Raw genomic sequence first — 72,089 nt, forward strand, 5'->3', positions numbered from 1 at the left:
CAGCCAAGCTTACAAAGAATAAGAGATTTTCTGGAAACAAAAGTCTAGAGCCTTATGGTTGTTGGATGGCGATAGAAATACGTCCTATTTTCACATGGCAACCTTACAAAGAAGAAAAATAAATATAATTAGGGGTTTTCAAACATCTGAAGGGAGGTGGGTAAGTGATCAAACTGAAATAGTTCAAGAAGTTGAGGCATATTATGATACATCATTCTCTATATCTAGCCCGACAAATTTCGAAAGTATTCTAAATCATGTCAATGTAACGATTAGTGACTCTATAAATCGATTACTCATAAAAGATGTTAGTGAAGAGGAAGTAAAGAATGTGGTATTCGCATATGCATCCTCTTGAAGCGCCAAGTGTGGATAGAATGACTCTTTTATTTTTTCAAAGATATTGGAATATTATACCAAAGCAGATTTATGAAGATATTAATAGTTTCTTCACTACAGGATACTTAATTCCTTCATGGAATCAAACTTTAATCACTCTAGTACCTAAAGTTAAAAATCCTACTTTGGTATCGCAATTTAGACCCATAAGTTTCTGTTCTACTCTTTATAAAATTATTGCAAAAATTCTTGCTACGAGAATGAAAAATCATTTAACTAAGGTTATATCTCCGACTCAAGCAGCTTTCGTTGGACATAGACAAATAACTGATAATGTTATCTTAGCACATGAATTTATGCATCTTCTAAAAAATAAACGCAGAGGTAGAGAGAAATTTATGGTGATGAAATTGGATATGTCAAAAGCATATGACAGAGTTGAATGGATATATATCCAAAAAATGCTTTTGCAAATGGGTTTTCATGCCAGATTTGTAGAATGGATTATGCAATGTATTTCCACCTCTACCAATAATTTTAATATAAATGGGAAGGTAGTTGGATCAGTTAGGCCAACTAGAGGAATACGACAAGGAGATATGTTATCACCTTATCGATTTTTAATATGTGCAGAAGGTTTCTCTACTTTGTTAAAGATTTCTGAAACTCAAAATGAAATTCAAGGTTTAAAGTTAAATAGACATGGGCCGAGCTTAACTCACTTATTTTTCACAGATGACTCTTTTATATTCTGTTCAGCTAACGCTCACAATGCAGTCCATATAGCTGAGATTCTAAAAAAGTATGAGCAATGTTCTGGGCAAGTGGTTAATTTAGATAAATCAGCTATTTGTTTTAGTAGAAATGTAACGGAGGCAGAGAAAGTAGAGATATGTTCCTTACTTGGACAACAACAAAGAAATGAGATGGGTATGTATTAGGATTACTAGCTATCGTGGGATGCTTATAGAAAAAGATGTTAGAGTTTATTAAGGATAGAGTCAAGACAAAAATAAAAGGATGGAAGGGAAAAATTTAAGTACAACAGGGAAAGAAGTAATGCTTAAATCTGTACTTGCAGCAATCCCTACCTATGCCTTGTCTTGCTTCCAACTCCCTAATGGTCTGCGCAAGGAGATTACATCTCTTTTTTCTAACATTTGGTGGGGACAAACCGAGGATAAAAGGAAGATGCATTTTGAGAAATGGGAAATATAATGTGATTCTAAATCAAGAGGGGGCTTAGGATTTAGGGACTTAAAGACTTTCAATATGGCTTTGTTAGCTAAATAAGCTTGGTGTATATTGTTGTACCCGGATTCGTTGTTACCAGGAGTACTTAAAAGCAAATACTTTCCACACTCAACTTTCCTTGATGCTTCTACACCATCTACTGGATCATGGAGCTAGAGAAGTATTTTGTGGGGAAGAGATCTATTAGTTACTGGACTAAGGTGGAGGATATCTGATGGGAAAAATATAAATGTTTGGACAAATTCTTGGATCCCAAGAAATAATGGTATTACTCTAAAAAGTATTCAAATGCAAAATAATTTAGATCTTAAGGTTGCCGACTTAGTTGACGAAGATACGCATACCTGGAAACTTCATAAGATAAGTACGACCTTTGAACCTGAAGATGTAGATGCAATTTTGTTTATTCCAATATCTATCATAAGATAAGTACGACCTTTGAACTTGAAGATGTAGATGCAATTTTGTTTATTCCAATATCTATCATAGGTCTTAATGATAGATTACTATGGTATCACTCGAAATCTGGAAACTATGAAGTTAAGTCAGGTTACTATTTAGCAAAGGGTCGGGCGGGTAAGACTATTAGGAATTCGGAAGCCCAAACGAGTTGTCATTCTTTTCCTAAAAGCTTCTGGGATTCTTTGTGGAACTTAGAAATTAAAAATAAACTTAAATATTTTCTAAGGAAGTGTGTGATTAACTCTTTGTCCGTTAATTGTAACTTAGCTAAAAGATTACAGAACCTGGATAAAACGTGTAAGATTTGTGGTCTTGAAAGTGAAGATATAGAACATATGTTATTTAGATGTCCTCGATCTCAGCTTGTATGGAAACAAAGTCCTATTGATTGGCCTGATATTGAAAACATGACTTACTTTTTTGTGTGGTGGTACAACTTGTTCTTAAATGCTAAGCATTTTCCTAAATCTACAATATTATTATGTTTGAGTGTTAATATTATGTGGAAAATTTGGAAAGGTAGGAATGCTTGGTGCTTTAATCAGGAAATGTTAGAGCCAACTGATATTGTTTCTAAAGCTCTTTATAAGTATGAAGAATATAAAGATATATTAACTAGTTGCCTCGTTGCACGACTGATAATAGGCTAGATCCATATAGTTTGGCGACATTTTATGCCCCAACTTGACTATGCTTCACTGTTCTAGGATAGTTAAATGGTGATAAATTGGCTCTAATTGTGAATTTCATGTTTTGCTGGAGCGAGTTGTGCTTATGAGGACCTAGGACAGTGTTTGGAGCTAAATTAAAGAAGGGGAAGCCCCTCAGAGCTGAGTAGGTGTGAAAGAAGAGAGAAAAGAAGAGTTGAAATGTTGAACTAGCTTAGCGCAGCCTTAGCGTGACCGCGCTAGTCCAGAAAATTGAGGCAGAATGTTATGCAATATGCGCGGCCACTAGCGCGGTTCGAGCGAGGCCACGCTAGTTCAGTCCGGAGCACATAATTTTAGGGGTTAACTTGGAAGTTTGGGGGTACTTCCACTTAACCTATAAGAGGTCCAGCTTGCCCAAAGAGACATTATCAAGGTTTTTACAACATAGTTGAAGGCAAGAAGAGGCAAGAGGCAAGGAGGATAATTCGACATCGAGTTCTACCTTTCTTCCTTTTATATTTATCAATTATGATGAATTTTGTTGTTGTTAGTATGAATACGATTATGAGTAGCTAAATATTTAGTCCAGGGTTTTGATGGAACCTGTTGAAAGATGAACTTCGTGTTATGTTAATATAGTTTGCCCAGTTTAATCTCTATTTGTTCAACTACGTTCTTGTTGTAGTTGATTGATAGAATCCTCAATTAGATGTTCCTATTTAGTATGTATTACTCGGGAGAGAGTGCATATGTAGGTAATTGTTGAACAACACCACTCCCAAATTATATGAGGAATCAATAACCGAGGGTTTAAAGATGGGATTAGGGATAACAAAACCTTGAGTGCGATCTAAAGTGAGTTGTAATAAAAGTCAGCTAGCGTAACTTGGGAGAGTGCATCTAGTAAATTGTCGTAATTACTCGGGAGAGATTTATGGTAGTAAGAGTGTTCATGATCGATAGAGACGATTAGACAAATCTATGCGAAACATAACAGGAAGGGATTCCATCAATAGCGGAAATCACAACCTTAGATCCTTCTCTTATTTGTTTACAACTCAGTCATAGTTAGCTTTTAGTTTACCTAACTTCATTCATTATAGTTAGTAAAAACATCATCAATTGTTATTCAAAATATATGGAAAGTTGTTTACGAAGAATTTAGTGAATCTGACGAAAGTAATTGGTAGGTTAATTCCCTGTGGGATTTGACTTTGAGCTAAATACTCGGATTATATTTGCAACGACCGCTTGTCCTTTTTATAAGACATAGTTGGGCATGATCAAATTTTGCCGTCGTTGCCAGGGAATTAACGGTGTTATCAATTACAGTTTAAATAAATACAAAAATTCTTAGTGTAGTCAGTTTTCGTTATCTTCAATCTATACATTTAAATTTTAATGTTTGTTGACTTGGTTGTACAGGTGCATGGCTAGAAACTCATCGAGAACTGGTGAAGTATTTGAAGCATTATCATATCCCGAGAAAGTTTTCAAGGCCTTGAATCGGGCCAACCGGAAAGACAATCAACTGAACAATTTGAACCAGACATGGGGGATCATGAGGTAGACCCACTTGCGCTAGTAGTGGTGCGTCTTGTGCTAGAGGCTTCTCTATATGACTGGGCGCAACCCACGGCAGAGAATTTGGCCACAGTGATATTAGCCTTGCAGATACAGGCCGAATCCTTTCAAATCCCAAACAACATGTTGAACTTGTTGCAAAAAAAGGGACTATTTTTGGGGTCATACATTGAAAATCCTCAAAAACACTTGAAGAATTTCCTGTCAATCTACAAAACTCAAAGGCAGCCCAACGTAACTCAAGAAGCAATAAAGCTGTTGTTGTTTCCATTCTCAGTGACAGGAGCTGCCCAGACTTGGCTAAACTCACTCCCCATTAACTCCATCACGACTTGGGAGGAGTTAGTCAAGCAATTTGTGAATAAGTTTCATTCACCCAACAAGACTACTCAACAAATTGATGAAATTTTGAGCTTCAAACAGAAATCAATGGAAACACTACAAGAAACATGGGAACGATTCAAAGGGATGTTGGTTATATGTACGCACCACGGTATTCTAGATCAAATGTTGGGCTAGCGATTTTACATGGGTCTGATAGATAGCGTGAAGGCTAATGTTGATGCTTCAGCTGGTGGAGCATTCTTGAGCAAAACATGGAGAGAAATCCAGAGCCTGCTTGACAAGATGGCATAGAATTCGGGGTGGACAACTAGGAATGCACCTATCACTCCAGTAGTTCACTCAGGGCCCTTAGATCCATCCAACACTCTTGCTGAAAATATGGCCACCTTAATGACACAAATGAGTATACTCACCAAAAAGGTGGAAGAGTCAGGGCAGAAGTAGCAAGTTCACATTGTAGATACTACCAATGGGGGCTTATGCACATCTTGCATTAGTCAGCCAATGGAATGCGGAAAGTGATCATCATCATTACCCTGAGGACATGAATTATGTGTCTAATTATGGGGGCCAGAGACAAGGTGGTCAGAATTGGGGCCAACATAATCAGCCATACAGGCTAGTCCAGCCACAGCTCAACAATGGAAATATGGGAGGCATGCGACCTCACAATAATGTGGCTCCCTACCAAAGGCCACAGAGATACAACAATCAAAATCAGCAACATGGTTATCATCCTCTTTAGCAGCAACATGGTGAGAGACAGTAAGATGGGTTTGCTAGACTCGAGGCAATGATGCAGTAGGTTATTAGGTCGAATGCAAAAATGAGTGAAAGAGTAGATGCACATGAGTCAGCTATAAACAATATTGAAGTGCAAATGGGCTAGATTTTGATGTTTTTGAATAATCGTCCTGATGGGACATTGCCTGCAGACACTCAGATAAATCCAAAAGATCAAAGCCCGAAGCAGCTGATGGCAGTGAGTTTACATAATGGTAGAGACTTATACTTGGAGAAAGAGAGGGCTCAAGATAGCAGATAGGCTGAGATACTTGTACCAGTGCCCATTGAGCTAGATGATTCAACGAAACTGACAGCGGTAATAGTACATCCTGCCCAGGAAGAAACCAACACATAGATTAAGGCTGAGAAAGAAGCTGAGACAGCCCAGGAACCGGTAGTTGAGGTGGTGTCTGACAAAGAAAAACACAAATCATTGGGAAGAAGAGACCTCTAGCACCATTCCCACAAAGGCCGCCAAATACCAGAAAGAAGAACAATACAAGAAATTCTTGGAGATGCTGAAACAAATCCAAGTAAATATTCCATTGATTGATGCTCTGAATGAGATGTCTGGTTATGCAAAAATGATGAAGGACTTTATGTCCCAAAAATTTGATTTCCAAGACTTGGCCACAGTGACTCTAACTCAGACTTGCAATGCTGTGGTGACTAGATCAGTTGCTGAGAAGTTGTCTGATCCAGGAAGTTTCACAATTCCCTGAACCATTGGTAACTTTGCCTTTGCCAAGGCACTTTGTGATTTGGGGGCTAGCATAAATCTTATGCCCCTGGCGATCTATAAGAGGTTGGTAATTGGAATAGCTAGACCCACATCTATGTTGTTGCAGCTGGCTGATAGAACTGTGAAAAGACCCTCCGGTATCTTGGATGATGTGTTGATTCAGGTACGGAAATTTGTGTTCCCTGCAGATTTTGTGATTCTGGATTGCAAGGTGGATGAAGAAATTCCCATAATTTTGGAAATGCCGTTCTTGACCACAGGGAGAGCTCTCATTGATTGTGAAATTGGGGAGCTTAAAATAAGGTCGAACAATGAGGAAATAACATTCAACGTGCAGAAATCTATGAGGCGACCAAGTGAATTTGCCAATTGTTCTCTTATTGATGTCGTGGATGTAATTGTGGAAGCGGATGACGAGACAATGACTATTGAGGATCCTCTTGCTGCATGTCTTGTGAATTTAGATGAGGTGAATGGGGAAGAATTGGCGGAATAAGTGTTGGCTTTAGAAGGCAGAGGGTTTTGGGATAGAACACTTGAATTCGAGCCCCTGCACTTAGAAAATAGAGAAATTCCTCCAGCCAAGCCATCTATAGAAGAACCACCAAAGCTAAAATTGAAGCCACTGCCCGTCCATCTCAGGTATGCGTTCCTAGGACCTAACTCCACATTACCTGTTATTATCTCATCTAGTTTGTTAGATGTGCAGGCACAAGAGCTTTTGCAGGTACTCAAGGAGTGCAAAACTGTCATTGGGTGGACCATGGCAGATATCAAGGGGATCAGCCCGGCATATTGTATGCATAAAATTCTGCTGGAAGAGGGGCACAAACCTTCCAAGGAGCACCAAAGAAGGCTGAACCCCAACATGAAGGAAGTGGTGAAGAAAGAGGTGATTAAGTGGTTGGATGCGGGGATCATTTTCCCCATCTCTGACAACAACTAGGTTAGCCCAGTGCAATGTGTTCCTAAGAAGGGTGGTATGACGGTGGTCAAAAATGATAACAATGAGCTAATCTCTACAAGAACCGTCACAGGCTGGAGAATTTGTATGGACTACAGGAAATTAAATCTGGCCACCTGGAAAGACCACTTCCCACTTCCCTTCATTGATCAGATGCTAGACAGACTGGCAAGGAGGTCCCACTTCTATTTTCTGGATGGGTACTCAGAGTACAACCAAATTTCCATTGCACTAGAGGACAAAAAGAAGACCTCCTTCACATGTCCATATGGAGTTTATACTTTTCGGAGGATGCCCTTTGGCCTATGCAATGCACCCGCATATTCCAAAGGTACATGATGGCCATATTCACTGACATGGTCAAAGACATAATAGAGGTGTTCATGGATGATTTTTCAATGGTGGGAAACTCATTCGACGAGTGTCTTACAAATCTGACCTCAGTATTGAGAAGATGTATTGAGACTAACCTAGTACTTAATTGGGAAAAGTGTCATTTCATGGTACAAGAGGGCATAGTCTTGGGACACCGGGATCAAGCAAGGGAATCGAGGTGGATCGTGCTAAAGTTGACGTGATAGCAAAGCTGCCACCCCCCACATCAGTCAAGGCAATCAGGAGCTTCCTCGGGCATGCCGGTTTTTACCGGAGATTCATAAAATTTCTCAAAAATTTCCAACTCTCTTTGTAAGTTGTTAGAAAAAGATCACTCTTTCATGTTTTCTGATGATTGGAGGGTAGAGTTCGAGGAGTTGAAAAAGAGGCTAGTCACATCACCCATCATTGTTGCCCCTGACTAGGAGCAACCATTCGAACTCATGTGTGACGCCAGTGACTACGCAGTGGGAGTAGTGTTGGGACAGTGGAAAGACAAGCTAATGCACCCAATTTATTATGCCAGCAGAACGTTGAGTGGAGCCCAGCTGAACTACACTGTGACTGAAAAGGAGATGCTGGCTGTGGTGTTTGCATTCGACAAGTTCAGATCATACCAGATTGGCTCTAAGGTAATTGTATATACTGATTATGCAGCCCTCAGGCACTTGATTGAGAATAAGGAGTCCAAACCGTGCCTGATTCGTTGTTTGCTGTTACTGCAAGATCGACCATGAGATTCATGAGCGTAAGGGCACAGAAAACCAAGTCGTTGATCATCTACCACGACTTGAAGGAGCTGAAAACTCAGTTGAGGTAGAGGATATTCTGGAAACCTTTCTAGATGAGTAGCTACTCGTTATAAGCCTTGAGGAAGTGCCATGGTATGCAGACTTTGCAAATTACCTGGCAAGCGGTATAGTTCCCTATGACCTTTCCTCTATGCAAAAGAAAAAGTTTTATCGTGACTGCCGCATGTATTACTCGGATGAACCTTATCTATTTCAAATATGTGTTGACAATATGAGTGTGTCCCCGAGATAGAAAAATCTTCTATTTTGCAGGCATGTCACGCATCGGCATATGGCGGGCATTTTGGAGGAGTCCGGACGGCAACAAAAGTGCTAGAAGCCGGGTTCTACTGGACAATAGTGTTTAAGGATGCACATCAATGGGTGAAGGGATGTAATGAATGTCAGCGAACCAGAAACATTTCCTGTCTCCATGAAATGCCCATGAACCCAATTCAAGATGTTGAAGTGTTCGATGTATGGGGGATAGACTTCATGGGCTCCTTCATCAGCTCCTTTGGCAATAAGTACATACTTGTTGCTGTGGATTACGTGTCCAAATGGGTGGAAGCTAAAGCACTCTCCACCAATTATGCAAGAGTGGTGGCGGGGGTTTTGAAGAAGAATATATTCACCCATTTTGGGACCCCGAGAGCTATTATTAGTGATGGAGGCACTCACTTCTGCAATCGAGCCTTCGAGAAATTGCTAGGAAAATACGATGTGCGCCACAAGGTGGTAACACCATATCATCCTCAGACCAGTGGATATGTCGAAGTGTCTAATAGAGAGATAAAGAGTGTACTGACCAAGACTGTGAATGCCACAAGAACTGATTGGGAGAAAAAGCTAGATGATGCACTTTGGGCCTACAGAACTGCTTTCAAAACACCAATTGGTATGTCACAATACAAGTTGGTGTTCGGGAAGGCCTGTCACTTGCCAGTGGAACTAGAACATAGAGCTTGGTGGGCAATAAAACAACTAAATCTGGACATTGAGGCTGCGGGAACAAATAGAGTCACAGAATTGCATGAGCTAGACGAGTTCTGATTTCTTGCTTTTGAGAGCACGAGATTGTACAAGGAGAGAATGAAGAGGTTGCATGACAAGAACATTGTTGAGCGAAATTTTAATCCTAAAGACATGGTGTTGCTTTATAACTCAAGATTAAGGCTATTTCCGGGTAAACTCAAGTCACGATGGTTTGGACCATTTCGAGTGGTCGAAGTATTCCCTTCAGGTGCCATAGAGATTGACTCAGAGAAAGACTCTCATACATTTAGAGTCAATGGGCAAAGATTGAAACCATATGTGGGCATGGATGAACAAAAGGAAGTGTCAGTGATCCATCTGATTGAACCTCAGAGGTCGAACGAGCCTTAAATGCGCTTATCTGCGTCGTGCCGCGATGTTAAATCAGGTACTGCATGGGAGGCAACCCATTGATTTGTTGTAATTGTCGTGCCACGACACTAACTAAGGTGTTGGTTAGGAGGCAACCCAATGCGTAGTGACTTTAGTATAGTTAGTATTTGTTAATTTTGATTTTTGTAAGTACTAACCAATGCAGGTGAGTTTAGGCAAGTGATAAGTCCATCAGACGCGGAAGGAACAGGTAAAAAAGTGCAAAACTTTTGAGCCTAGGAGCGCGCCCGCGCTACAGGCCACGCATATGGGCAAACATTCTGCCTCAGCATCTCGCCCAGTAGCGCGCTAGAAGCACGACCACGCTAATGACCGCGCATATGGCCAAGTACACTATTTCACTAGCGCGGCCGCGCTCGTACCGCACTACGACCGTGCTAGTACCGTCCCCCCGCCACTTTATTTAACTTAACATTTTTTTTTATTTTTTACTTTCTATGTTAAATTGTTTTAGTGGCTTATAGATGTTTATTCCCCACCCCACCCTCACTATTCCCCTATTCTTCACTCCAATTCTCAACGCCTAAACATTAAAAAAAAAAGCCCAGCCCTAATTCCCTTCTTCTTCAAATTCCCTTCTTATCCAAATTTCCCCTTCTCCATTCACAACTAATCCCAACCCAAATTCCCCAAGGTTCAAGCCACGTCCTCCCCTACTCTTCTTCACTTCTCACCATCTTCTCTCACTACAGGTAAGGTTTTTTTTTTGCCATTGTTTTGTATTTTTATTTTTTTAGCGATTTTTGTTTAATTTCTTCACTATTTGTAGTGTTTGTATAGTGCTTGTGGGTGGTAATGTTGGTGGAGTTGTCTCTTAACTTAGTGGTTGAATTTGGGGGAAATTGTAGTGGTATTGGGTTACAACATGTTTGAATTGGAGTTCCGGCATATAATTCCCACAAGGTGTTTGTTTAAATGACATAGTGAGTGTAAATGGTCATTGTGATCAATTGTGCGAGTGAAGTCTGAGTAACCGCAGTTGAGTCATAAATTTTTTGGGTTGTGCTAATGCTATTCCTCTTCCAGGTACTATGGCACCATCCAGGAAACGCCGCACCATAGGTGCTTCTTCCAGCGGTCAAGCTAGATTGTCCAGGGTGCGCGGGTCAGCTCCTGCTCATCCTTTTGATAGTAGCGGGTTCGTCTCTGCCAAGTCTCAGAACCACTTTGCTGATAAGGCCCCTAAGAAATCGATACCGGAAAGGGGCATAGATATAGGGTTGCTCCAGCTGGGCTGCCCTAACTTGTATAATGAGCTACAAATCTTCTTTGAAGAGCCGGATGAAGGGAATGTGATGGTTATCCGTGAATTCTACGACAATGTAAAAGAACATGTGAATGGTGTAGTAATAGTGCACAAAAAGGCGGTGGATGCTTCTGTTGAGGCTATATGGAGGATATACCAGCTGCCCGCTCATGTGGATGCATATGAACACTATTATGACATGTATGGCAGATCACACACGCAGTGGGAGAGGTTCTTTGCAACAATCTGTGTACCCGGCAAGGAAATTGTTTGGATGAAGTATAGGCAGAAGTTTCACTCCGCAACGCTCACCTTTAAAGGGAAGTGTTGGTTGTATGTCATCAACAACCGCCTAATCCCATCTTCCAACACCACGGAGGTGAATGGTCCTCGAGCTACTCTAATTTGGTGCTTTATGAATGGTCGCAACTTTGACGTGGCCAAGCTGATTCACGAGGAGATGTTCACCCGTTGTCTGGTGAAGAGGTATGGGTTCTTCTTCCCTTCCTTAGTTACTAGACTTTGCCGAGTAGCTCGGGTGCCGGAGAATTTGAATGTGGATATGATAGTACCAAAAGACTCCAAGTTCTGAGCTGATAAGGTAACTACTGGAAAGGAGCATGTGGCAGCTGGTAGTGATGATAGTGCTGAATCTAATGACTCTGAGGAAGAGAAGGCTAAGTATGAGGAAGTGAGGGTCGAGTCACCGGCCCATGAGCAGATTGCAGAGGCTGCAGGACCATCTGGGCCTGCTCGGGTCACCCGGTTCACAGCTTTAGAGTAGGAGGTGGCAGGATTGCGTACCTCGGTCGCTGACTTAGTACACGGGTTGATGCGGTGGCTGCCCAGTAGGTGAAATCGGAGAAGAAAATATTGGGCTGGTTGAGAACTCTGGGTCGTGCATGCAATCTGAACCCAGAAACGGTCTCTGATCAAGAGTGATCACGTAAGGAAGTTTCTTTACCTCACTATTCTTTATTTTGTATGCCATGAGGACATGTCTTCCTTTTAAGTGGGGGGGGGGGGATACATGTGTGTATATGTAACAACTTGAATGTTTGATGTTTTCTTTGTTTTTCTTGATAAATTTTGTGGTTTTGAGTAATAGTCAAATTAGGTAAGTTGACTTGTCCCGACGACGGATCTCTTTCGACGAGGTTCTTGAGGGTCTAAGTCGACGTGGAAATTTTCCCAAAAAAAAAATACAGAAATATGTTGGACTCTTCCTGATGACGGATCTTCTAGACAGTTTTCTTGAGGGAAGTAAGTCTAAAGAAAATACCAAAAAGATTTTTTTTGTTTTAGGTAGTGTAGCAACTCCCACTTGGTTTTTCTTTGGGCCACGATTCTTTTCCAAGGGTTTTGCTTGAACCGTGTGTAGTTAGTTTTTGTTTATTTTGTTTCTAGTTTTTAGTTAGTATTATGGGCTATGAGCTGAAATAGAAAGAAAAGCCCTTGGCGTTGATACACCTGAACACAGTAGACACTAGAGTGTGATGCTTAGTATTAGTGGTTGATTCTTGTTAGAGTGCCTTAAATTGTATGTTTGTAACTGACTTGAGTACTCAAACGAGAGTGTCTTGATAAGCCAATCTGAAGTGAGTCATGTGCCATGTGTATGTGAGTTGTATTGTATTCTATGCTCTACATTTGATGCCTAGAACTTGCCCTGTGTGTTTGCAAAGTGAAATAGTAGCTTTATTCAGTCTTAGAAGTGATATAGGCATTTCTTTGTTAAGCCAGATATATAAAGTAGACCCACCTAAATGCGATACATCGTAGTTAACCCCGTTGAGCCTATAAGCCTGTTTCTTTGGCATCCACATTACAAACCTTACCCAATTGTTTGAACGACCCATCTGTTTGAACCCCTGTACCTCCCATGAGCACTTGAATGGTTATGAAATATGCAAAAGTTAAAGTGTGGGGTGGTGGTTTGGTTTTTGAGTGGAACCAATGAAATAGAGAAAAAGGTGCAGAATTTTGTAAAAGTAAAAGAATAAGCACCACTTAAAAAAAGAGAATGAGTAAATGTAGTACTTGATAAGTGGCGATTGATATAATTGCACCTAATGGAGTTTGGGGTATTATAAATAGAAGTGTGGTAGAATGTATGGCCTGACATAAGTATGGTTTTGAGTGAGAATGTTATTATATTAAAAGTGCTTAGGGAGGTTAGTCACTATATCCAAATATCCTACACGTCCCTTAGCCTACATTACAACCAAATGAAGTCCTAATATTTCTTAGACTGAATAGGCTCGATTAGTAGAGTAGTACACTACGGGCAAGCCTATGGTGCATCAGTGTGGCCTATGAATTTTCTTTCTGAGAGTGAGCGAGTGTTGTCTATCTAAGTTCCTAATTGTTCTTAATATTATTATTTGTGGAACTACTCTCTTGTGTGATGTGCGGGCATGTGATTCACGAAGGAAAGGTAAGTCTTGACCTCTATATAGAATAATTTGAATAAGTATGAATATTGCACGGCACGTGAGAGTCGACTCTTGAGGCAAAGATTGTACACTACTAGACGTAACTTTGGTGATTTGTTCTTGGTGTGGTTAGGGGAAAAGCTTAGTGAAGTAACCTTTATAGAGTGTGGTGGATATCTCGAGGACTAGCAATGATTTAAGTGTGGGGTGTTGATAATAGGCTATATCCATATAGTTTAGCAACTGTTTATGCCCCAACTTGACTATGCTTCATTGTTCTAAGATAGTTAAATGACGATAAATTGGCTCTAATTGTGAATTTCATGTTTTGCAGGAGCGAGTTGCGCTTAAGAGGACTTAGGACAGTGTTTGGAGCTAAATTAAAGCAAAGGAAGTCCCTCGGAGCTGAGTACGTGTGAAAGAAGAGAAAAAAGAAGATTTGAAATGCTGAACTAGCTTAGCGCGGCCTTAGTCCGATCGCGCTAGTCCAGAAAATTGAGGCAGAATGTTATGCAATATGCATGGCCACTAGCGCGGTTCAAGCGGCCGCGCTAGTCCAGTCCGAAGCACATAATTTCAGGGGTAAACTTGGAAGTTTGGGGGTAATTTCACTTAACCTATAAGAGGTCCAGCTCGCCCAAAAAGATATTATCAAGGTTTTTACAGCTTAGTTGAAGGCAAGAAGAGGCAAGAGGCAAGGAGGATAATTCGACATCGAGTTCTACCTTTCTTCCTTTTGTATTTATCAATTATGATGAATTTTGTTGTTGTTAGTATGGATACGATTATGAGTAGCTAAATATTTAGCCTAGGGTTTTGATGGAACCTGTTGAAGGATGAACTTCGTGTTATGTTAATATAGTTTGCCCAGTTTAATCTCTATTTGTTCAACTACGTTCTTGTTGTAGTTAATTGATAGGATCCTCAATTAGCTGTGCCTATTTAGTATGTATTACTCGGGAGAGAGTGCATATTTAGGTAATTGTTGAACAACACCACTCCCAAAATATATGAGGAATTAATAACCGAGGGTTTAAAGGTGGGATTAGGGATAATGAAACCTTGGGTGCGATCTAAAGTGAACTGTAATAAAAGCCAGCTAGCGTAACTCTGGGGAGTGAGTCTAGTAAATTGTCGTAATTACTCGGGAGAGATTTACGGTAGTAAGAGTGCTCATGATCGATAGACACGATTAGGCAAATCTATGCGAAACATAACAGGAAGGGATTCCATCAATAGAGGAAATCACAACCTTAGATCCTTCTCTTATTTGTTTACAACTCAGTCATAGTTAGCTTTTAGTTTACCTAACTTCATTCAGTTATAGTTAGTAAAAACATCATCAATTGTTATTCAAAATATCTAGGAAGTTGATTACGAAGAATTTAGTGAGTCTGACGAAAGTAATTGGTAGGTTAATTCCCTGTGGGATTCGACTCTGAGCTAAATACTCGGATTATATTTGCAACGACCGCTTGTCCTTTTTATAAGGCATAGTTGAGCTTGATCAACGACATTCAACTGGAAATGGTTTTGTGCCTAAACTAACCAATTTTGAAGATGATGTTTTATTATTTACAGACGCAGGATTTTAGTGCGATGATAGACATGCGAGTATTGGTGTCGCGACTTTGAATAGCCTTGGAAAACTGTTTCATGCCCATGGATCCCCAATTCAGTATGTTGGGAAAACCATGACTGCTGAAGCGATTGTCATAAGAAAGGCACTTGAATGTGCTATTACTCTTGGATGGAAAAGTGTGAAGATTTTATCTAATGCTAAGAATGTTGTTGATATGATCCAAAAATAGCTGGCTACTTCATGGGAGATAGAAATGTTGTGTGAAGACATTTGGAAGCTATCAAGCATGTTTGATCACGTCGAGTTTCTTTATATTCCAAGGAAGTTATACAAAGTAGCTCATAATTTAGCTAAATTTTCTATTTCTTTGTTGAAGGTTGGGTTGTCCAAGATGCAAAGAGTACATTTGAACTTTGTTGTTCGTTGATGCAATAATATGAAGTCTTTGTTTTGGAGAAAAAAAAATCAAATTTATAAGATATTCCACACGCTTAACCTTCAATTAATATAATTGTGCACCTTCACTAACAAATTTTACTAATTTAATAAAATTGTTATATTATAATGAGTAAAAGTTCCAAAATAAATTTGTCTCATAAATTACCAATTAAAGACCAATTAAATTTGCAAAAAACTATTAGTAAGAGGGATCAATGATGCAGAATTTACTAATTTAAGGGCAATTGAGCTTATTCAGGAACTACGAGAATCATATTAAACTTATCAATAACTAAGTGACCCAAATTGTTATTTTACATTTTGGGTATACTATTTAAAATATCTGAATCGAATAGGCTACTTTTGACTTGCCTATTTTTGACTTGCTTTTTATTTTGGACATGCTTGTGTGATCTTTTGTGCATCTAAAAGAAAGAAAAAGTAAAAACAAACTTCACTATTAAGCTTGGGATTTTATATATATATATATATATATATATATATATATATATATATATATATATATATATATATATATATATATACACACACACACACACTAGTGTAGACAATAAATTCGCGTCAAGAAAATAATCGAGATAAAAAATATTGCAACAATCATTGTATTTGATTTCAAATACTTTGAGTGTACAATCTCCATGAATCCTCTAATTCTTCTTTCCAATAGTAAATAAATTCAAGGGCCTTTGAGCTTGACTTGAATCAATATTTGTTGCTACGAACAATGATCTTGAATTCAACTAGCACGAACTTCGATTTGAACTCGTACTCGTTGAACCTTGATTTGTTCTTCGTTCTTGTGCTTGAACTTGAACTTGATTGAAGCTTGAAACTTGTAGAGAAATTTGCGGCGTTCGAGCTCTCTCTTGCTTTTTGTTATAATTTCTGGTATCTTTTCCGAGTATAAGACCCCTTTTTATAGTTGTAGGAGGGAAGAGTTATGATAAGAACAAACTCTTTCCGACCAATCAAATTGAAGTGTGACAAGGCCAAATTTGATTAGTCAGAACACGTCACTTGCGCACGTGGCGCAGTTTCATTGACATTTTAATTTGACTTGACATGCCTTGTCATTTTGACACGTGGCAGGATCCTATTGGCTCTTTAGTTTGACTTGGTGTGCCACGTCATTTAACACGTGGCACCAAACTAGGCCTCTAGGAAGATAACATCTTGGGCTTAATGAAGTGGGCTTATCATTTGTAGCCCAATTAAATGGGTTGCCCCAATGGAGTAAGACTTATTTATTTAATCCATATATATTGGACTTATATCATTAATCCAATTATATAAGCTCATACTAATTATTTGAACTAATATATTTAATATATAGTCTAAATTATTTTATTGGATTTAAAACCAATAAAATTTAACTGCTTATAACTAGTTTTGAAATTTATTTAGCCTCAGTATTAAAGTTTTAACTTAATTACAGTTGCTATACAATTTATCAATTATATACAAAATAATATCTTAGAATTTAATTTTCCCTATTTTCTCTCCCTCATCTTCCTCATCCAACCTAGAAGCTTAAGCTATGCGGCCAAGTAGTACCAACCTAGAAGCTTGCTATGTACAAAGTCTGGGCTCATATTCCCTGCCCCTCAATATTAAGGTTTTCTTCTGTGAGCATGGACATCCAATTAGGCGTTAATGATAGTTCAAATGAAAATCATTTAAACGACACTGAAAATTTGGTTGTTCGTTAACGAAAGTTCCTTTTTAATAATTTTAGAGTTAGAACGTAGTAATTCATAGGCTGAATACATACGGAAGACACTTAAAGTTGGCACGATCTTTTATTTAGACACCTGAACTTAAGAGAGTTCCTATTGAGCACTTTTACTACCCGAAACTTATTTCAATTGAGCACTTATTTGACAATCAGTCAAACTTACAAAGTTTGTGCAATGCACTCGCTGATGACGTGGCGAATGACGAATAAAAAATGACATATATTATTTTGAGTAAAAAAAAACTATGTTAAATCTATTTAATAAACAAAATAAAAATAACATTCTAAAAAAGAAAAGAAAAGCTTAATTTACACCCAACCAAGAAAGAAAATATTTAAAAAAATTGAGAATTGGTGTTCTGGAAATCAGTGGTCTTAGTGTTCTTCACTTTTTTCATGTGTGTTCTTGTTCCAAGCACGATTTTAATCCAAATTTGTAAGAGAAACTCCTCCAAATTTGTTATAACTGCAGCTAAAGATTCCCCATGACGACCCGAAGACAACCCCAATATTAATTTTCCAAACTTTTATCAAATCAAGTAACTCATTTTAAACCTTCAAGCTTTTTAAAGACCCCATTAATGGTGTTTAGGGTACGAGCCCTAACTATTAGCATCTGGTCATAATACTTGTTGACTTTCTCCATGGTAATCTCCACATTATAACTTCTACTAGACCTCACAAATGACATTTGCATAGTACTGAACAAATAGGCAACTTCATTATCAGTCAAATCTCCTTTGATAACACCATTTTGCTTTAGCAACCTCACGTCCTCAGCAGTATCTATAATCCCACTCATTAGATTGATATATCTGGTAAATTCGAGCTTGGATTTGGACATGGCAGCTTCATAGACCACCAAATTTCTAAGTATGACTTCTGAACCAGCATTTATAGCGATCACAGGAAGGTAAAAAGTTGAAGCAGCTTGATCTTCTTCGTCTTCTTCTTCTTCATTTTAGTCTCAGTTCTCTGCTTCTACTTCTTCATTTCAGTCGGAGAAGATGACGGAAAGTGGAGGAGGCAATGGTGGAGGACATAAAGAAGAAGAAGAAGGAAATAAAAAAAACAAAAAAAAATTGTTTTTTGGGCTTTTCAGGCGCCCATATTGGGTGAAACTCACTTTACGTGCCAACTCAACAAGAAATGTTTAATTGGAACAAAGTTCATGTAACGTACGTGCTCAATAGGAACTCTCTTAAGTTCAGGTGTCTAAATAAAAGATCGTGCCAACTTTAAGTGTCTCTGTATGTATTACGCCTTAATTCATATTGAGAAATTCTATTGACAACCATTAAAAAGCTTATAAGCTTTGAATTTGAAAATTGAATTTTTTGAAATTATTATTTATTTGGATTAATTGTTGTTGCAAATGATTGAAATATCCTTTGGAGTATATCTCAATTTTGAGAGAATTTGATGAAGATTCGAGGTGGTTTTGGTTGGCATTTCAGATTGAAACCGGAAGAAGAAGACATAAACAAAGTGTATATATTTTGTATGTCAGGTGTAGAAACGGTAAAATATTTGCAACTAACACAATTGTATATAAATTATATGTAAATTATAGTTTTTGACTGGATTCTATTCAAAAAAATTGTATTTAAGTTATAGATGTATTGTAAATTTTGATTGAATTTGTATATATTTTGTAAAAATAATAATAATTGTTTTCTGTAAATACAAAAACTTAGATAAATTGAATAAATAAGTTTAAAATCTCGTATATATACGAAAAAATTTCCATATTAAATCATCTTCTAGCAAATATCATCAAGCCCAGCGCTGGGCCCAAAATCTCCTTTGTTTTGCCGAAGTAAATAGTAGGGGATTTTGCATCTATACCCGTTTTTTGTGCCACATTTTAACTTGTGTCCGCTTTGCAAAAAAAATTACAAGCGTACCCGCTTTTTCACATAACTTCAGCACACGGGGCTGAAGTAGCAAAGGCAATCACGCAAAACTTCAGCATTCTAGTAGCTGGGCCTGAAGTTCAGATATAGAGCTGAAGTTTTTGTGTTGTAACTGGGAAACTTCAGCTCTTGAGCTGAAGTTTTTGTGTTGTAACTGGAAACTTCAGCTCTAGAGCTGAAGTTTCTGTGTTGTAATTGGCTACTTTTTAATTCCCTCTCTGTAATGCACATAACACATGATACTCATCTTCACTGTTATGTTAGCTTTAAGCTTTATTAGTCTGCAACAGAACTAGACACTTAAGATATGGATTGCATCGCTAACAAAAGATTAACCAGAACTATAGCCAGTTATAGCAACTGAATCAGGATGATTATCTACTATAGCAGTAAGTTCTTGCATAGCTAGCAAAACCAAAACACATGGACTGTTAACAACAGAAGCATATAGACAGCAGCAGAAATGATCGAAAGCTCAAGAAATAAAGTGTGGTCACAACTTCATTTAAAGCTAGTGGAATATAGTTAGCAGGTATTTAAATAACAAAATATACGGATAGCAGCAGAAATCATCAAAATTACAAGAAATATAGTGTGGTCTCCGCTTCATACAAAGCTAGTGGAGTAAGTAACATGAGCAGACTGAAGTTTTCGACGCAAGACCAATAAAAAAAATAGGCTCTGCATTTTGTCTTTTGTTGAGAAGAAGAAACGAAGGAGGTGAAGAGGGAGGAGAAAGGGTGCTGACGTTATTTAAGAAGTGGGTACAAGTTGAAAATTTTTTAAAAAATGGATAATATAGGTTAAATGGAGGCGACCAAATAGGGCGTCCCGTGCAATTTTTACTAAATAGTGTGTCTTCTACTAAAATCGCAGCATGATACACACGAAGTTATAGAATGAATAAATAAATAAATAAATAAATAAATAAATAACGTATCATATTTATTTATTTCGTGCAAAATGCAAAAAGTTTCATCTATCTTCTACTAGTTATGAGGCACAACTTTTGTTTTGATACTTTGGTTTTAACATTTATTTTGATATATTTATTAACATTTAGTTCCATTATTTTATGATTTAAAAGAAATTAAATGTTTGAAGTTTATCTTTCACTAGAATTTTATCTGAGCAAAAGAAAAATTGTTGATCTTTTCCTTATTACTGAACATCTATCTAGAGATGTGCATACCATGATTTTAGACATTCCTAATATTTTCATGATTAGGGATTATTGTCCATGTCAAGATGATAGCTGATACTCTAAAGATGCACCCTAACAAACATGTAATTTGTAAAAGTTTTTGTATTGGCAATAATTTAGGACATCGAAAATAAATGGCTGTACTTGCAAAAATATCGGTCATCCCTACATTTCATGATAAAATTTCACTTCTGTTGTATACCCTTAAACGTAGATTATCACTAAAACAATTCCATTAACAACCTCGTTTAATGACCACGTTTTTCTCTCTAAAAATTACTTTCTTTTGAGTTAGTCAAGCATGAACACGGATTAAGACTCTCCCGCTCTTTTGACATCCATATTATTAGCCCAAGAAAAAAAAAATCAAGAAATGTAGCTTAAGGAAGGATGGCCTTTTGGAACAAAAATGTCCCCTCTTCTTCTTCTTCTTCTTCTTCTTCTAACTATTTTCCAATCATAGGCCTTCTTTCCCTCCTCCTCTTACATCCTACCACCACCACCTTCTCCTCCTCTTTTGCTAACGCCATTCGCGTTGTTGCCATCCAAAAACCTACCTCCGATGACATTCCTTCCTTCCGAGAAGCACCTGCCTTTCACAATGGCAATGCATGCAGCTCACGTGACATAGACAAAATCCAAATAGTAATGCCTGTTGATGCCAATTATATTAGGGGCACAATGGCTGCAGTATTGTCTATTTTGCAACATTCAACATGCCCAGAAAACACTTCCTTTCATTTCCTTTCCATTCATCTTGAGCCTGAGATTATTTCCCTTATCAACTCCACTTTCCCTTACCTAAGCTACAAAATCTACCACTTTCATCCTAATCGTGTTAGGGGAAAGATATCCAAGTCAATTAGACAAGCCCTGGATCAACCTTTAAATTATGCAAGAATTTACCTCTCAGATATTCTCCCTAAGGACGTGCCTCGCGTAATTTACTTAGACTCAGATATCATTGTTGTGGATGATATTGCCAAGTTATGGGGAGTGGATTTAGGAGATAAAGTCTTGGCAGCCCCAGAATATTGCCATGCAAACTTTATAAACTATTTTACAGACACATTTTGGTCGGACGTGAATTTGGCGAAAACATTTGAGGGAAGACGGCCATGTTACTTCAACACAGGTGTAATGGTGATGGATCTTGATGAATGGAGGAAAGGAGGGTACACACAAAAGGTTGAAGAATGGATGTTAATACAAAAGCAAAGAAGAATTTACCATTTGGGGTCTTTGCCTCCAATTTTGCTTGTGTTTGCAGGAAACATTAAGGCAGTTGATCATAGATGGAACCAACATGGATTAGGTGGTGACAACTTTGAAGGAAAATGTAGGGGACTTCACCCTGGACCCATCAGCCTACTGCATTGGAGTGGCAAGGGTAAGCCATGGTTGAGACTTGATGCTCGAAAGCCCTGTACCATCGATTACTTGTGGGCACCGTACGATCTGTATCGTTCAACCAGAGTTGCATTAGAAGAGTGAGAGAGAGAGAACTGAATAGAACTCAAGATAGATTGATAGAAAGAGAACTTGCTGCATTTGAAAATGAAATGGTGCAAACATAGATGCAATATAATTGCACTGTAAGACATTGTCAGGGAAGAATGATTAAGATTACAGCTAATAGTCCTAAGGCTTGAGATGTAGAATCCTTAGGCCTTGTAATCTAAAGAATGAAGCTAAAAGAGTCTACAGGTATATTAGACATCGATAGCTAAGAAAGGAATTCACGAAAGTGAATGAACTTAATTGTTCTCCCCTTATTAGGCTTTTTACATTCGTTTTTCTTGATTGTAAAGGTTAAGTGTTAATTTTTGAATGTTTCCTTCATGAATCCATAACGCTTACAACAGAATATATTTAGGCTTAAAAAGATTTATCTTACAACACAGAGAACCCTTTCAGTCAAGGGATCCAATTCAATGAACTCCAGTATCCCGACAAATAAAAAGCAATTCACTGGATAAATGTGCCTTACAGCCACATCCAATGTAGGATAATTTGGTTCGGAAGATTATAATCCTGGGATTATTATTATGCCACATCCAATGTAGGATAAAGAATACCAAGAATTTGGTATAAAATATAAACCAGTATGAGCTAATACACATAAAGAATACCAAGAATTTGGTATAAAATATAAACCAGTATGAGCTAATACCCATAACCAAACACTGGATAAATATGTGTTACAGCAGGAGGTACGAGACCCAGTAACCAAACGCTTCTTAGAGCTAGAAATCTCAGCATCTTTCCAGTTTTATAAAATTCAAATGAAGCAAGGGGTAAACTGCTGATCAAGTTTCTCGCAAAAGCATGTCTGTAACAGCAGAAGGCACGAGACTGAGTCTCTCTAGGAAGAGTATCTTTCACCTAGTAGAAACACCAAGACAACACAAGCAAGTACAAGTATGCAGTTAGTTCTCATAATATACAGCTAACTAATTATGTGTGACCTGAGTATCCAAGAAGTAGTTGTACACGTCTTAAATAATCTTGTGCCACAAATACCAAATGCCAAGAAACATGAGTCATCCACTTCCCACCTGTGCAATCTAACTGCAAGAGGAACTGGTCACCAAATTGTCCCACTATACATATCTTTTGCATACAGCCTCTTTGTGCTCGCCTCTCAAACTCAGCAGCCATCCAACAAGATAACCGTCTGTCATTGCTCCTAACAGATATGCCAACAATATATTTTGCAACTCTATGCTTTGGGTGTGGAAGCAACAGGACATTTTCCTAGTGTGTTCCACAAAATATAATCCCCAGAAGTCACCTGTGACAATCATACCAAAGTCAGACCACTAAAGATTTTAATAACTCAAAAGACAGGGTTGATTGCAGATGTCAAACAGCTGCTGTAATAAGCAGACCCAAATAAAGCTAGAGAACTATCAAGAATATGTTATGTAACTGATAACAAAAATACCTGAGTAGAAAATTCCACAGGTGCTTTAACAGCAGGGAAAATGCTTACCTGCAATGGCTCATCGCATTAAGAATAGCAATAACTCAATATCAATATAAGCAGGAAACATAAAGCGCCTGAGAATCTCTGTGACTGAGAAACTGCTCACAGCACAACCTAGAGCTGACAGTTAGCAGTTCAAGCATATGATGCAGTGAGTCAGTGACCGATGGTAATTTGCTTTCATCTAGATGTTCAAGGCGGAGAATAGTCCGTTTGTACGCTTAAGAAAGAAATGTGAAGTGTAGAAGTAGGTTGAATCTACTATTGCCTAGGAAAAGTAGGATGGACCAATAAGCACTTAGATTAATTTTCACAAATAAAAGGAAATCTACCTGACATAATTAACATGTGAAAAACAAATAATTAGCAACATCAACTAATGCAATAAATGGAAAAGAGAAGAGCTAAAAATACCCTCCCATAAGAGCGGATTTTCACTTGGGATAAGCCCGTATTTTTTTTACCCTAGTTATGAATGAGCTAACCAATAGTGTGCAAGATAAGACTTAATGGTGGATGTTATTTGCACAAGATATCGTGTTAATTAAAAACAATACCAAGTAAATCAACTAAGAGTTAGTGTGAGGAAAAGGAAGATAGGAAGAAAGAAATGAGTGAAAACACAACTTGATTATTTCCTAAAGCTACCGAATCTTAAATAGTGAATATAAGTGCTAAGATAGGAAGGAAATATTCTACCTAATTACACAATCAATCAAATCATATCCAATTAATCATAATTGATACTCCCTCTGTCTCAATTTATGTGACTCTTTCCTTTTTAGATTTAATAACAATTTAAATTTAAATTTCTCATTTTACCCTAAATGAGATGATGATTTATAGTCATATGTTCTTTCATTCTTAAACTCCCGCCCAGTCAAACAACATCACATAAATTGTGGGACGAAGCGAGCATAAAGTATTATTTACAATATTCTTAACACTCCCCCTCGAGTTGGTGCATACAAGTGGTATGTACCAAGCTTATTACAAATGTAACTGATACGAGAACAAGTGAGGAACTTGGTGAAAATATTTACAAGTTGATCATTTGACTTCACAAATTCTGTAACAATGTCTCCTAAAGTATCTTTTCTGTGATGAAGTGATAGTCGAACTTGTGTTTAGTTCTCTATGAAACCCTGGATTTGATGCAAAATAGCAGCTTGGTTATAACTCATACGTTCCATCTAAGTTTTATCTGATGGATTTCTCGAAACTTTAATTTTCTGAGCAATTGTTTGATCCAAACTAGTTCGCAAGTTGACACAACCATTGGACGGTTTTCTTTTGCACAAAATCGAGCAACCACATTTCGTTTCTTACTCTTTCAAGATACCAAATTACCACCTACTAGAATACAATATTCATATGTAGACCGCCTATCAAAAGGTGATCCTGCCCAATCATTGTTTATATATCCAACTACCTGTTCATAGCCTTGATCCTCAAAAAGCAATTTTTTGCATGTGGCTGATTTTATATATCGAAGAATAAACATAACTGCATCACAATCACTATCACACGAAGAGTCCGTAAACCGACTTACAACGCTCACAAGAAAGGTTGTCAGGTCGAGTCACTATGAGGTAGTTCAACTTACCAACTCTAGTATCACTAAGGGGCCCACCTGTCGTGGCAAAAGCTTAACATTCGGGTCCATATGAGTGTTAATTGGTCAACAACATGTTATTCCTAACTCTTCAAGATGTATAAAGCATACTTGCGTTGTGAATTGACAATTCCTGATTTGGACTGAGCGACCTCAATATCTATGAAGTACTTCAATCTGCCTAAATCCTTAGTATGCAAGTGATAAAGGAGAAGTTGCTTCAATTTAGTTATACCATCCTGATCATTGCCCGTGATGAATATATCATCAGCATAAACTACCAAATAACTACACAAATTTGGAGCAGTATGTCTATAAAATGCAGAACGATCAGCGAGGATGTGAGTCATACCAAACTCCTACATAACTGTGTTGAACTTACCAAACCATTCTCGAGGAGAATGTTTCAGACCACATACAAATCAATGCATCCGGCATACAAAACCGCTAGACTCCTCTGAGCAACAAAATGAGGTGGTTGCTCCATATATACTTCATCCTCAATATTGTAGTGGAGAAAAGCATTCTTAACGTTCAATTGATAAAGAGGTCAATGGCAAACATCAATCATGGATAGAAAAAAAGGACGGACATATGCTATTTTAGCCATGACGGAAAAAGTCACAGTAATCTAGTTCAAATATCTGAGTACAACGTTTGACAATAGGGCGGGCATTAAGTTGATCTATTTAACTATTCGGACCAACTTTGACTGCATAATCCACCGATAGCCAATAGGAGATTTACCTAGAGGTAGAAGAACAAACTACCAAGTACCATTAGCATGTAACGCAGATATCTCTTTGACCATAGTCTGTTGCCATCTAGGATGAGAGAGCGTTTATCGACTTAGGGATAGAAACGGAGGACAAACAAGACATAAAGGCATCACAGTGTGATGCTAGACGATGATAACTCAAACAACATAATTAGAATTAGAATTTAGTGTGGATTGAATAAATTTTCAAAGAGAAGTTAGAGGACTAGGAGGAGACAAGTCCTCAATAGGTGAAGGATCCAGTATAAGACGTGAACTTAAATTTGGAGCAGTATATCTATAAAATCCAGAACGATCAGCGAGACCGCGAGTCATACCAAACTCCTACATAATTGTGTTGAACTTACCAAACCATTCTCGAGGATAATGTTTCAGACCACATACAAATCAATGCATCCGGCATACAAGACCGCTAGACTCCTCTGAGCAACAAAATGAGGTGGTTGCTCCATATATACTTCATCCTCAATATTGTAGTGGAGAAAAGCATTCTTAACGTCCAATTGATAGAGGTCAATGGCAAACATCAATCATGGATAGAAAAAAAGGACCGACATATGCTATTTTAGCCACGACGAAAAAAGTCACCGTAATCAAGTCCAAATATTTGAGTATAACGTTTGGCAATAGGGCGGGCATTAAGTTGATCTATTTAAATGCCCGGACCAACTTTGACTGCATAATCCACCGATAGCCAATAGGAGATTTACCTAGAGGTAGAAGAACAAACTACAAGTACCATTAGCATGTAAAGCAGATATCTCTTTGACCATAGTCTGTTGCCATCTAGGATGAGAGAGCGTTTATCGACTTAAGGATAGAAATGGAGGACAAACAAGACATAAAGGCATCATAGTGTGATGATAGATGATGATAACTCAAACCAATATAATTAGAATTAGGATTAATAGTGGATTGAATACCTTTTCGAAGAGAAGTTGGAGGACTAGGAGGAGACAAGTCCTCAGCTAATTTGCTTCGACACGGCAGTTTAGCTGGACCTAATGTTGGATGTTGACGGTGATGATACATCAAGAGTGGTGGAGTTGCAAAAGGTGTTGTAGGTGGTGGAGCTGTGGGAGAAGATGAAGGAGAGATGGCGACAGAATCCCCAGAAAGATGGAACTAGTAACACCTCAAAAATGTCTAGGTTGCCTAGACCGGTGAAGTATAGTTGATTTTCAAAGAAATATTGGCAAGCATAAGGTGAAGCTAGAAGTCAGGTGAATAGCACCGATATCCTTTCTGCACCCTCAATTAACCTAGAAACACACAATGAGCACGAGGGGCTAACTTGTTTTTCTAGAATAAGGTTATGGACAAAACATATACTCCTACACGAGGTGGAAGAAAGATGAGTGAGGAACCAAAATAGAGTGTGAACTCGATTTTGGATAGATGAGGAAAGCATACGAATAATGAGATATCAGGGTGTGAGAATTGCATTTCCCAAAAAATGAAATGGAACATGAAATTGTATGAGCATTGTACAGTAGTCTCAATGTACTATGCCGCATGAGAGATGCCATTCTTCTTTCATTCCCCCCCCCCCAACCAGATAGTCCTTATCTTTTGTATCTGAGAGGCTTCTGCCTCTGTCACAATCTCCTTTCCTTTCCTAGCTACTTCTCGTGGTCTTTTTGCTTTTTTTTTTTATGTCGATCACCTTCTTTTATCATATATGGTTTACCTTTTGAGGTGAAAAAATACCTGCAAGGTCATCAAAAGCAGTGATACTGTTCAGATCTGGAAAATTATTAAGAATATTACTAGTTTGTGTTGACATTAGATCTGAACCATTAGGTACAACCAGTGGTAGCAGTGGTGTTTCATCAGCCAGTGGTTGTTGGTTTTTTAAGGTAGCTTGGTTAAAAAACTGTGGAATTCCCAAGCTGCTTTTGATGGATCTGCCCATTCAAATGGCAGAAAAACTAGCAAATAAAGAAATTCCAAAGATCCACCAATAGACGCATCATATTAGAAAATTCACAAATCACAGTAAAATTGTACGTTGTGTCTTGCATTTTGCTCAACTCCATGAAACCTCCGCTCTATTTTTCTTCCAATCTACCCATACTATTTTTCATCTTTTCTTCCAATATATCAATTCTTCCAACTTGAGCAAATTGATGTACCAGTCCATCCAATTGAATTGCCAAATGCCATAATTCCCAGTTGTGCATTAGTTGTCTCATAATTTCCAGTTGTACATTTGGTAGGGCGTGCTTGACTTGGTCTTTTATTTTGCCTAGTTCTTTTTTTGGACCATTAGTTTGTCACATTAGCTCAAAATAATTTTACTAATCATTCTTGAAGAAGCTGTAACAAATATTTAGGAGAGTAGGTATATATCAAAGTATTTTAACAAAGATGTTATTGTTGGAGTGAAGAAAATACTCCTCACATTTGAGTCAGTTACACATGATATTGAATATTTTTCCAACATTAAGTGGCATATGAGTGCAGATGGCATAATGGAGAAATACTCTAGTTAAACCAATAAATTATTTATATTTGGTATCAATCTAGACTTGTGAATGTCACTCATGGACTATTACTTTAGCCAATATATCTTCCAATCGCGTTCCATTAGGATTCAACGCCCAATTGGCACCAAAGTGGACACAATTTTCCTTCAACTTCCTCCCCATTAGGTGTTGCAGAAAGGATATGCATCAAAATCATCACTGACTGACTCTAGACCAACAAGTTGGTCCATGCTTTCAGGTGAGAAGTTGTTTGTCTTCGTCTAACAATATATTAATTTGGATCTTTGTTTGTAAAACTTTAGAACAAGGTCTAGACAAAAATCTCCAATAGGGTGCACGAAAATTTTCAAGTTGTAATGCTTGATGGTATCAACTATGATCTCATCAAAATCACCTTCCTCGGCATAAAAATTCATCCCTCTTTCATCAATGGGTTTTCGGCCCTTCAATCCTCCATTGCGTGAAGCTTTAGGATAAGGATTCTTTCTGTTTTGCCATTTGATAATGGTGATGGGTGCTTTGTGAAGAAGAAAAGTGAAGAAATATACTTACATAAAATACTTATGTTTTTTTTTTAATGTATACTTATGTCTATCTAAATCTTTAATATTTTCAGGCACGCGCACACACACACACACTCCAACCCCCCCCCCCCACACACCCCCCCCCCACACACACACATACATACACACACACACATACATACATATATGTGTGTGTGCGCGCGCGTGCGCGTGTGTTATTTATAAAACCGTAAATTTTATATATAAAAGTGTATTTATAATGTATAAAATTTATATCAATAAAAAGTATCTTTATAAGATTGGGGGAACCCAAATTGTGGAAGGACGATGTTCAATGCGTAGTAGAGAGGGAAATAAATAATTACAGTAATTCAACAAAACTGAAAAAAATACTTTTCAAGAGCCCAATGCATTTGAACTCCAAATCATGATTGCATGACACACCATGCTAACAAATAGTGACAGGAATAGAGTTAAGGAAAAAAGGCCACGATGCATCGCACTTCTGCTGTGACGCAACCCCTGCCCAACCCCCTGCTTGTAGCCAGCTATGTCTGTGGAGTGTTCGATTTTTCCATCCATTTTTAGTTCTTATAAAGTAAATTTTTTGGGACCACAAGAATATTTTAAATCTTTTCTTTTTCTTCACTTTTCTGTGGCATACACCACCCTCAATCATCTTTTTCACTTTTCTTCTTCATAGAGTACCCATCACCATCATCAAATGGCAAACAAAGAGAATCCTTATCCCAAAGTTTCACGCAACAAAGGATGGAAGGGCCGAAAACCTATGTTGCTCGGACTCTACGAAAATATCGATGGGTGTGTGTCGCACCCTCCAAATATAGTGTATTTTTGGAGGATCCGACACGGGTGTGGCAGCTGTTTTGGAGAGTCCGCGCAACATAGCCGAAAACCCATTAAAGAAAAAGGAATTGATTTTTATGCAAGGATAGCGATTTTGATAAGACCGTAGTTGATACCATCAAGTATTACAACTGGAAAATTTTCGTGTAGTATCCTGGTGATTTTTGTCTAGACCTTGTTCTAAAGTTTTACAAGAATCTTAACAAAGATTCAAATCAATATGCTGTTAGGGGAAAGATAATCAGCTTCGCACCTGAATGCATTAACCAACATTTTAGTCTAGAGTCAATTAATAACGAGTTGACGCAGATACTTTTCAAAACACCTAATTGGGAGGAAGTTGAAGGAAAATTGTGTCCACTTGGTTCGAATTGGGCATTGAATGCTAATGGAACGCGAAAATCTTTGATTGGAAGAAATATTGGTTACAGTAATAAACCATGGGTAACCTTCATAAGCACCAGTTAATATTGGAAAATCATCAATATCAATATCAAGGCATGTATAACTCACTCAATGAGTTATAGTTGTTACACTTATATAAGTTTCGGTATTTGACAGGAATCTTTCTAGTATGATTGGAGATTTGTTGGTCATTGCAGAGATAAATGTCGGATATAGAGAATTCTAGTTTTAGAGAACTCTTAACTTGCCTCAAACGATAAGTTATCTACTATTGGAATGAAATGAGTCAAATAGACTCGGAATGGATATAAAGGATTCAAAAAGCCAACCCTAACTCCCTAACTAGTTTGGGATTGAGACCAAGTAGATCGATTGACTAACTTGATGGTTTTGAAGAGAAAAAAAAACCTGGATAAAAATTAGTAAAACTCGGTCGCAAATACATGGACTCACAAAAAAAGAAAAAAAGAGAGAGAGAGACAATTCACATAGTTCTTTTAGCCAAATGAAAATTGAAAGGGAAAGATTTTTCAGATAATGATATTCAGTAATTATTGGTTTCATGCTACTTGTAGATAATAAATTAGGATAACACAGGTTGAACTATTCATGATTTATTTCCATGATAATGTTCCCCTCTAAAAGAAAGAATCAACTTGACAACAGATGATTTATAGAGGACTTACAGATTTTGGATCAATAGACATTCCTGACAAAGATCCTCCCATTATCTTGAATGAAACCTGCAATCACATGATGAGTATAAATATACTTTTCACAAAGCAATTAATTTCAATAACTTAAGAAATGTTCATATCCACATCAGCTAATTGTCATACTATTAAAAAGGAATATATCTTGATTATGAGGTTGATGAAGTACTTTTGACTGTATAAAAACAAAAATCAGTAGAGTCAATTTGCACTCTTCGGACTCGCCTAACCTTGTTACTCTTCTGTTCCTCTTTTTCTGTTTTGAATAGTCTCTCTCTCTCTCTGTTCCTCTCCTTATTCTCTTCTTGTCTGAGGGGACAGGAATATAAACTCCCAGGGATAGGGAGTGCTGATGGTTATGGGCTGTGGTAACAAATTGATCCCAGAAAGCTCCTCGAACATTCTCTCTCTCTCTCTGGGTGGTAATCTTGTGATGGGGTATCAAGTACGATCCCAACTCAAAACATCAACGACAAAAACGACATACCCGGCGTTATCCCACAAGTGAGGTCTGGGGAGGGTAGTGTGTACGCAAACCTTACCTCTACGTCGTGAAGGTAGAGAGGTGGTTTCCGATAGACTCTCAGCTCAAGGAAGGCATAATCATAGCAGTTTTGAAAAAGAAATACAGTAATGAAGAAGCCATGGAAAGAGAAGCAGTAACCACAGCCAGAAAAAATAAGATAACCAAAGCAAAGACAAAAGATAGTAATAGAAATCTAAGAATAGGAAATACGAGAATAACACTAGTACTACAGGTATAAAGAAGTCCTTGCCGATTAAAAAACATATACTGATAAAAAAAGTATGTCCCCAAGTCTAACAGTTTTCACGAAGTCTGCTATATACATTCATTCTTTTTTTTTTCAATCAGCTCTATGAAGGGAGCCTTGGAGCAACGCTTAAGTTGTCTCCGTGTGACCTATAGGTCACGGATTAGAGCCTTGGAATCAACCATTGTTACTTGAATCAGGGTAGGTTGCCTACATTACACCCCCTGAGGTGCGGCCCTTCCCCGGACCCTGCATGAACGCGGGATGCTTTGTGCACCGGGTTGCCTTTATTTTTTTTTTCAATCAGCTCTATCTAGGGCCACATTCTCTGCTAAGACAATATCTTCCTAACTTTAACATGCGACTTCGCCAGCTCTTTGCTTAATCTTAAACGTTTGGTTACTTAGTATACCTAAACTCAAAGTAAATTCCAGTACTAGCATGTTCGAAGAATAGCCCTCTTATCCCTAGTTTCTTTTTGGTGCACCAATGAAGCTCCAGTGTGTAGAAAGCTTGGTTGTCATTCATAGAGAATCACATTATGTAGTAGATTCTCTACCTTATAGTATACTACTTGTATACATGATTTTTTTTTTTTTGATAAGGTAAAACATATTGATGAAACCAGCAGAAACTGGGAAATATTCATTTTAAAGATACAGATATCAGATATGTGCATCACAGAGACTGTAATGAACAGATAAAGTTCAACATAGCTTCGGGCTCTAAGAAGTTTGGCGCAGCCATGTTGCACCAAAAACTAAACAAATACATTTGTGTTTAAGCTTAAGTACAGTGTCATTCTTGTCTGCAAAAATCCTAGCATTTCTTTCTTTCCAAATGATCCAGCATATAGCAGCAGGAATGATGTTCCAAACAGAAAGCGAGGTTTTAGGGAGTTTTCCCCACTGCTAATAGAATTGTTTACCTTACCCCAAAAAAAAGGAGTTTATATGGAAAAATAAAAGGAAACCTTAGCTGTCTGGACAGCTCACATCAAAATAATCCATGAAAGAGGAAGCATTACAACTAAAGTTGCTAAACAGAATACTTACTTTAGCATAATCGTATGCTTGCCAGCAAAATGGCTCCTCCAAATCAACTGCTTGAAGATCCTTATTCATTTTCTCCATTAAAAAGTCTTCCACATTCGCCATATTATTCGTCGACTCTGTTTCGGCATCACTCTCTTCATCTTCCATATTCCCAAGTACTGCCCCTAAGGAAGGCAATCTTTGAGGTTGCCATGGAGAAAACTTTACTGTCCCCGGAAATGTTGCCTCAACACTCTTTCCAGATACTCCTCGACCGGTTGTTATAATTTTCCATTCAACAAAGTGTTCAGCAACTGAAACTGTTCCAATAGAAGGTGTCCCTTCAAAAGAAAGCACCCTTCTCCTGGGGAAAGGTATTGTCACTGTGCAGAAATCCATCGACAGAGGAGCTCTATAACCTTCCATGAGCCGTAACCTAAACAAAAAAGCACCTTCATTTTCTGAAACCATTGAAAGCTGATAAAAACCCTTGATCGGAGGCCGCATACCACAAAGTGCCTGAAAACGCATCAATACGAAATTTCCTAATGGTGGTGAGAACATAAGTGCTTGCTTCTCGTTACCATGCTCTGGAACTTGAGCACAGGGGTGGAAGGATAATAGCTCAACACGAGCAGTGTCCAAACCTATAAGTGGGAACATCACATCGGGCAACCCTTCTAATTCCGCTCGACAGTTAACTTGACCTGAAATTGTTATGCGATCTGGAATTTCATCGCGATCATACATGGCAGCATGGACTGTCTCATGAATTGTGAACAGAATTCTCTGCTTCCCTCTATAGAGATAAGGCTTCCATGCTGGTTGCTTCTGGTCTGCAGGAGGGATATCTGCTGGAGAAAATCCATTAATCTTGACAGCTGAAATGTTGGTGTAGTTAAGATCCAGAGGGGTGCCTACATTTAAGGTAGATGGCTTTTTTCAGCAAAGAGTAAATCCTTCAATTAAGTCACACAAGCTTGGACAAAAAAAGTGCAATGGTAGATACCAAAATAAAGATTACCAACCAAATGGCATCGCACTGCTTATAAAAGAGCGAATAGCATCTCTATCTAGGGGCCTCAAACCAATCTTTGGGGTATCAGATGCCATTGCTCCACTGGTTGCAGCTCCAGAAGCTGTGGATCCTGCAACTGGAGCAGCTACAGGTTTTGCTCTTGCTGAGATGCCAATACTTCCAGTGAGAGAATCCAACAACCCACCCACTGATGGAGATGCACTTATGACTATTTCAGGTTCTGTCACATTGCCTGTTATGATGTCTCCTATCATGTGACCCACCATAAATGCCCTGTATTTGGAAAGTATTGCAATTTTAGTAATAAGTGGAACTGGATCCAATTACGCAAGATCTAAACCAACCTGCATTAGCCATAAAAGAACCTTGCGATGATTCATATTAGACCAAGCTAAACCCCAGCTTCAAAGCTAACTTCGTGGAGCGAAGTTCATGTATAAGTATATGATTAAGTACAAGAAAGAATTTAATATGCTATACTCTAATGAACTGTCAAATTAACTCCTATAAACTAATCAAATCCCCCCCCCCCCACACACACACAAACAAACCCCAAAAGAAAGAAACTAGTTCCTCTACACACAGCAAGGAATAGTAGGTGGCAATGACAGGCTCAAAGATCTATAATACTGTATCTAGAAAAGGAACTCTATGATATTTTGGCTGGGCAATTACAGGGCGATTATCAGCATCATTATTATTAGCTTTAATACATATTCCCCTCCCCCTCCCCCCGAACTTGAGAAAAAACCCCTTGCACACCTTAACTTTGCAGGTTCCCCGTTATACACCCAAACTTGTAAAAAGTGGATCTGAGATCCCCTTGAACTGTGTTAGACCATTGTAAAGTGGAGGGTGTGATTCATATGCTTGACACGTATCAAAGAAAAAAAAATCAGAACTATACCCCTTACAATGTCCAACATACATATATCTACCTCATGTCCATGGAAGCACCCTTTCAACTTCAGTCTCCGATTAAAACATCACTACCGAGTGTTCGGACCCGGGAAAATTCTCCAGCCACTTCTCTTTCTCTACACTCTTAAATCGCTGTGGGTGGTACTATTTCTCTCTCTCTTTCTTCTTTGAGTATATATGACTTTGTTCTCATTGTTTGCTCTAAAAAGCAGGAAGTCTTTACGGTGCTGCAGAATGGCTGGAGTTTCGTTAGGCAAATGTAATTAACTTGCGTGCTTTATTATAATCAAACATTACTGGAAATAATAATTGATTTTTCTGGATAACTTTAAACTAATTAGGCAAAAAGTCGGTAAGAAAATATGGAAGAAGATGGTGAAAAATAGCAATGGAGGTCTGCAGAAAATGGAGAAGAAGATGACCCTATTAAAAGAAAGGAAAGAAAAAATATAAATGTTGGACATATGGTAGTGAAATGAGGTCTCAAACACTTTTTAACATTTCATGCCATTCCATTATCTACTAAAGACGCGCAAACAACGTGGCAGTGTAAGGGGGTCTCAGACCACTCCTTTTACATGTTGGGGTGTGTAATGAGTCCCCAGCAAAGTTAAGTCGTGCCGGGAATTTTTTGCAAGTTCAGTGTGGAGAGTATGCACTAAATCATAATATTATTACTATTACTGTTGTTTTTAAATTATCATTTCATTTTTTTGGGTCAAAGCAACAGATTAGTAGTAAAGCATGTTCAAATTAATTGGCAAACAAACTGTTACTAGTTTAATGTCAAAAGCATCTTTTACCTTCCTACTCTTTCACTATCTCAAGCATTAATTTTATTTATTTCTCTCTTGGCAGGGGTTACAATTTCGAAAAGATTCTATACTTGTACAATTTCTTGAAACTTGAAGAGGAAATAGCTGACCTGAAAGTTGATGTTAGTCCACCTATAATACATATTATGGACCAAACAAGATTACGAAGTCAAATGTTATTACGACAGCACTGATACCATCAAACAAAAAGAAAAAAAAGATACCAGATAAATCCTTTTTTGGTATTTACCAGATAAATCATATAAGCTTAATATGGAAGATGAAAAGGAGGAGAGATGATGAATGGGTACTCCTATGTTCAGATATGCCCATTTATACATGCAAAAGTGGCGAGGGAATCAAGGAGCCTCTATCAATTTTAATGGCCTTCCATGAATACTGTACATGAATATCTCAAGCAAGAGAAAAGGAGGGAACACGGGAAAGGAATAACATATCAGGTAAAATGAAACAACTCAGAGAAGCATCACTAGAGCCAAGAAAACCAGAACCAATAACAGCGATATGGTGAATTATTTTTCTGCATTCAGAGACTTGTATGGCAAAAACTTATATGAAGATTAAACGGAAACAGAAAGCAAGCCAAGTGGAGAAGTTCATCTGTAAAATAGATCCCTAACAGGATAGATCACTGAGGATAGAATTTAGACATTGGAAACTCAGGTCGAGACATCAAATATATATAAATTACAGTTGTTGCACTTAGGATGAGAAAATAGGAAAGTAATCTGCCTATATGAAAGAAGGCAGCATTCATATCATAATATCAGTGAGAAAATGTGCCCAAGGATAAAAGAGGTAAGAGAATTAATAGCATCAGTTGAGCGTGGAGCTTAATGACTGATCAAGCAGTGAACAAGAAGGAAAAAGACAACTAATGAATACTCTTACATCAAAGGAGGAATCAACTTAAGCCATAGATAGATGTCAAATGTCAGTTTTACCTCTTAACTTGAAACAGGTAAAGATGGAACTTACCCTGTGATGGATGGAAGATTAAGCAGGAGGGCTGATAAACTTTCATCTGCTCCAACAGCATTTCCACAGTCAGATCTTTTACACATCCTTATATATGTTTTTAGATGATGAGGTTCCACTAAAGGCAGTACAAGGATACAGTAGTGGTCCTTTATGTGCAAAACAAGCGGCCACAAAGTACGATTTGTTTCCTCCTGTTCATTTTTAGTGTAAAGACTTATTATGTGACGCGTAATTGGATCATCAACCCAGGAATCTGAACCTTCAACTGACTGGTTTATCCTAATGCCAAATCCACGAGCAGATCCCTCCCTATAGAAAAAGTTATACATTGTAATTCATGGAAATTCCAATGGCTACAATGTAAGGACATAAACTGAAGAAAGATAAAAAGAACAATGGAAACTAAGTCAACAATAAGTAAGATAACGGATTTGACATGATAAAGTCAGATAGTGAGCAGTTGCATGCCATTTCACTCTCCATGACAACTTCATCAACAGTCATAGCTAATAACACCAGACATCTGTATAGAAGAAGTTAATAGGAAAATTACTAGAGATTTTCTTACCTAAATCTTCCATAACCAAGAAATTCACAAATTTGACAGAATCAGAAAGAAAATGGACTTGCGAAAATGCAAAACATCTGAGTTTTTCCATCCAAAAAAGAGATAAGAAGATGGTTTCAAGATGTCATTCAAATCTCAACTTGCAATTTCGAGGAACCAACCTTTCAAACATGAACCTATCCCCTCTGACCACAATAATAGAAATACACCGAGAAAGAGAAGGATGTGGGAGGGGTCTCCCTATAGTCATTTATCTCCATGTAGTACTGATCAGATTTCTTTATTTTTTATTTATCATAGAATTGGACACCAGAAAGAATTGAACTGAAGTCTAACAAATAAAAATGATGATCGAAAGTCCCGTGGCTTCCTTATCCTTGGGAATTCTTCAACTTTTTGCTGATAATCCATCTTTTGAACTGAAAATTCATTTCTCCAACTGAACTACAAAAAACATGTGTTTCACTAGGCAAGACTCGCATCTGGCTTTTAGCCATGAAACCAAAATTTCACAATGAAAGGCTCAAGAGTAAAATCAAGCTAATTGAAGCTCCACTTTGTCATTTGGTCTAGTTCTTTAAACTGGATTATTACCCTCTCACATCATCTCTAAGATTATTAAATTAGGAAATAGAATTAAATATATGACCGTAGCGAACCCACAATTCTTTATTCCTAACAACTTATTTCCTCCATACATAATAAGCATTCAGTATATTATCCAAACCACACACATTGACTTGATTAAGAGAAATAAACTTAGATCCTAAAATTTAGATACTTTTTTCAGAGAAGGTAGAAGTAAGCGCTATTATCTACAGAGTTTTGAAACTCAGAAACATCTAATTTCTCAACTATCCAAAAAAAGTAAAAGATGAGATAAGGATAGTACTATTATGTTCTCTTCAAGTATAAATAATACTAAAACATATAAGCTATCATCCCAAGATTAAACCTATATTCGAAAAAGGATTTAAAAAACCTTTTCTTGCGGTCAATGAATGCAGCAGCTATCTCTGAATCAGTAGGAAGAGCAGGCACCCCAGTATAATTCAAATCATCCTCGATTAAACTCTTATCTCTCTCACACGCCGCCCGCCACCTCTTCTCGACAACCGGAAATCTCCTGCAAATTCATCACACCACCACCACTATCAAAATTAAGAAAGAAAGAACACACACAGAGGGAGAGAGGAAGTACCGGGAGAAAACAACAGTGTCTTGATTGGCGAGGATCCAGAGAGCTCTAATACTACAAGAGCTCGGCATTTGCGACACCGGAGATCAACTCAACGGTGGTTTCCGCCGTGTACAACTAATTTCACCGCCGTTTGAGGGAAAAGGAGCCTTGTAAATTATACGACACACAAAATAAAACTTCTCCCGTTTGAGCCACCGTTTTTCTGGCGTTTACTGCATATCTACGACGACATTTCGTTTGACATTATGGTTTTTGAGAGAATTACTTGACGAGGCACTTAAAGATTAAAAATGAGATTTGGTGAATATTTTTTGGGGGGGAAATTCTCCAAAGGGCCGAGAATGATGGAGTTCATTTTATAGTCAAAAATTTTGTAAAAATAGCACGGTCTAACTAGTTTTCGGACTGGTCATTCAAAAATAGCCAGCGTTTATCAAGTCACTGAAAAATAGCCACTATTTTACTGCAACAGAGACCGACCCAGCATAATATACTGGAGTTCAGTGCACCTGTATATGAACTTCCAGCATATTATGCTGGACCGGTATATTTTGCTCGCTCCAGTATAATATACTAGAGGCTATAGCACCGGTGCTCCAAACTCCGGTATATTATGTTGGACCGGCATATTATACTGGAACTCCAGTATATTATGCTGGAGTATTTTTCGGATTTTGAATTGTATTTTCGTTCAGATTTATTTTTACATAAAAAATAGCTAAATTTCGATTACTTTTAAAACTGAGCTATTTTTGCACGACCACTTATAAATCTGGCTATTTTTAAATTTCTCCCAAAAACTTTTTAACTATAAAATTTGATAAAAGTCAAGTACTAAATTTTTAATATGAACTAAGGGTGCACTGCATCGTTACAATGTTATGTTTTTTTGTTATCTAATTTTATATTCTTAGAAAATCATTTGAAACTCTTATATAATACTACGAGGTTTTTTAAAAATTAAGATTCTAACACACCATGTCTTATATATCCCCACACACACACACCATTGGGATTATAACTTTATCATTTAAGTAGAAAAATTACAAATTTCTAGTTTTAGAATAAACAAAGAATGCAATGTTATACTTTTAGCGGTTGAATTCGTGCAATTAGAAAATAACAAAGTTAAACAACCAAGAAAGAATTAAAATTACCAGAAGTGAGATGCAATGTTGATTAACTAGACTTAGCAGTTGAATTCATGCAATTAGATGAGATGAACAGTGATTTTTTAGCTTTTGATTGCAAATGGTCGAAAAATTTAGAATGAGTGTCTCAGGTTCTATTTATAGAAAAAGGAACTGGGGCCCAACTTACCTACCCACCGCGGACCGCACAAAATGGCACCGCGGTCCGCAGTGCTCAAAAACAAGAGGTACTGGGGGATGTCCACTGCGGACCGCAAGAAATGCAATGCAGTCGCAGTGATCCACCGCGGACCGCACTAAATGCATTGCGGCTACCGTTGAAAACTTCAGAGACTCCTCATTTTTGACCAATGAACTCTGCGGTCTGCATTGAATTGTTGGCCCCGCACTAAGGCCACTACAGTCCGCACAAAATGCAATGCGGCTGCAATGCAAACTTCAGAGGGTGTGCATTTTTCCAACTTAGTTCTGCACTGCATCAAAACAATCCTACACATCTCACAACCAATCAGTCCAAAAATAAATCCTACACTAAGAAAAGAATCAAAGAAAAACAAAAAGAAAGACACATGGGTTACCTCCCAAGAAGCGCCTGATTTAACGTCGCGGCACGACGCAGGTTACTATCAAACCACTTTAGATGGAGTAGTTCCACCACGTGGCTGTCATCAATCTTTTAACTCTGAAAACCTCTCCATTTTTGTTCTTCAAGTCAAGTGCACCAAACGGAGTCACAAACACCACTTCAAAAGGTCTACTCCATTTCGACTTAAGCTTTCCCGGAAACAGATGTAACCGAGAGTTGAACAAGAGAACCAAATCACCCACTTTGAACTCCTTGCCACGACCATATTTATCATGAAGGTACTTCATCTTGTCCTTGTACAAGGACGAACTGGAGTAGGCATGGAATCGGAATTCATCAAGTTCATTAAGATGCTCCACATGAAGATTTGCTGCCACATCCCATTCAAGATTCAGCTTCCTCAAAGCCCGCATGGCCTTGTGCTCTAACTCAACCAGTAGATGGAAAGCTTTTCCAAACACCAATCGGTACAGAGATATACCAATCAGAGTCTTGTAAGCAGTCCTATAAGCCTATAGAGTATCCTCCAACTTCTTTGACCAATCGGTCCTATTTGCATTGATCGTTTTTGACAATATACTCTTGATTTCCCTATTTGAGACTTCAATTTGGTCACTCGCTTGAGGATGATAAGGAGTAGAAACTTTGTGATTGACACTATACTTTGCAAGCAAAGTGTCAAAATCTCTATTACAAAAATGAGACCCCATCACTTATGATTGCACGAGGAGTGTCAAACCTTGTAAAAATGCTCTTCTTGAGAAACGCAACAACACTCTGAGCTTCATTGTTGGGTAAAGCCATAGCTTCGACCCACTTTGAAACATAGTCAACTGCCACAGGAATGTATGTGTTCCCACATGAGCTAACAAATGGGCCCATAAAATCAATGCTCCATACATCAAAAATATCAACTTCAAGGATGGTATTGAGAGGCATCTCATCTTTCTTCGAAATTCCACCCGCTCTTTGACATTCGTCACATCTATTTACAAGTTCACTTGCATCTTTGTACAAAGTTGGCCAATAAAGCCCACAACCAAGAACTTTTGAAGCCGTCCTCACCCCGCCATGATGGCCACCATAGGGAGAGGAATGATAAGCCTCTAAGATACTCAATTGCTCCTCCTCCGGGACACACCTTCGGATCACACCATCCGTGCAAATCTTGAACAAGTACAGCTCATCCCAATAGAAATCCAAACTATCCCGTTTGAGATTCTTCCTTTGGTTAGAAGAGAGCTCACACGGGATTATACCAGTCACAAGAAAATTAGCAATATCCGCAAACCATGGCATACCATTCACCGACACCAAAAGGAGTTGCTTATCGGGAAATGGATCATTGATCTCTAGGCCATCATAAGGCCTCCCCTCCTCCTCCAAGAGGGACAAGTGGTCCGCCACTTGGTTTTCACTACCCTTTCAGTCCACAATCTCCAAATCAAACTCTTGAAGTAACAAGATCCATCGCATCAGCCTAGCTTTGGAATCCTTCTTCGTCATCAAGTACCGGAGTGCGTCATGATCGGTATGAACTATGACCTTGGCACCCATGAATACGGCCAAAATTTCTCCATTGCGAATACAATAGCTAAAAGCTCTTTCTCAGTCACCGTGTAGTTCACTTGAGCATCATTCATTGTCTTGCTTGCATAGTATATCGGATGAAACATTTTGTTCACTCTTTGACCCAAAATCGCCCCAACCGCAACATCGCTCGCATCACACATGAGCTCAAAAAGCAAGCTCCAATTGGGTGCGGTAATAATAGGAGTGGTGGTCAACTTGTGCTTGAGAAGTTCAAAGGCTTGCATACATCTCTCATCGAACACGAACTTGACATCTTTTTCCAATAACTTGCATAAGGGATTCACTACCTTTGAAAAGTCTTTGATAAATCTTCGGTAGAACCCCGCATGCCCAAGAAAACTTCTAACTCCCTTGATAGAAGTAGGGGGAGGGAGCCTTGAAATCACATCAATTTTTGCTTTGTCCACCTCTATACCATGCTTTGAAATTTTATGCCCAAGAACTATGCCCTCCTCAACCTTGAAGTGGCATTTCTCCCAATTAAGAACACGATTGGTTTCTTCACAATGGTCCAACACTCTATCAAGATTTTTAAAACATTCATCAAATGAATCCCCCAAAACACTAAAGTCATCCATGAACACCTCCAAAATGTCTTCCAATATATCAGTAAAAATGGCCATCATACACCGCTGAAATGTAGCCGGTGCATTACACAACCCAAAAGGCATCCTAGAAAAGGCAAAGGTGCCATATGGACAAGTGAATGTGGTCTTCTCCTGATCTTCCGGAGCAATCAAGATTTGGTTGTACCCTGAATACCCATCCAAGAAACAGTAGAAGGCACGCCCAGCAAGTTGGTCTAACATCTGATCAAGAAAAGGTAATGGAAAGTGATCCTTGCGAGTCACTTTATTCAACTTGCGGTAGTCCATGCATACCCTCAAACCGGTGACGGTCCTAGTAGGAATCGACTCATTTTGCGAATCTGCAACCACGTTCATGCCACCTTCTTCGGCACGCATTGCACTGGCAAAGTCCAAGAGCTATCAGAGATGGGGTACACAACCCCGACATCCAACCACTTGATCACCTCCTTTTTCACAACTTCTTGCATTGCCTCGTTCATCCTCCTTTGATGTTCCAAGGAGGGATTTACATCATCTTCCAGAATATTCTTGTGCATATAGAATGCGGGGCTTATTCCCCGAATATCAGCTAAAGTTTATCCAATTGCTTTTTTTCGCTTTTGAAGTACCGCCAATGTGGCATTAACCTGCATGTTAGTAAGACAAGATGAAAGAATAGCTGGAAAAGTTGAACTAGGGCCTAAGAACTCATACCTGAGGTGTGGAGGCAACGGCTTCAACTCCAACACCGGGGGGTTCCTCGATTGAAGGTTTTGTTGGTGGAGTCTTCCTATTTTCAAGATCCAAAGAGAGTTTCCTAGGCTCATAAGAGTAAGAGTCCATTCCATATAAAGCATTCACGCACTCCACTCCGTCTTCATCCTCATTCACATCAAGATTCAACAATACTGCCTCTAGAGGGTCCTCCATATTGATCATTGCATTGGTACCATCAACTATCACTGCCGTGACAAGGTCCACAAAAGAGCACACCTCACAACTATTTGGCTGCTTCATTGACTTGCACACATGAAAGACCACTTTCTCATCATCCACCCGAAAGGTGAGTTCCCATGCTTCCACATCAACTAAGGCCTTCCTAGTAGTAAGAAAATGTCTTCCCAATATGATTGGAACTTCATAATCTATCTCACAGTCCAAGATCACAAAATCAGCTAGCAAGATAAATTTGTCCACCCGGACAAGAACATCATCAATAATACCCAATGGTCTCTTCATAGTTCTATCCGCCATTTGCAATCTCATGGAAGTCGGCCTCGGGTGCCCAATACCCAAAGTCTTGAAAACTGAGTAGGGCATCAAGTTGATACTTGCCCCCAAATTATATAGAGCTTTTGCAAAGTCTGCATTCCCAATGGTGCAAGAAATTGTGAAAGCACCGGGATCTTCTAGCTTCGGGGCCATTGAGTGCACTATTGCACTAACTTGGTGGGTTATCTTGATAGTTTCGCAATCCATGGATCTTTTCTTTGTCACCAAGTCCTTCATGAATTTAGCATAGGGCGGCATTTGCTCTAGAGCCTCCACCAAAGGCACATTAATGGATAAGATATTGTCAATAAACTTTTTAAACTGATTCTCCTTTTTCTGCTTCGCGAGCTTTTGAGGATAAAGTGGAGGTGGCCTTGGCAAAGGAGCCTTGGCTTTAGGCACAACCGTTTCTAGCATGTCTATTACATGTTCCCTAAACATGTTCACATCATTCTGAGTCTCCACCTCGACATCTTGAATATCAATCCTCACTTCCTTATTCACATTCTCATCAATCACATTTTCAACAACCAAAGGAATCTCATCTTCTTGCAATTCAAGTTCATCACTCAAAATTTGTTTTTGTTTGGAGGCATTCATATCATCGTCTCATCCACTCCTTGTAGTTACCACCATAACATGATTATTCCCACCCTTCGGGTTAACTACCGTATCACTTGGTAGAGCTCCCTTAGGGCAAGTATTCAAGAATTGTGAGATTTGGCCTAATTGAACCTCCAAGTTTTTGATTGAAGTATTGTGGGAAGCCAACTGAGCATCAGAGTCTGCATTCTTTTTCATCATCTATTCAAATATCATTTCAATTCTCCCTATTTCGTTGTTGGAAGAACTAGGACCTTGGGATGGAAATAGGGGTGGATTGTTCGGTTTTTGATACATTGGGAGCCTTTGAAAGCCTTGCCCCCGATTTTCTTGATTGCCATTGTTCCAACTACCCTGATTGTTATTACCACCCTAGTTGTTGTTGTTGCCATTCCAACTACCCTGATTGTTCTGATTTCCCCAATTGGAATTTTGGTTGTTGTTCCCCTAATTATTGTTCCCCTTGTTGTTGTTGATTGCCCCAATTGCCTTGGGGTCTCCATTGTTATTGGTTGGAAGAATTGCCCCTTTGGCCTTAATAGTTATTCACGTATTGCACTTCTTCATTCTACCCATCACAACCATCATCTTGGAATCCACCATAATCATTATCATATTTATCCGAACTCTCTTGGTTTTGTTGACCTCTTTGTCGTCTTTTGTTCACTATCATGTTGACACCCTCTATAGAATTTACTTGGCGCGGATTTTGGACCTGTTGTAACTGTACCTTTGCTAGCTAGTTCATTGTTGTTGTCAACTCTACTATAGCCTGCCCATGGTCATGTAGCTCTTTGTGCAAGTGAATGACCGTGGGGTCACCCTGTGACACATTGGCTCTACTTTGCCAAGCTAAGGACGTGTCAGCCATCTCATCAAGAATGTCACAAACCTCATCATAAGACATCTTCATGAAGTTACCCCCAGCCAGTTGGTTCATTATGCACTGGTTTGTTGTGTTAATGCCCCAGTAAAAAGTCTGTTGGATCATTGCCTCAATTATTTCATTGTTGGGACATTCTTTTATCATAGTTCTATATCGCTCCCAAATCTTATGTAGTGGTTTGATGGGCTCCTGCTTGAAAGCTAAGATCTCATCTCTCAATGCTGCCATGTGCCCCGGTGAGAAAAACTTTGCAATGAACTTATCCTCCAACTCATCCCAAGTAGTGATGGAATGGTTGGTAAGTTGCTCAAGCCAATCCAATGTCTTCCCTCTAAGTGAGAAAGGGAATAGTCTCAACCGAAGTACATCCTCCGACACATTAGTTTGCTTGCTCGCCCAACAGGTATCCATGAAACCCTTGAGATATTTGTAAGAATTCTGATTGGTAGCGCCCGTGAAATACCCATGCTGCTCCAGCAATGTCAGCATCACATTGGTAATTTGAAAATTGCCCGCCCGGATCCGGAGTGGGACAATTGCACTTGCATATCCTTGGTTGGAAAGCACTTGAGGAGCCACTCTTGGAGGTGGAGGGGGAGGGTTTGGAATATTATCATTTGGCCGGACGGCCTCTCCTTTGTCCTTGAGGTAAAATAGGAACCTCATCATCAACATTGTCATCTACCTCCCCCCCCCTGCGGAAGATCTCCAAGAGGTGCTTGTTTGCCATTTTGTACCTGAAGTTGTGACACATACAAATTAGTAACGCAGAAGGAAAGAAGAACAATACACAAAACTGTTTAGATAGATAGCCAAAACCGTTAACTCCCCGGCAACGGCGCCAAAAAGTGATCGGAGCCAACCCTGCACCACTACAAAGTAGAGAGAGTGGTCGAAGCAGCCTTTACCCGAGATGGTCGGGATTGAATTCCACAGGGAGCTAGAAATGGGAATTGGGTATAAATTAGCGATGCGAAATTGCTCTTAATTACTCTTCCAAACATCATTGGTTTTGATATTACTTCTAATATTATACTAATGAGATGCTAAATTAAGCTAAGTTAAGCTAAGAATAAGATACTTGAATGGTTGTCTAAATAGTTAAGAAGGCACTAGGGAAGTGACTTTCTCCTAGGTGGATACTTGACGGGTTCTCAAGTCTAAGACAAGATTATCATTTTGGGGATTACGATATAACCAATGCACTAAACTTCTCACTCTGTACCTCTCGGTAGTTTGAGTGATTTTGCCTTAATTGACTTTCTCAAGACTAATTGGGTATGATAACTTGTGCAAGCAATTTAGGTTCAAGTCGTGTATTACTATCTCTAGGTTTAACCCTTTAATTGGGGCTATCAATCTCTTGAATACGCCCTAATTCCTTGTTGGACTAATTTTCCTAGACTCAAGTTCTCTTTCTCAAGAAGAACTCAAATCAAATAGGCACAAATTAGTGTTTGCAACCACTAATTCAACATGGAAAACACAAATTAGTCCAAATATCAAACACCCACAGACATTTAAGCCTTAAAACTCAAGACTCATCAAATACCCACACTAGGGTTGAGCCACAACTCTAGCTAAATGGTCTAGTTACTCATGATAATAGAAGAAATCTGATAAATAGATGAAGAAAAACCCATAAGATTTAATTATAAGCTAATACCTGAAGATTCAATGATAAAACTACTCTAAAATTACTCAAAATGGTTAAGAAACCCTGTTTATGAGCATAGCTCAAAGTCAGAATACAACTGATGACGTAAAAGTGGGGAAAGGAAACTATTTATACTAGGCCAAATTTTCTGGACAAAAATACCCCAGCGGAGGTAGGGTAGACCGCACAAAATTGAGTGCGCCCGCGGTGAGGCTTCTTGGCTTTAAACTCTGCTCTCTGAACTTGGCCACCACGGGCCGCACAAAATGCACTGCGGCTGCGGTGGCTTCTATTGCGGTCTGCACAAAAAGGATCGCAGACCGCATTGGCATTGCTTCTCCAAAGTCCCAACTCTCTGAACTCCTTCTTTGCGGACCGTACAATATCGAGTGCAGCCACGGTGAGTCCATTATCGTCCGCATAAAATGCTTTGCGGCTGCAATGCTTGAGTTTCCGAAATATACACTCTCTGAATCTCCTCACTACGGACCGCACCAAATGGAATGCGGCCGCAGTGGACCTGTTGCACTGTGCCTGGACTTGTTATTGGTACTTGTGCATGTTTCACTCCTTTTTGAGCTGGTTTTGACAAATTGTCTTACCAAACCCTGCAAACAAGTACAACATGTAAGCCTTTGGGACTATTTTGTAGACATTTTAAATCAAAACTCAAGTAAGAAGGAGCGTAAAATGAACCATAATCCCTAGTTATTAACTTCCCCAAACTTAAGCTTTTGCTTGTCCTCAAGCAAACAAAATAAGACCCACCCCTTAAGAGTAAATCCAAGAAAATTTTGCTAACCTAAAGCGAGCTTATCTAGCATCACTTGGGACTAACAATTGCCCTCAATTCAAATGAATCATTAACAACATTCACTCTTTTAAGCACCATGGTTTTAGTGCGACACAAGAGCATCAAGAGTTGACTCAACCCATAAAAGAAACTCTTTCTACTACTTTGGTCATTGTGGAGCCCAAACTCATACATCCTCAATTCTCCCAAAGCAAACCTCACCTTTAAGATTGTAGCACTCAGAACGAGGATAGTGGAAACATGCTCATCTCTCTTAAAGAAAGGTCACAAGTCTGACTCTAAGTACCATAAGCTTGCCCCTTATGTGAGTCACCACTAATGTAAGCTTCATTCAACTCAAGATCATATAGGGCTTTTGTGGAGATATAATGAAGGCTTTTGGTTCATGGTAGGAAATGTTTGATCTAAGTAGGTTCCATCTTCCCTTTAGCACTTCTTTTGCTTCTTTTTGGCACAAATTCTCTTGTCTTTTTAAGTCATTTAACTTCTTTCTAAGGGGTTAGAGAGACACATTGTCACTCTTTCTTGTTCATTTCAAACTTTTTTCTCCTTTCTCAACTTTCCACACCTTTCATCTCTTTACTTTTATTGAATCCCTTCATTTTTTTCTACATTGATCATTCTTTTTGTCTTTTTTATTTTCTTTCTTTTTCATTGCCTCTCCTTTTCTTCATTTTGTACCTTTTACCACTTTGTTGCATTCCTCGTTTCTTCCCCTAAACTTATGCTTTTGCCTTGTGCTAAGGAAATATCGAGTTCCAAGAGAGAGTATTTTTAGAACGGGTAAAGGCTTGTATCGTGGTTTTTGAAAGTAAAAGGTCTATGGCTCAACAGGGTTGACTAGAGATATTATCATTGGTAGGCTATGGAAGTGTTCAAGATATCATTCGGATCAAAGAGAGCCTATAATCACATCTTAAGTCAAATTACACTTAGGATTTCGCCTAGACAAATATTCAGGGCAAGTTCTAGACTAATGGGTCGGGACTTGGACTTGCAATTCAAATTCTCTCCACACAAGCTTTGGGATTGCTAAAGAGACAGAGTCGGGGCCCACAACAACCTTATCTAAGATTTGAGCAACACAATGGTCCCGAAAAACCACTTGATGATTATCAGCCAACACAAGAGTCTCAAGGTCACCACCTTCACCATCCTATACACAACAATTTGTTTTTGATCATTGGATCAAAGACAAATGTGTTAGGCCCAAGTGAAGCTTTGCTTGAGGCACCCTTACCAACTAGCTACTATTTACTCTAAAAGCAAAAAGAAAATAGACTCAAACCTTTAAGAAGATTGTCATGCAATCCATCATCGGGAAGAGCCACCCGGTTCACAAAAGTTCCAACTTTGGAAAGAACCGTTGCATTAAGAAAACCAAAGGCTTATTGCATGCAAAAACTCAAAACAAGAAGCTACGAAAATAAAATAAGAAGCTATGAAAGAAAAAATGTGGAAAGTAAAATGAATATATACGAGAGGGGATTTAGTCGAATATACATAAGGGAGAATGAATATATACATTAGAACGTAACTTTATATACAGACCAAAAGTAAGAAGTACGAAAAGTGCAATAAAATGATAAAATTATGTACAAACCAAAGGTAAAAAGAAAGCATAAAGAAAAAATAATATCATATATACAGTCATCCACATAGGTCAATCCCTTCAAATGAAAGCTAGCATTGTCCTCAATGCTAACTAACCAAAATAAGCACAAGAAAAGAAAGAGAGGAAAAAGAAACTCTATTGGCCCTCCGTCCGCATGGGATCCTGAGTCTGGGTCCTTGGGTCCTCGGTCTGCTCGAGAACCAGTGACTGGCTCCCTGTAATCTATGTCTCCACTGGGACCTGGGCCTGGACTGAGTCATGGACCTGTACTGGAATCTAGGGCTGGCTAGAAGAACCTCCTTGTTGGTCCTTCAACTCTATAACATCATCGTCAGTACGGGGAATCACCCTCTTCCTCTTAGGTGGCCTCTCTATCTCCTGCTCTAGCTGGGGCTGGGCTGCTGGAGCTGGGTCATGCAATAATAGATCCAGAGGCAAGTGATCAGCCTTCGACCTCTCTACCTCCACCCTTAACTCCTTTATCGACTCCTTAAAAGCACGAATTTTTCTCATTTTCTTTGCCTCCTTAGCAATCTCTTTCAATGCCTTTCCATGAGAATCAACAGCATCCATGATCAATTTCTGGTTCTCTAGGAGCTTCTTCTGGTTGTCCAGAAGCTCCTTGAGAGTGTCCTCCACTGACTGTGGGACCTATGGCGAAGAAGGTGCAGACTGGGCGGCCACTGAAGTAGATAGTACAGACAGCTTAGAAGTGGCTGTCTGCATCCAGTTGTTGATACTAGAAAGGGTCTGGCTCAGGTGGTAGGCAGTCAAAGGATATGCTGCGAATGATGGGATCTCCGGAACTATAGAAGTGGAGGGTCCTGGGGCCATGTCTGCTGTGGCGGAAGGAGGCTGAGTAGGAGTCACTACTACTATTGGCTCTTCAGACTGGCTAGTTGAAGTAGTGGCTTTGCCCTTAGGGTCCTTGGGGTTGTCGGGACCCTTGGTGATGTACCAGGAGAATGGAGCCTTTGCTTTCACAGGGTTCTTGATATATTTGAGTTAAGTTTCATATTCCATAACATAATCTTAAGTTTGTACAAGTGTTGGGTTGAATTTTGTTGGAGCATTCTTAAAGAAACTAGTAACTATGACACTTGAAGTTGAGCTATGTTGTGTGGGCTGTTTTTACATGTTTTAAGATATCAAATGGAATTGTAAAGGTATGGATATCATGGTGAGGATGAGGGGAAGTGAAGATGAAGATTATTGTGCTTTACCATGTTTAATTGGAGCTATAAAAGGCCCTATGAAATTTCACATAAGTTGTTCGGTAAAATAACTAAATGAACTTCCCTATAGAATATGAAGTCAATATTGATACCAATCCTTTGTATGATATAGATTACCATCCGTAAGAGGTACAAGGACTTGTGAAACAGTTGTAACTTCATAATAAGGTATGTTAAGGCTATCCTTTTTTTCTTTTGACATGATCCTTATGATACAACAAAACGAGCAACTACACAACTTTCACAAATGGCTCTATTCTTGGAAGTACTAGGGTTTCCTATATTCTTGATTCCTCTTATGTCCTATTATCATATCGTCTGTTCATGGATTTTAGAAAATATGTAAGTTGATAAAGTTTATTTGTGATATTAACCGAAGGCATATTGATCTTATGACATTCCAAGAGATCTTATTGACTTACTTCATTATGCATTGCATTCATTTATACATGTATATTGACCTATGACCAGATGACGTATATACACATATATTATATGTATATTGGGTATAGGGAAAGGTTATGGCGTTATATATGCACCACCACTTGATCAGTTGGCATACGTTGATGAGTTCGCCTATTGAGGCGGAGATGATATGATGGGATGCCCTCAGAGGATTGATGATGTTATGTACGCATATACCTATGCATGATATGATATGTATACATATATGCATGACATCATAGATGTCTCATGATTCATAGAGCTATTCAGACTTGCAGGTTGAGTCATTTACTCCATGTTTCTTTCACGTCGTTTATGTATTGATTTTATGCCTTACATACTCGATATATTAGTTGTACTGATGTCTCTTTTGGTGGAGACGCTACATTTTATGCATAAAGGTCTTGATAGACAGTTGGATAGACCTTTCCAGTAGACAGAGTTAAAGATCAGCTTGGTTGGTAAGCTCCACTTCCTCGGAATTACCAGGTCTAGACCTTGGAGTCCATTTTATATATACAGGTTTGATGGGTAGGTCGAGTCCCTATCCCAACTATGATATAGTTCAGTTATCTTTAGAGGCTTGTAGACGAGTTATGTATATTTTGTATATCAGTATTGTGGCCTTTCCAGCCCTATGTACATGTTAGTTTGGTATTGCTGGTTGTAGACATTCTTGGTGGCCTCGTCGGCCTTGATTGGTATTGTCAGCTCGTAGGTAGGCCTTGTCGGCCTAAGTTGAGGTTTATCCCTCCAGAGTTCATAGTTACAAAGTGGTATGCTCGGGCCAAATATGGCATCGAGTGCCGGCCATGCCTCCTCAGGTTTGGGGCGTGACAAAACTTGGTATCAGAGCAGTTGTATCCTAGTGAGTCTACAAGCCATGTCTAGTAGATCCTTGTTTATAGATGTATTGTTGACCACATCATATAAACAGGAAGCTACAAGGCATTTAGGAGTCTGTTACTCTTCTTTCAAATCTAAATGGTGCTATAGAGCTAAGTCATAAGATTTTGAGCCAGATCTTATGTTTGCTAATGATACATAGATATTTTCCATTATAAAGATTACAGCTAGCCAGAGGGCTAATACATCAGAAAGTAAGGGCACTAATAGAGGGAGAGTTCCTTATGGCATTGCCCAATTTGAGGCCCTATCGGATTGTGCATGCTCGATGTGCAAATTTTCTTGTTTAAAACCTTAATATTGGAATATATAATGCGCTCCGAGAATAGTAGGCCATGAGAGTATCAGAAGGTAAAAATATAAGTTTCAACAGGTAACAAAAACAAGGTGAAGAAGGATACGAGGTACCCAGTTAGTGAAAATTATCAGTATTTACAATTTAAGTAATAAATATAAGCATTATGAGCTACCTTCAATAGTAACCGAGGCATTTTCAATTATCCACACCCATCTCAGTTATGCCCTATGAGAGATAACATATATTATTTAAGAGAAAGATGCGATATCAGGATCCTGCTAGGGTTAGAGTAACCAAGAATGATGGATGGATTGTTAGCGTTACGTCACATTTTTGAAGGATATTGCCAGTGTAGTAATAATTCTCCTTATGAGATACCCAGAGGGTGTATTCTAGAATAGTACAGTTAGATATAAATACTAGAATGTTTAGAAAATTCAAAAGATAGATACTGGAATCCTAGAAGGGATAAATATTTACCTTAGTATGGGTGTCGTCCCTAGTAAAGAGAGAACATTAGTCTACTCGAAGAGCCAATGGATGGAGCAAGGGGAGCTAAAAGTGAAAAAATATTTTGTTGAGGTTTTCAGTACAAGGTAATAGACAGAAATATTAGCAGGAGAATAAGAAGTGAGTATGTTTACCGTGAAAATGGTAATAGCAATTAAATTTGATTATGGAACTCTAAAAATACGTGATCTATTTTTATGCTAGTTGTTAAGCAGTTGATGCTATGGTGAGACTTAGAAACGAGATAAGAGTTAAGGATAAGGCGATAACCAAATCGATAGGTTAACAATCGGGGCCTCGAGCTTGTCGATTTGGGGGCCTTGAGGTCGATTCAGGAGCTCGGTTGTGAGCTATCGAAAGTGGTCGAGGTATGACTAACAGATATAATAAAATCAGCGAAGGCTCTTTATGGCCAATGATAAACAATAAATGATGAACAATAATGAAGATAATAAATGGAAGCAATAATATCAAGAGAATATGTTAGAGAGTAGAGAGAATGTTCTTGTATATTTTGTGTGGAGCAACTGAAGCAACAGGGGTTTACAAAATGACAAGGATCCCCTTTATATAGGAGGGGAATCCCAATATAGTACAAAATACATTAATGACAAAAAAGCGGAGATGGGACATCTAAGTGACACCCTGATTCAGGGTCAGGGTAGTCCACTAGGCTCTGTCAGTCCTAGCCGTGTACCTTGCGAACTCCTCATTTCTACCATAGCAGTGGTCAACATTGTCCCAAGGTTGGGCGTTGATGAACCTTGAGGGAGGAAACTTGATCATAGCCTTATAGCCTCGAGGCTTCGAGACGATCTTCTGAGGTGCCTCGATGACGAGGAATTAGACCCTCCAATTTCACCGTACATAGATAGTCCCCACGTTTCTTAGAGAGGAGCGATAAGAAATGATTTTGACATCCGACTCTTCGGACTTCCCACGATGACGTCATATCGATGACGCAAGCCTCTGTGATAACCGAAATGTCCCGGCGTTTCACTTCTCTAGGATCACTCAAAGCATTACGGTTTCTCATTATTCAAAGCTATAACATCGCCGCCGATTCAGCTCCCAAGGACGTATTAAATGTGCCTATCATTACATCTTTCGAGGGCAATAACTGCGCCGTTGGTTACGCTGCCTCCCTTTCTATAAATGGGAGCCTCCTGGGATCAACCTTTCACCCAAGTGTCTTCCCATATCTATCTATTCTTCTCTTCTCACCATCCTTATCTATTGTCGTTCACTATGTTTAAGGACCATGGTCTCAAGATCATATGGCGGCGTTTCCATTAGCCATGCCACGGCCTGTCTCCTGGACTTTCTTTTGTTGAGTGAGACTATGGCGTCTTATTATTATTATTGTTGTTGTCGTTGGCTCGGGACAACGAAGCAGGGGGCCGATTTATCCTAACTCAGGGAAATATTTGGACTCTACATCGCTTCTCACGAGGAAGTTCGGACTATACACCACTACTCACCTCCTCCGACTCTCGATGTGGCACCTCACTACTTTTGCTTTCCGTGGAGTGAGGCGGTACTATATACTAACTATTGCATCCCGCACCGGGGCAATGTCCCAAGAAGTGGATTTACAATAGTAGCACTGGTGAAATCCATATTAGCTAGATTTTTCACCCAGCCACTTCTTCGTTCCTTTCTACCTCTTCTGTGTCACTTTTCTCTTCTCCATCGCTTTCCTCTTCTTCATCTTCCCTTTGAAGATGCCATTCTGAAGGATCGAGATAAGACTCCCGAGGAGGTGGTGTTCGAAGATGCTGCTGCCGAGGATGAACCTTTGAGAATAGATTAGGCTCTTGTCTTTTGTTACATGTGTACTTTTTCTCTTCTTTGTTTTTGTGTAAGGACACCTTGTGGGCTTTTGCAATCATATGTAAGGACCCCTCATGGGCTTTTGTAATCAAATTTTTATGAATGTGAAGATATTTCTTCAATTTTGTCTTCGATGCTTGCTGTATTCCCTTTTATTTGCATTGATGAAGACTTTGAATGCATGACTCTATCGGCTACTGCCAATATCGAACCCAGATGTGAGTGTTTTTTCTGACCTTTGATTGATTAATATGGCTTCCTGCGGAACCCTTTGCGGTCCCTTGGGTCGATCCTGGATTGGGCCGATAAACCGGGTCATTGGGACCCTTACTTCAAGTTGAAAGAGAGTAATGTTTTGAGCCTTAAGACCTTGATTTATTATTTAGACCTCGCGGTAATCTTCGGGGAAATTTGCTCGGAGATCCGAGGAAAGGGACTACCTTAAAGCTTTCGAGAGCAATCCCCGAGTGGGGGTTCGTTTAAACCCGGGCCACCTGGAAACCTGCTATGGATTTAACGCAGATAGCCCTAAAGTGTTGTGGATAGATCCATGAAGAGGGTTTGCCCGAAGTCAGATGGTACCCCGGGGCCAAGCCCGTACGGGTGGAGTTCGAGTGCTTATTCCCTTCTTGAGTTTTGTAACGACGCCAATAGCTTCTTGGAGCTTAACCTTTCCTTGGTGGAGGTCCTCAAGGTTGGGTACCACCTTGAGTCTTGTAATGATGTCACTGGCTTCTTGGAGCCTAACCTTTTTCTGATGGAGGTCCTCGAGGTCAGGTACTACCTCGGGACTTACTATGATGCCGTTGAATCATAGCCGCCTCAGGACTGGCTATGATTTTAAAGGCTTCTTGAAGTCTAACTCCTTTTTGATTGGGGTCCTCGAGGTCGGGTACCACCTCAGGACTAGTGATGATGCCAAAGGCTTCCTGGAGCCTAACTTCTTTTTGATAGAGGTCCTAGAGGTCGGGTACCAACTCGGGACTGATGATAACGCCAAAGGCTTCCTGGTACCTAACTTCTTTTTGATAGAGGTCCTCGAGGTTGGGTACCACCTCAGGACTGACGATGATGTCGTTGGCCTTTTAGAGCCTAACTTCTTTTTGATGGAGGTCCTCGAGGTCGAGTACCACCTCGGGACCGGCGATGATGTTGTTTTTTCCCTATATAGGGTTATTTCTGCTTTTTTGGAGATCCCACCATTCTAAGTAGTTTCCCTTCTTTTTCTGCATTAAGTCTTTCATTACTTTAGTATTAATGTACTTGCACAAATTCCTTCTTTAGTTCTCTAATTTTGCCATAGCCATAACTTACATCGGGGTCTGTTCGGCAGAGAGGGGAGAGTTCCGCCTCCGGCATTCAGGACCAATGAGAGCATACCTTGAAGATTACTTCTTTGATAGGAGAAGATCACCTTGAATTAGTGAGAAAAGGCTGTGGATGGGGGGAGAAAGTAGTGTTACAGACACTTTCTCCGGATGAGGGCATCACGGATCGCGCCGACAGATTTTTTAATGTGTACATGTATCCTTTCACACAGGGCCCCCTTGATAGGGTTGTGCTCGACTTCTGTTTAAAGTATCGGGTTACCTTGGCGCAAATCCACCAATCATTTTGTCGAACAGTGTTGATGATGAGATTTTTCGTGGAGAAGGCGGGGCTTGAACTTACGTTCAGTCATCTTATTAGGCTGTACCGGCCCTTTCACTATCGAGGTCTGCTAACCTTGTGATGCCGATCGACCATGCCCTTCGTTATTGATGATGAGGAAGATGGAGACCGGGAGTGGATGAATCGCTTAGTCCGAGTTCGGACCGCTGACATTGTCCCCGTGGAGCTTATGTCATTCCCTGAGGAATGGAGCTATACACGTAAGTGGTGCATTCCAAGCCTTCTCAGTTTTATCTATGGCGAAAGTTGGTTTCGTAACTGTGTCTTCTTTTCTTTTTATGCAGCAATTTCATGGGTGCCAGGCGATGTTCCTGATTTGCCGGATTGGGTTCGGAAGTTGGCGACCCATTCGACCTGTGATAAGCGCAAGTGGCGAGCTTTGTCCCGGGGTAGATGGGAAGCAAAACATCATGGTACATGTTGTGCTATTTTGTCCTTTTCCTTCCTTTATTTGGAGAGACATTTTCCCTTTATGCTTATTAATCTTACTGTTGTAGGCATCAGAGAGCCTTCTGAGGCAAGGTCGTGCTCCTCTAGAGAGGGGAAGGGTTGCCAGCTTTCGGACTAAAGAAAGACAACGATAAACAAGATATGCTTTTACAGGGCGATGGCGCTCAAAGCAAGGCAAAATGGCACCGAGGCTCCGGAGTGGAAGCATCGTCCGAGCCTGCCGCATCCGTGGTTCCTGGTTCTGGAAAGATGGTTTCTCCGTTGCTGTCACCTTTTTTTCCATCGACAATACTTCGAGGGATACTAGAAACCCGGGGTCGCATACATCAAGAGATCGTGCCTCGATCGGAGTCGGCCCTTTCAGAGATGAGGGAACTGGGTTGGTAGATATGCGCTCGGCCTTCAAGGAATCCCAGCGGCTTTACTTCATGGTGAGTTTCGGCACAGACCTTTCGAGTTTCGTGCCTTCCCTTCCTTATTGGGTTTTCTTTTGCAGGCCTTCGACAAGATTAAGTCTATTTTGCTTCGTCATGAATCCAGGTTGCGGAAAGCTCTAGATGAGGAGAGATTCCTTTGGCTCCTTTATGATGAAAAGGAATTTGAGTTGGTACACTTGCGGTATGAGGTGAACCGCGACTTGAATTACAAGATCTACTTGAAAGAGCAGGTAATTTTCTGTCCCGGGTGAGCGTGCATTCCACCTTCTAGATTTTGAGGCTAACGCTTTATTATTTTTGTTGTAGAAAAAGATGGAGGCCCTGGAGCGCCTTTGGGATGAAGCTGGCCGAGCCAGGCATGAGCATGATGAGCTAAAAGCTCGGGCGGAGGCTTAAGCTTTAGAGGGGAAGGGTGCTCTAGCTAAAGTTCCCGCTTTTGAGGCTCAACTTTGCTTAGCTCGTGATGACGCTTTGGTTCAAAAAAATATGATTACGAAGCTCGAATCCGAGCTTTCAAAGGTCAGGCTGAGATCGTTGATGCTTGGGCTGAAGCCGCAATGAGCCGAGCTAAGGCTGACTAGGAGATGACTATCTATTTAAAGGACCCTACCGATGCTCAAGCTGAGCTGAGAAGGATCCTCGACCGCGAAGAGAGGATTGAAGAATATGCTCGTTGCTAATCTCGGAGAAGACCCAAGAGGAGATTCGTGCTAGAGGTTTTGCCCTCGCGAAAGAGTTGGCGCGAGCTAGGGCCGACGAGCGTGATGCTCGGTTACTTTTGTCTAATACCGAAGAAAGCGAAGACGAGTCTAGCATGCCATACATCCCAGGGGGGTAGATTTCTCCATCTGTATATAGCATTTTCAAAGTACGTTTGTACATGGAGATTGCATTTTTTTGTATATGTGTATAAAAGAAAACCTTGCGGCTTTATTTCTTCTGTTTTTCTTTCTATCTCGAATTTGGCTAGGTGAACTGGTCTTTGAGTTGGTAGGAATCCTTAGATTCATGATATGGCCCTGGGGCTTATTAGGCTGGCCCGTAAGCTCATACGTTCTTGGTCGATGCGATCTTTTATGTGGGCTGGCGACAATGGCTCTTATGCCTTAGGCCGATGCGGCCTTTTAGTATGGGCTGGCGACAGGCTCTTATGCCTTAGGCTGATGCGGCTTTTTAGTATGGGCTGGCGACAATGGCTCTTACGCCTTGCTATTAGGCATATTTAGTTAACTATTTTGGGTTCAGTCTCTGAATCGGGTTCCGACTCAAGCTCATTCGACCCTCAAGTTTTGTATTTGTGCGGGCTGGCGACAATGGCTCTTACGCCTTGGGCCGATGTAGGCTTTTAGTGTGGGCTGGCAATAATGGCTCTTATGCCTTGGGCCGATGCGGCCTTTTATTGGCTTTATTTTTCCCTCGTTAAGGACGTTTTGAAATAATTTTTGCCTGACTCTTCGATGGTTTGATAAAAACCTCCATTATGAATCGTTATATGGCGATAATAGAGCACCTCGAGAGGTTTGTCTCAGAGGCTGAGTATCTCAAAGCCTGTGATTTGGAGCAGACATAATCAAAGCTCATTTGCCTATGTCGAGGGTAGCCTATTTAACCGGTTCTTTTTGAAGTAGATTAGAAGTAATTGAAGGCCTGTGATTTTGTAGCGATGGTCGGGCATCCCCGAGTTGCATTAGTTTGGCTGGTACAACCTTGTGACCGGAGTCATTTGTGTTCGGCCGGAGCCTTTAAGTCCCAAGTGAAGTAGTTTCGACATCTATATCGAGGGTATGCCTTTTTATGGGTCTTACAAGTTTGATATATAGCCGAAACTTTGAGATCGGGTTTATGCCTTTAGTAAGGTCTTACAAGTTTTTCATGCCTTTGAGGTCTTACAGTTTTAGATACTTGATATAAATATTGTTCATGCCTTGTTTGAGGTGTTACAGATATTGCTGTTGCCTTATCTATGTCTTATAAGACTGAGTCTGCTCGCTCGGGGTCTTATGACCTCGGGTTTTGTAATGAATGGTGATTGGCGATAGTCCCCGAGTCATCGAGGGTGTCTTGGATTGGGAGCTGTTATTTGTAAAATTGGTAATGCCTTATTGAGGGCTTACGATTTCAGAGATTCCGACCCTGAGGTTGTGTGATTTTTGAGATTTTGATGCCAATCCCCGAGTGTTCGAGACACTTTCGGCCTTGGAGACATTTCATGATTTTCATGTTGCCTCATTGAAGGCTTATGAGTTTGGAGTCCCGACCTGGAGGTCGTTTAGTTGTTGAATTGTTAACACCAATCCCCGAGTGTTCGGGAGGTTTTAGGCGGAGGAGTCATTTTTGTGAAGGTGCCGAGCTTCTTCTGGTGTGTGAGATGCTTTGATAAAAGATAATCAAAGAGTCATTTTTGCAAAGGTGCCGAGCTTCTTTTGGAGTGTGAGATGCTTTGATAAAAGATATTCTTCAATTACTTAGTACAAGTGTACATGTTTTCGCCGACGGGGGGCCCGGCTATACGGACACGGTTTGTTCGACCGTTTAGCCCAGTACATCATATTCCTATTGGGGCTCCGTTTGGTATTTCTTGGCTTTTCCGAGTGGATAGATTTACGGGGGGATGCCCCCAGTGTTCGAGGTTGATTGCAAAAGAAGCCTTGAATACTTGGAGAGTCGCCTTAGGTAGCATGTGAATGTTGCCTCATTAAAAACCTTGCCGGTAAAACTCTTTTTGGCATAAAAACTCAGCCAAAGGAAAAGAGCGCAATGGATGCTTTAGAAACATTAAGGCCTTCTGGCTGGGTTAGCGCTTTGAATGCTTCAGTCGGACGCCTGCATAAGGGTTAGTGTGAAATATAAAATGAAAAGGGAGAGGGTTATACCTTAGTGTGGGATGTGCCGGCGACATTTCGAGGATGCGGTACGGTCCTTTGCTTTGTTTAATTGGGCTTAACCGAAGATGTAGTTTGGTATTGGTGCCGGTGCCACATCGTGCACCGTGAACATTTCTCTTACCGCATGTTGTTCCCCATAGATGTTTTTAATTCCATCCTTTGTCGGGAATTTCATCATTTGGTGGAGGGTGGATGGTACTATTCTCATGCAGTGTATCCACGACCTCCCGAACAAGGCGTTGTACCTCATGTCTCCTTAGATGACATAGAATTTGACATTCTGGGTTGTGTCGGCCACGTTGACTGGGAGGGTGATTTCTCCTTTCGTTGTTTCACTTGCCATGTTGAATCCATTGAGGACTCGAGTGGCGAGCATGATTTGGTCAAGCAGTCCAAGCTACTCTATTACCCTCGACCTGATAATGTTGGCTGAGCTACCTGGATCCACGAGTACACGTTTTATTTGAAAAGTATTTACAAGGAAAGAGATTACCAGTGCATCATTGTAAGGTTGAGACAAGGTCTCGGTTTCCTCTTCGCTGAATATGAGGGCATCCTCGGGTATATACCCCGGGTTCACTTTTCTTTGGTGATGGATATTTTTGTCCTTCTCATTATGGGTTCCTGTGGGGCATCGATGCCTCCTAAGATCATGTGGATGACATGTTGTGGCTCATTTGTTTCGTTCTTCTTGTCCGCCTCTCTTTCTCGGAACTGATTTTTGGCTCGATCACTGAGGAATTCCCAGAGGTGACCTTTGTAAAGTAGTCGGGCTACCTCTTCTTGGAGATGGTGGCAATCCTCGGTCCTGTGGCCGTGCATGTTGTGAAATTTACACACTAAGTTATGATTCCTTTGTGAACGATCCTATTGTATAGGTCGGGCCACATGCCCTCTGATTTTACTGATGACGAACACGATGTCCGATACGTCGACGTTAAAGTTGTATTCTGATAAGCGAGGTGCCTCTGTTGGCCCTGTATTCCTATCGAATCCGGCTCTTTTGATGAGTCCCCGAGGATTCTGTCCTCGGTCTATCCTTCGGTCTTGCGAGGCGGGTTGCGCCTCGGGGCATTCCTTCTATCTTCGGTGTATGGCTGATACCTTTCTTTGTTTGGCTTTGGCTCCTTCGCCTGAAGCCTTCTTGGGTATACTGAGCCCGAGGGGTCTCCTAGCTGGTCGTCTTTGACCCTGATCTTCGACTGGTGTCGATTGTGGACGTCCGACTAGGTCACAGCGTGGTACTCGACCAAATTTTGTTTCAACTGCTTTGAAGCCACTGAACTTCACTCATTCAGACCTTGAGTGAATGCCTGCACTGCCCAGTCGTTAGAGACTGGCGGTAGCTCCATTCATTCCATTTGAAAGCGAGATACAAATTCTCGCAGCATCTCGTTCTCCCTTTGCTTGATTTTGAAGATGTCGGATTTCCTTGTTGCTACTTTGATGGCACCGGCATGTGCCTTTATGAAGGAGTCTACTAGCATAGCAAATGGGTCTATGGAGTTAGGAGCTAGGTTGTGATACCACATCATGGCCCCTTTCGAGAGTGTTTCCCCAAACTTCTTTAGTAAGACGGACTCGATTTCGTCATACTTTATGTCGTTGCCCTTCACTGCGCAAGTGTAAGCAATAACGTGGTCATTGGAGTCTGAGGTCCCGTTATATTTTGGGAGGTCTGGCATTTGAACTTCTTTGGAATGGGTTTCGGAGCCGCTTCCTCTAGGAACGACCTTTGTATGAACTTCTTCGAATCCACACCTTTTAGGACCGGGGGTGCGCCCGAAATTTGATCGACCCTGGAGTTGTAGGTCTCGACCTTCTTGTCGTTGGCTTCTTTCATTTTCTCGCATGATTCGATCCTTCTGGTAAGGTCCTCGAGCACTTTTACGATGAAGGGATCGGTCATCGACCCGTTATTGCTCGATCTCTCCAGTAACTGTTCGGCTGGGAGAGCTGTCCCCGGTGCTACCGTGCTAGGAGTTTTCTGGTGACTTTGCAGCAGAGCAATAGCTAACTGTTGTGCCTGTAACATTTTGAAAATAACATGAAGGCTAACCTCCCGTTCTTCCATGGTTGGGGTTTTCTGAGCTTCTTGTGGATCCCCTTGGTGCATGCTCCTGTCAGTGTGGGAGCTTATGTCGATGTGTTGGGCGTCGCGTGAGACCGCGTCCATGGGGATTGGCTCTGGTGCATTCCCAGGGTTTTGTGGTGGCACACCAACACCTGAAGTAGCCACACCGTTTTCTCCGTGATCCTCAAGATTTTCGTTTCCACCTCCATTCACTGAGTTAGACATTTTGACCTGAAATCGAAGATCTTGGACAAGAGAAAGTGTGAAAGATAACTTGCGTTATGTAGTAAAACCAGTAAGAAAATAATCACTATTATTTTTAGCCCCACGGTGGGCGCCAAACTATTTACCGTAAAAATGGTAATAACAATTAAATTTGATTATGAGACTCTAAAAATACGTGATCTATTTTTATGCTAGTTGTTAAGCAGTTGATGCTATGTGTGAGACTTAGAAATGAGATAAGAGTTAAGAATAAGGCGATAACCAAACCGATAGGTTAACAATCAGGGCCTCAAGCTTGTCGATTTGGAAACCTCGAGGTCAATTCTGGAGCTCGGCTATGAGCTATCCAAAGTGGTCGAGATATGACTAACAGATATAATAAAATCAGCAAAGGCTCTTTATGGCCAATGATAATCAATAAATGTTGAACAATAATGAAGATAATAAATGGAAGAAATAATATCAAGAGAATATGCTAGAGAGCAGAGGGAATGTTTTTGTATATTTCGTGTGGAGCAACAGAAGCAATAGGGGTTTACAAAATGACAAGGATCCCCTTTATATAGGAGGGGAATCCCAACATAGTACAAAATACATTAATGACAAAGACGCAGAGATGGGACAGCTAAGTGACACCCTGATTCAGGGTTAGGGTATTCCACTAGGCTCTGTTAGTCCTAGCCGTGTACCTTGGGAACTCCCCATTTCTATCATAGCCGTGGTCAACATTGTCCCAAGGTCGGGCGTCTACCAATCTCGAGGGAGGAAACTCGATCATAGCCTTATAGCCTTGAGGCTTCAAGACGATCTTCTGAGGTGCCTCGATGAAGAGGAATTGGACCCTCCGATTTCACCGTAAGAGAGTAAATGAAGTATTATGAGTAAGATGTGATAAATAGGTGATAACAGTAAAATGTGCACCAATTATGTTTGATGATATGACTGCAACAATTGAACAATAATTTTTTCCCTCTTTGGCAGGTAGACCAGGGGGTTTACCTGTATCTTATTCATGCATGTTTCATGATTAATGCAACTGATATTAAGTATAACAAAAATTTGTCTTTGGATATGATTAACCAATTCCTAATGTAAGATTTTGTCCAAAGATCATTAGTGTGTTTTGTCTGGTACTTGGATGATAATTTAATGTAGGTGTTGTCTTCTTGGAGCTTCAACCTTCTGAAATTGCAGCGGCAAAGGCTTTGTCTGTCTCAGTCTTTCAAGGAAAAAACAGCCAAAAGACCTTGAAAGGCCAATGTAGTTGCCTTCCTTCTTCACATAAGTACAAGTTGTACAAGACAGAACTTTTTACTTATCTTTGCTTTGATTCTTGAGGTATTGGTTTATTCTTTAATTTAATTTTGGAATTAATCACCCATTGATTAATATTTTTCTATTATATATTTATATTATTTATGATTAAATATTTAATAGTTACAATGGTACTTCCCCGACACTATATTATTATTTTGTTGGGGGATTCATTGATGTATGCTCTGAGCCTCTAAGGACAAGAATTGTTATTAATTTAGTAAAATATTCGCTTTTGTTTCTATTCTCTTCATATGTGTAGGATTTTTTAGAGTAGTTGTATATTTCTGTGTATGATAATTTGGAAAGTGAAAAAAATTAAAGTAATAAAATGGGCAGAGAAAGTGGAATTCTTTTTTCTTCTTTCTTTGTTGATCAACAAATTAACTGAACTGTCTCAAAAATATTATTTGATCTTTGACTTCTGAACCGACCTTTAGGTAGTTATTTTCAGGAAAGAACAGTATGATCAAGTGATATATATTCTGAAAGAGAACCACATTATTTATCAAGAAGCTATGAAATATTTTTATTGGGGAACTAATTTTTTTGACAAAAAACAAACAAATAAAATTCGAACTTGATAAGCTGGAAAATGATTGAAATGAGAAAGGAAACGAACAACGGTTGAAAAACGACAGTTTCCTAGAGTAACATCCATTTCTCTTTCTTTTATTGCATTTATTTAAATTAGTCAAATAATAGTATTTTGAGCTCTACTCATCAATCTCATAACCCGATATCGTGAATAGCATTGGAAAACTCACATTTCAAGCCAATGAAGTTTCATGAAATTAGAACTTGAAAAGTCAATATTTCCCTGCCAACAATAGCTATTATTATTTTTAATTATGGTTAGTCTTTATGAGAAAATCACTTTTTGAAATGAAGTTTTATATAGAATCACTCTTACACCAATACAGTCACGAGCCCAATTTTCCTCCGTATGATGTCATGATAGAACCTAGTTTCTAAGACTACGTAAGCGTAACATATGCGGAATATAACTGAAATACCGAATAAACTCTCAAATACTCAACAACTATTATAAATAAAACTCCGCAATCAGCACATACAAACTTCCTAAAACCTAGTGATAACAAGTCACAAGCTCTACGAATAAGGACTGATCATCTCTATACAACAATGTGTCTATAAAAGGAAAGAAAATGAAGTAAACTAGTTAGAGGGGAACTCCGAGGCCTGCGGACGCCGGCATGTATACCTTGAAGTCTCCGAAGTTGAGCTCGTCTCACTAGTTCTTGGACTAGTAGGAGGTACCTGGATCTGCACAAAAAGATATGCAGAAGTGTAGAATGAGTACACCACAATGGTACCCAGTAAGTTTCAACCCTAACCTCGGTAGAGTAGTATGACGTCAGGTCAAGGTCCTACTGGAATAAATAAGAAACTGAACGATTAATTAATAGTGTAATAATAATAACAATGGAAATGAAACAAGTAAGAATATACCAAAATTGGCTACACTGAACTAAGGCGAATAATGCATCACGGAAGAAAACAAGAAATTTTATGCCAAGTAAACAAAGCAACCAAACACAAGTGAGTAATAGAAAATTATCAAAAAGATTCACTATCGAGGTACCGCCTCGTAGTTTCAAATCATAAAATAATTCACAATCTTTCCTTATATCACCGCGGGAGCCTTGCATTTAGCTTTGAAAATTATTTTTTCTGAAATAGCTTCTCGCATTTTAGCCCACCTTATCACACAGTGTGGCTTCAAGTAGCTCCCCTACTAGCAACACCCGTATCAAACCTACCTTATCTCACCGCATGCGTTTCAACCCCAAATCCTTATGCCACCGCAAGCGTATCAATATCACAAGTATCACAAGTCGAACTTCAACTGCCCAATATCATAACTTGCCAAGAAACCAACAACAATAGTGTTTTAAAAAAAAATAGTCCATAGCTCAACCACAATATGCACAAGGGTCTCAACAATAACAACCGAAGATGAATAACTCAACAAGAATAGTATTTACATCTTTATAACTTTGCCTCAATGTAAATCACGTCCTTCATAACTCTATACCAATTTTAACAACAAGATATTCCAAAAATAACAACTTCAGGTGAAGAACTCAAAGGTTAAATAATGAATGAGGAGTAGAGGAAACAATACTTCAACTAAACATGTAAAAACAATTAACAAGTAAGAGATAAGACAAGTAGAGCATGTGAAGATGGACTGATGATGATGAATATAACATGTTAAGGTAACTCAATTAATGCATGAAAGGAATCTACATAGCTAAAACTGATCAATTTCCACATTTAACCCGTGTACATTCTCGTCACCTTGAGTACACGACTTTCACATATCACAATTAACACAAACCAACACCAATCCTAAGGGGTAATTCCCCCACACAAACTTAGGCAAGACATTTACCTCAAAACAAGCTAACTCATTCCACTAGAAAGCCTTTTCCTCGATTATCCAACTCCGAACGGCTCGAATCTAGCCAAAACAACTTCATTCCATAAATATAAATTATAGGAAACAATTTAGAAAAATATAATTACGATCTTTAAAAAGAAACAAAAAGTCAACTCGGGCCCGTGTCTTGGAACAACAACAACAACAACAACAACAACAACTACCCAGTAAAATCCCACAAATTGGGGTCTGGGGAGGGTAATGTGTACGCAGACCTTACCCCTACCTTGATAGGGTAGAGAAGCTATTTCCGATAGACCCTCATCTTACAAAAAGAAAAAGAGAAGGAGTCAATTTATTAGTAACTCCAGTAGAAACCATAATAGTAACGGAAGCATAACAACCAAAAGATAAATGACATGCAATAACAGTAACCAGTAACTAAGGCCTGGGGCTAAGATAAACAGCAAGGATAGTGTGGATTCAACATAAATTGCAAGCTATATAAGATCAACCCTAATCCAACCCTGCCTCACCTCCGATATGAAGTACACAAAGCTCTACTACTCCCTAACCTACAACCCTAATGCTTGACCTCCAAACCTTCCTATCAAGTGCCATGTCCTCAGAAATCTACAGTCGTACCATGTCCTGCCTGATCACCTCTCCCCAAAATTAAAAACTTTGAATACCCATTCAATAACGAGTCTAACCATACCAGAATTACTCAAATCCAACCTCAAATCGCCTTTCAAATCCCCAAAATTTAGCCCAAGAAGTTTTCAAAAAAATTCCCCAAATTTCCAACTCAAATCACTAATTAAATATTGAAAATAACAATGGATTCATGTAATATAGTCAAAATCAAGTTAGAATCACTTATCCCAATGATTTTCTTGAAGAACCCTAAAAAAATTGCCATAAATCGATCTCTCTAGGTCCAAAGTATGAAAATGAAATTCAAACCCTCAAAAACCCTTTTTCTGCCCTAGCAATTTCGCATCTGTGGGCTAAAGGTCGCATGTGCGATGTTGCACCTATGAAAAATCCATCATAGGTGCGGTCTAACTTAAGCCATGACTTTCTGCTTCTGCGGACCAAACACGCATCTGCACTTCCGCTTCTACGAACAAAACACACTTCTGCAGACGATGTCTGATTCTGCGATCCCACTTGGCCATGTTTGCATCTGCGACCAAAATCCTCACCTCTGCGAGCTTGCAGATATGGAAAGAGCCTCGCGTCTGCGATTCCTTCCTGGCCTAAAGCCCCTCGCTTCTACGGCCAAACCCTTCACAGGTGCGATGTCACCAGAACAATAGTGGTTCAACAAAGTGCACAAGTCCAAAATTGTTCCGGATTCAATCACACACCCGGGCCCCCCGGGACCCTATCTGAATATACCAATAAGTTTCAAAATACATAATGGACCTACTCGAGGCCAAAAATAACAACAAACAACATCGATTCTATGAATCACAACCCAATTCAAGCCTATTGGATCTATGAACTTCTGAATTCCAAAACTAATGCCGATTCATACCAAAACAACTCCGATTGACTTCAAATTTTGCACACAAGTCATAAATGACATGGCAGACCTATTCTAACTTTTGGAATCCGAATCCGACATCAAGAAATTCAACTCTCGGTCAAATATTACAACCTTCAACTTTCTAACTTTTGCCAATTCAAGTCGCAACGACCTAGGAACCTCAAAATCAACTTTCGGACATGCTCCTAAATCCAAAATCACCATACATAGCTATTGGAACCGTCAAAACTCCAATCCGGAGTCATTTACACAAAAGTCAAACTACAGTCAACCTTTCAACTTAAGCCTCCAACTTAGAATTATGTGTCCCATTTCACTCTGAAACTCACCTGAACCAATACTGAATACCTCTAAAAAATCATCTAACCATAATACAATATAGAGGAGGCAATAAATAGGGGATCAGGGCTAAGATACTCAAAATAATCGGGCGGATCGTTACATCCCCCCTCTTAAACACAAACATTTGTCCTCGAATGAGTGTAGAGACATACCTGTAGTGGTAAAATATGAGGATAACAGCTACGCATATCATGCTAAGTCTACCAAGTCACCTTATCGACTAGTAGAGTCTTGCGGATCAGTATAGAGATATCTGTACTTATCTTCGAGAGGCTACAAGGTTGTTAGGAGTACTTCCCTTCTTGATTCCTCATCATGCGGTTTGATTCCTTTGAGGCTTATGCCTTTGTTTCTTTCCTACTCAATCTTATGCGACGTAAGCGCTTATTATAAATCGGGAATTGAGAAAATGTAATGGTACTACAAATGTGGTGCGGGATATTCCTACCTGCGTATTTGATCGGGCTATTGTCTCGCCTTGCGGAAGGTCGTTTTATTGTTTTATCTTAGTATCAGTATTACCTAAGGTTTTGAGATTTGGCATTAATTGTTACGACGATTCATGCATTGCTATCGCACAATATTGGTGTAATGGTAGTGTTGGCCCAAGTAAATGTGAAGTTTTGAAGACTGACAAAAGAACTCAGACATGGACCAGGTCTATCTTGTGAAGCACAGTCGTGATCAACCCAAACATGTGAGATGCACATGAAGGAGATAAATCTAACTTATCAGAAGTAATATCTCCTGATCATGATCGAAAAGGTTGCATATTGGATAAGGAGAAAGACTCCTTACACAAAGAGAACACAGTTTAGAAAAAAGATAGAGTTAGAGTATGAGATCAACTAACTTTTCCACCATGGAAGAGTAGCATTTGTATCCTAGTCAATCTCTAATTACTAACCCCTTAAATATCAGTGTTGTTCTCTTTTACAGGTAATGCACATAAGCAGAAGTTAAACGTGAATTGAGAGCAAATAGCAAGGCAATTTTGCAAGCAATTTATGTGTGATTCAAGCATGCAATCCTGAAGCTACTTGAACCAGATAGAAGAACCAGTTCCAAGTGTCTATCTTTTATTCTAGTTCAATTATAGGAGGTGATTTTGCATTGTACTTTTCATCTTTTATAGAAGCAATTGTATTAGGTACTTAGAGTTTTCAAGTTAGAGTTAACTTGAAGTTGTTGCAACAGTTGAGGCTGTGTGCCACAACAGGATTAGAGTTAATCCTAGGTTTACAAAAGAATTTTTGTAAATGCAGTTTTTGGCTCAGTGATTTTAGTGAAGAGTTTGGGAAAATCCTACTAGAAGGTAGGTCGTGGTTTTTATCACCTTTTGAGCCAGGTGTTTTCCACGTAAACATCTTCGTGTTCTTTATTTTCTGTACTTATTATTCCGCAACAGTAGTAGTTAGAACACATAGAAGAACCAGGTCCTTCTATACTCAAGTTAAACAAAAATTGGGTACCACACAAATCACCCCCCCTCTTGTGTGGTATTGAAGTCTAAAACATCAATTGGTATCAGAGCGGGTTATCCTTAAAGAGGCTAACACCTTAGGAATAGATCAAGATGAGTGCACCACCTAGAAATTGGGAAGGGCAATCCACTACTAGGACTCCACTCTTTAATGGCCAGTACTATTCCTAATGGAAGAACGGGATGAGAGACCACATCATAGGAGAAGACTATGAACTCTGGGATATAGTTACTGATGGTCCCTTGGCTACTAGAAAGAAGAATGCTGAAGGAGTGGACGTGCCAAAGACAAGAGCTACTGTACTGCTGTAGATTTGAAGAAATGGGAAAAGAATACCAAGGCCAAGAAATGGCTTGTGTGTGGACTAGGTCCAGACGAGTACAATAAGATTCAAAGTTGTACCACTGCTAAGGAGATATGGGACACTCTACAAGTGGCCCATGAAGTAACTCCTCAAGTAAAGAGATCAAGAGGAACACTTCTATATTCTCAATATGAGAATTTCACCATGAAGGAAGGAGAAACCATCCAAGAGATGTACACAAGGTTCACAATACTAACAAATGAACTTAAGTCAATTGGAAGAATTATCCTTGAAGAAGACAAGGTTGAGAAAATCTTGACAAGGGTCTTGCTAGTAGCCTGGGAAAGCAAAATCACGGCTATTCAGGAATCAAAGAACATTGCTACTCTCAAGTTGGATGAGTTGATTAGAAATCTCACTGCCTATGAACTGAGAAGGCAAACCATGAAGATGGATGCACCCAAGAAGGAAAGAAGCCTGACTCTTAGACTAGCTGAAGGTGCAGACTTAGAGGATGATGAAATGGCTATGATCACAAGGGATTTCAAGAAGTACCTAATGAGAGGAAAGGGTTCTTCAAGAGGTGCAACCTTCAACAAACCAAGGGTTCCTGAAAAATAGACCAACGAGGGCTATTACAAATGTGGTAAGACTGACCACATGATCAAGAATTGTCCCTAGTGGGAAATTGAATGGAAGAAGGAAAGGGCTGAACGAAGATATAGGAAAAAGGAACAGGTTCAACCCAAAAGGAATAAAGGATCAACAAAGTCTATGGCTGTTGCTTGGGGAGAAACCTCAGATGAGGATTCAGAAGATGAAGCTGGAGATGAACAAGCACTTATGGCCATTGGAGAATCAGACGATGAATAAGAGGTAATTGTTATTCATCTCAAAGACAAGATTAAATTTTTTTATAAAGAAAGGCTATCTGAATTATTGCTAGATTTCATTGATGAGTCTGCGGTCATAAACAATGAGAAAGAACAGTTGTCTAGGGAATGTGTGATCCTAAAAGCCAAGTGCAAAAATCTGGAATTTAGGGCTAGTGAAAGTGATAATAAAAATGCTGAGTTGAAGAACCAGGTTCTTGAACTTGACACCAGTGTCTTAGAACTTAGGTTTGGAAATTTAAAATTGAAATTAGGAACAGGTAAGAAGAAAGCTCATCACACACATCTCTCCTTAGAAGAAAATCTGGGAAAAATGAAGGATGTGTTGTACAAGAAAGATGAGCAGATAAGAGTCCTAAAAGAAGATCTAGGCAAGGTGAAGCATGTACTAAATTGAACTTGCAAAGGGAATAAGTCCTCTGATGTACTATCTTGGCTACAAGAGCAGAACAGATCACCAAGAGAGGACTTGGCTGTGGGACCCCAGCACCTAAGTGGGATCCCAAAAGCAAATACATCACACTTCCTGAAAATAAAATCTTCACACACTGTGACAAGACTGGTCATTACAAAAGTGAATGTAATGCAAAAGAAAAGATCAGTCAAAAGAACAAAACCTTTGTTCAAGACAAAAATAGGCTGCCTAGATGGGCCAAAAGGAATTTAATTCACCCTTTTGCCTATAGAAAGGTACCCACACTAGTTTGAGTTCCTAAGACTAACCCCTGATTTCGTTTTACATGTCCAAGTGAAGGGAAGTAGCCAAATATGGTACATGGATAGTGGCTTCTCAAAGCATATGACTGGAAGTAAGAACTAGTTCCTTTCACTTGAAGACCTAAAAGGAGGTAATAATGTCTCCTTTTGAAATGAGAAGAAAGGTGAGATCATTGGGGTTGGAAAGATAGGTAAGACAGACTTGCATTCCATTGAGAATGTCTACTTGATAGATAACTTGAAATATAGCCTAATCAGTGTATCACAACTGTGTGACAGAGGTAACCTGGTAGCATTCACCTCTACCAAATGTTTTGTCATTAATCTTACCACTGACAAGATTGTTTTGCAGGGAAAAAGAGTTAACAATATTTACATTGTAGATTTTTCCACTCTTTCAGAAAATGAACTCACTTGCTTGAGTGTGTTGGACAATAATCCCCTCTTGTGGCACAAAAGATTTGGTCATGCAAGTCTGAATCAACTCAACAAATTAGTCTCCAAGGACCTGGAGATAGGGTTACCTAACATCAAGTTTAAGGAAGACAAAGTTTGTGAGTCATGCGCAAGGGGGAAGCAGGTAAGATCATCTTTTAAAAACAAGAAAATGGTAAGCACAACCAAGACGATGGAACTGGTTCATATGGATCTCTGTGATCCAATGAGAATATTGAGCAGAGGTGGTAAGAAATATGTGATGGTACTTGTTGATGATTACTCTAGGTTTACTTGGGTATTTAACATCTAAGGATGAAACATTTTACATGTTTACTGCCTTTGTTAGAAAAACTGAGAAACAACTAGGTAATCAACTTGCATCAATTAGGTATGATCATAGAACTAAAGTTGAAAATGCTAAGTTTGATAAATTTTGTGATGAGCATGGTATAGATAATAATTTTTCTGCCCCTAGGACTCCTCAACAAAATGGAGTAGTTGAAAGAAAGAATAGGACTCTTGAAGATATGGCTAGGACTATGCTTCTTTCCAGTAAACTGCCCCATACGTTCTGGGCAGAGGCTGTAAATACTGTATGTTACATCATTAATAGATGCATGACTAGACCTCTTGTAGAGAAGACTCCCTATGAGTTACTTAAAGGGAGAAAACCAAATATATCCCATCTTAAGGCATTTTGATTCAAGCGCTTTGTGCACAATAATGGAAAGGACTCCCTAGGTAAGTTTGATCCCAGAAGTGATGAGGGAGTATTCTTGGGATCTTCTTCACATAGCAAAGCTTATAAAGTGCACAACAAAAGAATTTTGTGTGTAGAAGAAAGTTTACATGTAGTTTTTGATGAAACTAACATTCTTTCTGAGAGACAGG

General features: G+C 39.5%; 2 protein-coding genes across 4 annotated transcripts; one reads left to right on the top strand and one right to left on the bottom strand.

The window, feature by feature from the left end:
* Positions 1–20,545: 20,545 nt before the first annotated feature.
* On the top strand, positions 20,546–21,935 carry LOC107763012 (putative galacturonosyltransferase-like 4). Its single transcript, XM_016581422.2, has one exon. The coding sequence runs from the start codon at positions 20,688–20,690 to the stop codon at positions 21,789–21,791; it is 1,104 nt and encodes a 367-aa protein (XP_016436908.1). The 5' UTR covers positions 20,546–20,687; the 3' UTR covers positions 21,792–21,935.
* Positions 21,936–22,435: 500 nt separating this feature from the next.
* LOC107760083 (AP-5 complex subunit mu) lies at positions 22,436–38,360 on the bottom strand. Of its 3 annotated transcripts, XR_012711627.1 has the most exons (9): positions 38,031–38,360; positions 37,812–37,955; positions 36,259–36,570; positions 33,513–33,796; positions 32,506–33,401; positions 30,651–30,707; positions 23,245–23,292; positions 22,856–23,091; positions 22,436–22,682 (listed from the first exon to the last, which is right to left on the bottom strand). XR_012711627.1 is itself a non-coding variant. In XM_075257216.1 (8 exons), the coding sequence occupies exons 1-8, from the start codon at positions 38,096–38,098 to the stop codon at positions 23,020–23,022; spliced, it is 1,881 nt and encodes a 626-aa protein (XP_075113317.1). In that variant the 5' UTR covers positions 38,099–38,360; the 3' UTR covers positions 22,436–23,019. The 3 variants fall into 3 exon arrangements, 2 of the variants coding, with proteins under 2 accessions (XP_075113317.1, XP_075113318.1); XM_075257216.1 differs by having other exon boundaries at positions 22,436–23,091; XM_075257217.1 differs by lacking the exon at positions 23,245–23,292 and having other exon boundaries at positions 22,436–23,119; positions 30,629–30,707.
* Between the last annotated feature and the right edge of the window lie 33,729 nt (positions 38,361–72,089).

This window comes from Nicotiana tabacum, chromosome 7 (assembly GCF_000715075.1).
Source record: "Nicotiana tabacum cultivar K326 chromosome 7, ASM71507v2, whole genome shotgun sequence".
Classification (NCBI taxonomy): domain Eukaryota; kingdom Viridiplantae; phylum Streptophyta; class Magnoliopsida; order Solanales; family Solanaceae; genus Nicotiana; species Nicotiana tabacum.

Bases quoted from the DNA above. Each gene is read 5' to 3' on its own strand.
- LOC107763012 (XM_016581422.2), top strand. From the start codon at position 20,688: ATGGCCTTTTGGAACAAAAATGTCCCCTCTTCTTCTTCTTCTTCTTCT.
- LOC107760083 (XM_075257216.1), bottom strand. From the start codon at position 38,098: ATGCCGAGCTCTTGTAGTATTAGAGCTCTCTGGATCCTCGCCAATCAA. The intron at 33,797-36,258 runs GTAAGTTCCATC...TTCCAAATACAG, and splicing joins AATCTTCCATCCATCACAGG to GGCATTTATGGTGGGTCACA. The intron at 30,708-32,505 runs GTAAGTATTCTG...ATGTGATTGCAG, and splicing joins AAGCATACGATTATGCTAAA to GTTTCATTCAAGATAATGGG.